General features: G+C 41.1%; 1 protein-coding gene and 1 non-coding gene across 2 annotated transcripts; one reads left to right on the forward strand and one right to left on the reverse strand.

Moving 5' to 3' along the window:
* Positions 1-16171: 16171 nt before the first annotated feature.
* LOC130959188 (small nucleolar RNA R71) lies at positions 16172-16275 on the forward strand. Its single transcript, XR_009078283.1, has one exon. It is a non-coding gene; the product is annotated as a small nucleolar RNA R71 (small nucleolar RNA).
* A 12268-nt stretch (positions 16276-28543) lies between these two features.
* Positions 28544-29008, reverse strand: LOC130957104 (uncharacterized). Its single transcript, XM_057883996.1, has one exon. It carries the CDS (start codon positions 29006-29008, stop codon positions 28544-28546), a length of 465 nt encoding a protein of 154 aa, XP_057739979.1.
* Between the last annotated feature and the right edge of the window lie 43081 nt (positions 29009-72089).

The raw sequence follows: 72089 nt of genomic DNA on the forward strand, positions 1-72089 counted from the left end.
TACAAATTATCAAGACGCATTAGTTTGAAATGCTAAAAAATTCTTCACCCGATTATAAAGCTACAAGATCGGTAGAAAGTGAAGATCAAATTCAGTGTCTGACCACAATAATGATCAAGAAAGATGAAAACCAAATTCATCAAAAGGGCTCCTAAATCCACTAACCCAGGAAGAATGCCATCAACTCCCTCCATCCAACAGCCGGTAAGCAAGGAATATTCCCAGTCAAACTGCTATTACCTGCTCGTCTATCCTCCAGGACAATAAGTATTTTCCCATCAACAGCCAATACAAAAAATTTCCATGATAGCCGAGGCTGCTAACAACCGAAAGAGGGACTGATAGGAGGTCCGAAGTGCAAGGGGTAAACTCGGACGAGGATAGGATTGTGCGCGCCGGGCCCTCCCTTCGGGTGTCATATTTTGGCCGAGTTTACCGTACCTCTGGCCCTTATGTTACGCGACCGTAATCTTTTTTTACGTCCCACCGCTGTTACGCCAGAAATAAAAGGTTCCACACGAGCTCCCGTTCTGCGGCGTGGTGGCAGGACCGATAGGAGATTGGTAACAAGGATCAAACCTGACTTCGACAAAATCGGCAAAGATGAAAAAGCGACAAAACAAAATAATACAAGAAGTTATCGAAAGAGACCCAAAGAAAGGATGTGACGAGGTCTTAATAAAATGGGTTGCTAAAAATAACTTAAAAGACAGGTTGACATAGAGAAGTCGAACTAGTCGATCACAATAACCAAAGTTATAAAAAGTCAATCCCTGGAAAGGGGCCTGGCCAACCCTAATAAAGAAGATTACTAAAAATAATTTAAAAGGGTCCGACGCAAAGAAGTCAGCCCCAAAATCAAAAAGTTATAAAAAGTAATCCTTAAAAGAGACCTGACAAAGGTCCAAGAAAGAGGATTACTAAAAATAACTTAGAAGGGACCGACGCAAAGAAGTCGGCGCCAAAATCAAAAAGTTATAAAAAGTAATCCCTGAAAGAGACCTGGCAAAGGTCCAAGAAAGAGGATTACTAAAAATAACTTAGAAGGGACCGACGCAAAGAAGGCGGCCCCAAAATCAAAAAATTATAAAAATTAATCCCTGAAAGAGACCTAACAAAGGTCCAAGAAAGAGGATTACTAAAAATAACTTAGAAGGGACCGATGCAAAGAAGTCGGCCCCAAAATAAAAAAGTTATAAAAAGTAATCCCTGAAAGAGACCTAACAAAGGTCTAAGAAAGAGGATTACTAAAAATAACCTAGAAGGGACCGACATGATGAAGTTGGCCTCCCAAAAACGAGTTATAAAAAGTAATTCCTAACAGAGACCTAACAAAGGTCCACACAAAATGGATTACTAGAAATAACGTCAGACCGAAGTGAGGAAGTCGACATACAAGTTGAACTCAAACATCTACAACCTCAAAAAGAATCAAGCCACAAGTATGAAAATACAAAGGCAATCCAAAGAGGTCGGACAATAAGGCTCCAACACTCCCAAAAAAACCTAAAAAGGTACCACATGCAGGCAATCATGTCACAAAAAGCACAAGTTATAAACAGACTCAAAAGGCCACCAAAACCAGCCCCAAGAGCTTGAAAACTACTTTGTTTTTCAAAATAAAGTTGCTAAACAAGCAACTAAGAAAGTAGCAAAAAGTCAGAACCACCATTTACAAAATATAAAGAGTTCAAAAGCCCACAAGCCGGGCTATCTACACAAACATCCAGAATAATCATTGAGGATCCAAAGACTTCTCAGCGGCATCAACACGGGGTGAAGGAGGACAAGTCTGAAGAGGCACCGCATCCACTGTCCCATCATCCCGGTTCAAGATTTGACAATTAGGTTCTGACTCAGGATGACCAACCTCAACTGAAGGAGTTAAAGAGGTCGGCGCAATAGAGGTTTTGGTGGCAGGCATTGAAGGAGGGTCAACATCATCATCAGGGTCATCAGGAACAATTTTACCGTCTCTTACGATGTTGTCCAAACTAAAGAGAGTAAGGTCGAGCTCGGGTGCAAGAACCCGAACCTGCTCCTTCAGATTCTCAAAAGCAGCATTTACACTACCCACCAGATGACCCTGGAGCTTGGCATAATCAGCTCGGGCAGATTCCAACTCCTCCCTCAGACCCATCATCTCCCGATAAGTGGTAACATAACTATCCTTATGCTTCAAAGCCGTATCCTCAGACAACTTCGCAGAAGCCCCCAAAGCAACAGCCCGAGTCTTCTTCCCCTGCAATTCCTTCTCCAATTTGGACACTTTCACCTCGAGCTCCTCCTTCAAGCCCTTAATCTGATCAAATTCTGACATGGCCTGCTCCATAAAGGCCTTTGTAGCATGGATGGGAAGATCTTGAGCGGTCTGGCATAAAGCTGCTCCTATGTGTGCCAGTTTAATGCCACTTCGAGTGATAAAATCCAAGTGACGAAGAATGGATACATCATCAGTAGGCATGACACCGTAAGGACCAATTTGTTGATCAACAAACCCGACCGCATCAAAATCGGGAGCATCTAGATTAAAAGGCTCGACTGTCCGGGGTCTTTTTGATGGAGGAGCGACCGTAGGAGAAGAAACAGTAGCAGAAGCATGGGGAGGATCGAGCACATGGACCCGAGGGGTAGGGATCATCCTCTTCGGTCTGGGAGAGCTCGGTACCGATGGCTTGGACAAAGCATGAGAAGATGCCTCCCCAGCCACCTTGGCCGAGATGTTCTGAGCCGCAGTAGCCTTCCTCGCCTTCTTAAAGGCCTTCATCGAGTCGTTATTTTTGGCCATCTCTGAAAAATAAAATACAATAGTTTACAAATCCAGAAAGTGTGAACCCGAACCATGATCAAAGTGTGAACCCGAACCCAAAGAATTGGCTCACAATGGTTCGGGGGAAATACTTGGATTTCAGTCCGAAAACTGTGAGATTGACATTCAACTTGCCAATAATGAGAGGAGTTCCTCATCCTTTCACTAGAAGGGTCAACTTTGATCAAAGGTTGGACCAAGTTCTCATGGACATCTATGTGGAAGGAGCTGAATGGAAGAGAGACTCAAAAGGAAAGCCGGTTCATTTGAGAAGGCCTGACCTCAAACCCGTGGTTAGAGGATGGTTGGAGTTCATCCAATGCTCTATCATTCCTACTAGCAACCGGTCCGGAGTAACTGTGGATCAGGTTATCATGATCCATAGTATCATGATTAGAGAGGAAGTGGAAGTTCATGAGATCATACCTCTAGAACTATACAAGGTGGCTGATAAGCCCTCTACTTTGGCAAGGTTAGCCTTTTCTCATCTCATCTGTCACCTATGCAATTCAGCCGGGATTGTCATAGAGGAAGACTTTCTCATTAAAAAGGACAAGCCCATCTCTAAAAAGAGGATGGAGCAAACAAGAGAGCCCGTTCATGGACTTCAACAAGAGCATGAGGAAATTCCTCATCAAGAAATCCCTAAGATGCCTCAAGGGATACACTTTCCTCCACAAAGATATTGAGAGCAACTCAACACCTTTTTAGGAGATTTGAGTTCCAACATGGAGCAACTAAGGATGGAGCACCAAGAGCACTCCATTATCCTCCATGAAATCAGAGAGGACCGAAGAGCTATGAGGGAAGAGCAACAAAGGCAAGGAAGAGATATTGAGGAGCTCAAGCACTCCATAGGATCTTCAAGAGGAAGAACTAGCCGCTGTCACTAAGGTGGACCCATTCTTTAATTTTCTTGTTCTTATTTTTCTATTTTTCGTTTCTATGCTTTATGTTTTGTCTATGTTTGTGTCTTTATTACATGATCATTAGTGTCTATTGTCTATGTCTTAAAGCTATAAATGATTCCATGAATCTCACACCTTTCTTAAATGAAAAATATTTTTATTTGCAAAAGAACAAGAAATGCATGAATTTCGAAATTTATTTTGAAATTAGTTTAATTATTTTGATGTAGTGGCAATACTTCTTGCTTTCTGAATGTATGCTTAAATAGTGCATGTTTGAAATTGAAATTAAGAAAAATTGACTCTTGAAAGAATAATGAAAAAGGATACATGTTATTGGTGATCTGAAAAATCATAAAACTGATTCTTGAAGCAAGAAAAAGCACTGAAAAGCAAAAGCTTTCGGAAAAAAAAAAAGAAATAGCAAGCAGAAAAAGCCAGTAACCCTTTAAACTAAAAGGCAAGGGTAAAGAGGATCCAAGGCTTTGAGCATCAGTGGATAGGAGGGCCCAAAAGGGATAAAATCCTAGCCTAAGCGGCTAAATCAAGCTGTCCCTAACCATGTGCTTGTGTCATGAAGGTCCAAGTGAAAAGCTTGAGACTGAGTGGTAAAAGTCGTGATCCCAAGCAAAAGAGTGTGCTTAAGAACTCTGGGCACCTCTAACTGGGGACTCTAGCAAAGCTGAGTCACAATCTAAAAAGGTTCACCCAGTTATGTGTCCGTGGCATGTATGTATCCAGTGGTAATATTGGAAGACAAAATGCTAAGGGTCACGGCCAAGACTCATAAAGGTGCGGTGTTCAAGAATCAAAAAGAACTTAACTAGGAAAATCAATAACATTATCTATATTTCTGAGTTCCTAAAGGGGCCAACAATTCTAAACTCCAATGGATAGAGAGATGCTAAAACTATTTAGAGGTAAAAAGCTACTAGTCTCGCTCATCTAATTAAAACTAATCTTCATTGATATTTTTTTAAATTTATTGCATTTTCTCTTCTTTTTTATCTTATTTTGTTTTTGGTTGCTTGGGGATAAGCAACAATTTAAGTTTGGTGCTGTGATGAGCGGATAATTTATACGCTTTTTGGCATTGTTCTTAGGTAGTTTTTAGTATGTTTTAATTACTTTTTATTATATTTTTATTACTTTTAGAAAAAAATCACATTTCTAGACTTTACTATGTGTGTGTGTTTTTCTATAATTTCAAGTATTTTCTAGCTGAAGTTGAGGGACCTGGGCAAAAATCTGATTCAGTGGCTGAGAAAGGATTGCAGATGCTGTTGGATTCTGACCTCCCTGCACTGAAATGCATTTTTCTAGAGCTACAGAAGTCCAATTGATGCGTTCTCAATTGGTCTGGAAAGTGAACATCTTGGACTTTCCAGAAATGTATAACAATTCATACTTTGCTCCAGATGTGATGGCCCAAACTGGCATTCAAACGCCAGCCAGAGACCTTTTTCTGGCGTAAAACGCCGGAACTGACACCAGAACTGGAGTTAAACGCCCAAACTGGCATCCAAGCTGGCGTTTAACCCTAGAAAAGGCCTATGCACGTGTAAAGCTCAATGCTCAGCCCAAGCACACACCAAGTGTACCCCGGAAGTGGATTTCTGCACTATCTGCACTTAGTTACTTATTTTTTCTGTAAACCTTAGTAACTAGTTTAGTATAAATAGCACTTTTTACTATTGAATGAGGATCAGAGGCCATTTTTCACATTTGGGAGGCTGGCCATTCGGCCATGCCTAGACCTTTTTCTCTTATGTATTTTCCAATGGCGAAATTTCTACACCTCATAGATTAAGGTGCGGAGTGTTGCTGTTCTTCATGAATTAATGCAAGTACTATTGTTTCTCTTTCAATTCACGCTTACTTCTTCTCCAAGATACACTCTCGTACTTAATTCAGTTAAGTCAGAATGAAGGGGTGACCCATGACAATCACCCACTATCTTCGTTACTCGCTTAGCCAAGATGCACGTGCCTGACAACCACAAGTGGTCTACATATTATTGAACGTAGTCATTGGACGACAATCGGAGTATAGTCTCTTGGGTCTCTGGTCCACGGATTTGACTTGCCTCTCCTGATAACAGAGCATTCGAATCCGTAAAATTAAAACCTTTATCATAGAGACTAGAACCAATTGGTAGCATTCTCGAGATCCAGAAAGTCTAAACCTTGTCTGTGGTATTCCAAGTATGATCTGGGACGGGATGACTGTGACGAGCTTCAAACTCACGAATGTTGGGCGCAGTGACAGTGTGTAAAAGGATGGAGAGATTCTATTCTGACACAAGTGAGAACTGACAGATGATTAGACGTGCAGTAGTTGTGCCTGGTATTTTTCATCCGAGATGAGAGATCCGACAGTTGATTAACCGTACATAAACTGTACCTGGACTATTTTCACTGAGAGGACAGATGGTAGCCATTGACAACGGTGATCTGTAAGACCCAAAACCTTTGAAAAGTCTTTTTATGAGTAAGTCTCAAATCATATAGTTATTTATAGCCTTAATTTCAGAAATTATTTTATTAGAGATAATTAAGGCAATTTTTGATTTATTGGATTTGAGACGAGTTATGATTATTATCCAATTTTATAATTATTGGATTATTTTCTATATTTGAATTATAAAGTTGTTAGTTGTGAAATAATAAGAATTTTATATGATTTGGATTAGATAAATAATATTTTTAATATTACTACTGTTATTTTGAAAAATGAAGAAATTAAGTATATTATTTCTAATTATTTGGTTGGGACATTTTATTGAAAATAATTTGTAAAAATGAGGAGCAAATAGTATTTTCCATATACAATTAGTGTTGGATTTAATTTGGGTTTCAATTATTATATTATCCCTAATTTTAAGTGAAATTACTAAAATGTCCCTAACCCCTAATTTTTGAAAATAAAACCCTAACCCTGAAAATGAAACCCTAACCCTGAAACCCTAACCCATTACCCGGTTTCCGCACAGCTGCTGCAGCCCTCCCTTCTAACAACACACACACACACACACACACACACACACAAAGCTTCCTTTCTCTCTGAAAGACCGAAAAAGAAAGAAGAATGGGGGTAAGGGGAATGGGCCACGGAATAAGGGAGAGGAGGGGAAGACTCGCGCCGGTGTGCTAGTCTCACCGCCGCCATCGTGCCGCCGTCCTGCTCAACGCTGCCGTCCCATCTTGCCGCATCGTCGTGTCACGCCTTGAGGGCTGTCACGCAAGGGAAGAGAGAAGAGAACGTGCCGCCGCGCCCTGCCATCGACCCATGTCTCGCCGTCGCGCCACCGTCCCCGTGCCGCCGTCATTCGGTCCATCCACGAGTCGCCGAGCCAGGCTGAGAGCAAGGGAGACGCGCGAAGGAGAGAACGGATCTGAGACCGAGCTGAGGTCCAACCACCGCGTCGGAGTCCATCCGCGTCGCCGTCGTACGCGCCGGGACCTCCAGCCGCGCTGTTACCAGTCATGCCTACTCTGCCACTGTGAAGCCCAGCTGCTGTTGGGAACCTTGTCGCTGCTCATGGGGTGCGCTGGTAAGCCTCTGCCGCTGGAAAACATCACTGCTGCACCGGCCACCGCCACAGGTGATGCTATTGGAAAGGGGAACCGCGCCTCTGTGTTTATGGCTGCCGGAGAAGTAGTTGTGGCTGCCAGAACCACACCGGAGCTTCTGGCCATTTCTGCCACTTGAGACCCCCGCTGTCGTCGCCGGAAAATGCCTCTGCCGCTGTCGAGATCCAATGCCGGTAAGGGTTTCGAATTTGGTTTTCGTTTCTTGTGAGATTCTGGAGTTTTATTGTTGTGGCATGTTGGTTTCAGTCACCGTTGCCGGATTTGGGTCATCGCAGCCGCTGGAGGTGGTTGTCGGGGCCACCGCCCAACCGGTTCAGAGGGCACTGCGGTCCGGTTCAGCCGTTCTTAGTTTTAGTAAGTATTCCTATTTCGAGAGCTCTACGTTAGTATTCTGTTCCGTGTAATAAAGTAATTATAATATTGATGGTTCTAGGAGTTAGAATCCGAGTTTACTTGTGGCGTTGAGGTTGTTTCTACTTTTGAGAAAGACACGCAGAACCGGGGTTTTGATTGTTGATTTCGGGTTGAGGCAGAAAGGACACTGTGACGCGTTTGGGTTATGGAATTGCGTTTTGAGGTAGGGGTGCTTTCCAAACACTATGTTTTATGTATTGGAATTATTACATATGGATACTGATGTGAGATATTGTGTATTTGGTGATTTTATCTGCCTTATGTATTATTTGATTGACTCGTATGATTATGGATGTTGATTTGGCTGAATTGTTGTGCGGCTTGTGAAATGTAATGTTTTGAAGTTGATTCTTTAAAGATTTGAAATCTGAGTTTAATCCGCTGAGGATTGATTTGATTTGAGTTCATTGTTTTGATGATTTGAAAAGTCAAATGCACTTTTGAATTCAGCCTGATTTACTTTAATTGATTCGGTTTTGGACGAATGATTTGATTTTGAGCCGTTTCTTTAAAGCCTTGGAAATGAGTTAAATCGATTGATATTGAGTCAATTTTGAAATAGTATCCTTGAGATACGCCACTGAGGTGATTGTTGGATTTAGCATGCTTTGAATTGATTTTTGGTTTTGTGTTGTTGAAAAGGAATGAGGAACGGTTTAGTTGGTGCCCGAACCGGGTGGCAAAAGTCCAAGTTTTAGGGGAGGTGCTGCCGAAATTTCTATAAACTCTTAGTTTTGTTTGAAAGGTTATTTAAAAAGGGTTGGATTTGAGAAATTGTATTAATTGATTTATTAAGAGGATATTTATGTTTTCAAGCTTAATTTATTTAATGAACTTTATGCGTTAAGTTTGGCTTATTTAGAACTGAACTATTTTTACCGTTTGAATCACTGAAGGAAAGAATTATGCTCTAATATTGATTTCAATATAAAAAGGAGTTTTAGTGATTTTTAAAGGAACCTAGACTTTTGATTGAGTAATCAAGTTTGAGGCATTTTAGAAGAGTTGGAAAAATGGGTTCCAAAAAGAAATCTGAAAGCGGTTTGATTCAAATGAACCGGTTCCGTTTCAAATGAGTTGATTTTTGGACCGGGTTGGAACTTATGATTTTGTATGGTTCAGTTTCATAATAAATTTAGTTTTATTTACTTGAACCGAGAATCTATGATTTTAAGAGTTTCAATGAATTTTAAAGAATTGATGTAAGATGACCTTCCCTAAAGACTTGGGACTCTGCCGAGGAACTTTTGTTATAAAATCCCATTGTTGTATGGGTGATTTTGAATACTTTGAAATAAATCCTTAACTTGCCATGATTTTGGATGTTTTGGAAAGAGAATGCCGAGAGTGGCTTTATTTTAAAAAGGGAACTCACTTTGAGTAAATTTGGCTTATGAGCCTGAGATGATTTGAGAAATAAGATTTCTAAAGCCAAGGCTGAAAAGAGTTGAAACCTGATTTCAAAGTGAAACGATTTAAGAAAAAGTGATTTATGGCTTAAATGCCGGTTTTATGAATTTGATGTTGTTCGATGGTGGAAGTGCTGTTTTGTTATGGGCCGTAATGGCTGTGTATGATTATGAATAATGGCTGGTTCTAGATTGAACCATGAGCTGGAATGGCTGTGTATGCTGTGAATATTGGCTGGTTCTGGACTGAACCGTGAGACGGATGGCTGAGATGGATGTTGATCCATGGATGAGAATGAATGCATGTATATGCTGAATTATTGATAATTGTGATTTGCACTTCCACTATCAGAGGCACGAGATCCCTGGGAGAAAGCAGTGGCTAGCCACCACGTGCTCCAGGTGGAGGCTCGAGACTCTGCTGACCCTATGTCGTAAGTGTGGCCGGGCACTGTGAAAGTCCCGGATGAGCTCGCCCCCGTAAATATTCACCAGTGAAGGTGATGGATATGGATCATGATTATGATCAAGTTTATGATGAGTATAACTCGAGTTGGGGATGCGCGACAGAGGGACAGTCCAATGGTTAGCTACCAGGACTTGTCGGGTTGGCTCTATAACCGACAGATGATATCATCAGCCACTAGGGACAGGCATGCATCATATGCATCTATGTGACATTGTTTGGGTATGCATATTATACTTGGTTTGCCTATGTGATTAATTGCTAATTGTCCTACTTGAAATAATTGTTTGCTTGTGCTTGCATCTTCCTATTTGTGCTTGCATCTTCCTATTTGTGCTTAGATGTGAAAACATGCTTTTAGACGTTTAATTTGATGGTTTTTATTCACCTTTGATTCCACTAGATGCCTTGATATGTTTGTTAGTGATTTCAGATTGAAAAGGCTAGGAATGGATCAAAGGAGTGAAGAGGAAAGCATGCAAAGTGGATCAAAGAAGTTGAACTCACCCATGGACGCGCGCGCGCACCTGGCACTTGCGTGAACCTTGCGAATTACCCCATGGACGCGTACGCATGCTGTGCATGTACGCGTCGATGTTGGTTTATGATTTTTTAATAAAAACGTGGCCAGCGAATTCAGAAGGGTTGTGGGGCCCAATCCCAACCAACTTTGGCGCCAAAAATGCTATTTAAAGCCAAGGATTGAAGAGCAAAGGGGGATTCCATTCATTTTTACACATTAGGATTAGTTTAGAAGTAGTTTCTAGAGAGAGAAGCTTTCTCTTCTCTCTAGGATTAGGATTAGGATTAGGTTTAGTTCTTAGATCAAGGTTTTAATCTTTGCTTTCTTCTACTTATTTCTCTCAATTCTTTGTTGCTACATTCATCTTCTTCTATTCTTTTGTTGTAATTTCCTTTATGTTGTTCTTATATTTTGTTGTAGATCTAGTATTGTTCCGTCTACTTTCTTCCAATTCAATAAAAGGTAATTCATAATAAATGTGTTTCTTTTAATTGTTGTTGTTAATTCCTTTTCTATAATTGTTGTTAGATTTCATTCTTGTTGTCAATTTACTATGCTTTTCTTTTGTGCCTTCCAAGTGTTTGATGAAATGCTTGGTTTGGTAATTGGTGCACGAAATTGTGATCAATACTTTTTAATACACGAAATAATCCCTAGTAATGGCTACAAAGACTTGGTGCTCAATACCATGGCATAAACACAACTTCGCACAACTAACCAGCAAGTGCACTGGGTCGTCCAAGTAATAAACCTTACGCGAGTAAGGGTCGATCCCACGGAGATTGTTGCTATGAAGCAAGCTATGGTCACCTTGTAAATCTTAGTCAGGCAGACTCAAATGGGTATAGATGATGAATAAAGCATAAAGATAAAGATAGAGATACTTATGTACATCATTGGTGAGAGCTTCAGATAAGCGTATGAAGATGCCTTCCCTTCCGTCCCTCTGCTTTCCTACAGTCTTCATCCAATCCTTCTTACTCCTTTCCATGGCAAGCTCATGTAGGGTTTCACCGTTGTCAGTGGCTACCTCCCATCCTCTTAGTGAAAATGTTCCCATGCTCTGTCACAGCATATGGCTAATCAGCTGTCGGTTCTCGGTCAGGCCGGAATAAAATCCATCGATTCTTTTGCGTCTGTCACTAACGCCCCGCCTGCTAGGAGTTTGAAGCACGTCACAGTCATTCAATCATTGAATCCTACTCAGAATACCACAGACAAGGTTTAGACCTTCCGGATTCTCTTGAATGCCGCCATCAGTTCTCGCCTATACCACGAAGATTCCGGTTAAAGAATCCAAGAGATATTCACTAGAGCCTCGTATGCTTGTAGAACAAGAGTGGTTGTCAGTCACTTTGTTCATAAGTGAGAATGATGATGAGTGTCACGGATCATCACATTCATCAAGTTGAAGAACAAGTGATATCTTGGACAAAGAACAAGCGGAATTGAATAGAAGAACAATAGTAATTGCATTAATACTCGAGGTACAGCAGAGCTCCACACCTTAATCTATGGTGTGTAGAAACTCCACCGTTGAAAATACATAAGAACAAGAGTGATCATTGGTTTCGGCCCCAGAGAGGGAACCAGAAGAACCAAGATGAAAATACAATAGTAAAAGGTCCTACTTATAGAAACTAGTAGCCTAAGGTGTACAAAGATGAGTAAATGACATAAAAATCTACTTCCGGGCCCACTTGGTGTGTGCTTGGGCTGAGCAATGAAGCATTTTCGTGTAGAGACTCTTCTTGGAGTTAAACGCCAGCTTTTATGCCAGTTTGGGCGTTTAACTCCCATTTAGGTGCCAGTTCCGGCGTTTAACGCTGGAATTTCTGTAGGTGACTTTGAACGCCAGTTTGGGCCATCAAATCTAGGGCAAAGTATAGACTATCATATATGGCTGGAAAGCCCAGGATGTCTACTTTCCAACGCCGTTGATAGCGCGCCAATTGGGCTTCTGTAGCTCCAGAAAATCCACTTCGAGTGCAGGGAGGTCAGAATCCAACAGCATCTGCAGTCCTTTTCAGTCTCTGAATCAGATTTTTGCTCAGATCCCTCAATTTCAGCCAGAAAATACCTGAAATCACAGAAAAACACACAAACTCATAGTAAAGTCCAGAAAAGTGAATTTTAACTAAAAACTAATAAAAATATACTAAGAACTCAACTAAAACTACCAAAAACATACTAAAAACAATGCCAAAAAGTGTACAAATTATCCGCTCATCACAACACCAAACTTAAATTGTTGCTTGTCCCCAAGCAACTGAAAATCAAATATGATAAAAAGAAGAGAATATACTATAGACTCCAAATTATCAATGAAACTTAGCTCCAAATTAGATGAGCGGGACTAGTAGCTTTTTGCCTCCGAACAGTTTTGGCATCTCACTTTATCCTTTGAAATTCAGAATGATTGGCTTCTTTAGGAACTCAGAATCCAGATAGTGTTATTGATTCTCCTAGTTAAGTATGATGATTCTTGAACACAGCTACTTATTGAGTCTTGGCTGTGGCCCAAAGCACTCTGTCTTCCAGTATTACCACCGGATACATACATGCCACAGACACATAATTGGGTGAACCTTTTCAGATTGTGACTCAGCTTTGCTAAAGTCCCCAATTAGAGGTGTCCAGGGTTCTTAAGCACACTCTTATTGCCTTGGATCACAACTTTATTTCTTTCTTTTTCTTTCTTTTTTTCTTTTTCTCCCTTTTTCTTTTTTTTTTTCGTTTTTTCCTTCTCTCCCCCCCTTTTTTTTTGTATTCACTGCTTTTTCTTGCTTCAAGAATCATTTTTATGATTTTTCAGATCCTCAGTAACATGTCTCCTTTTTCATCATTCTTTCAAGAGCCAACAATTTTAACATTCATGAACCACAAATTCAAAAGACATATGCACTGTTTAAGCATACATTCAGAAAACAAAAGTACTGCCACCACATCAAACTAATTAAGCTAGTTTTAAAGATGAATTTGAAATCCTGTACTTCTTGTTCTTTTGTGATAAAAACAGTTTTCATTTAAGAAAGGTGATGGATTCATATTCATAGCTTTAAGGCATAGACACTAAGACACTAATGATCACAAGACACAAACATGGACAAACATAAAGCACTAAAATTCGAAAAACAGAAAATTAAAGAACAAGGAGATTAAAGAACGGGTCCACCTTAGTGATGGCGGCTTGTTCTTCCTCTTGAAGGTCTTATGGAGTGCTTGAGCTCCTCAATGTCTCTTCCTTGTCCTTGTTGCTCCTCTCTCATGATGAGAGGGGTCTCTTTGTTTGCTCTATCCTTTTCTTAGTGATGGGCTTGAGGTCATGCCTTCTCAGTTGAACCGGCTTCCCTCTTGAATTTCTCTTCCATTGGGCGTCCTCTTCACAGATATCTATGAGGACTTGGTCCAACCTTTTGATCAAAGTTGACCCTTCTTCATGGCCACAACTTCATAGAAGTGATCTTGATGCACCCTTGAGATGAATCTCTCCATCCCTCATGGCTCGGAGGTAGAAGCTTTTGCCTTCCCTTTCCTCTTTCTAGAGGTTTCTCCGGCCTTGGATGCCATAAATGGTTATGAAAAAACAAAAAGCAATGCTTTTACCACACCAAACTTAAAAGGTTTGCTCGTCCTCGAGCAAAAGAAGAAAGAAGAGAGTAAAAGAAGAGGAAATGAGGGAGAAGGAGATGGCTTATGTATTCGGCCAAGGAGGGGGGAAGTGGTGTTTAGGTTTTGTGAAAATGAAGGGGTGAAGAAGGGTTTATATAGGATGGATGTGAGTGGTGAAGAGAAAGATGGGATTTGATAGGTGAGGGGTTTTTGGGGAAGAGGTATTGAGGTGATTGGTGAATGGGGGAAGAAGAGAGAGAGTGGTGGTGGGGTAGGTGGGGATCCTGTGGGGTCCACAGATCCTGTGGTGTCAAGGAAAAGTCATCCCTGCACCAAATGTTGCTCAAAATCACGTTTTGAGCCATTTCTGGCGTTAAACGCCGGGCTGGTGCCCATTCCTGGCGTTTAACACCAGGTTCTTGCCCTTTTCTGGCGTTTAACGCCAGTCTGGTGCCCCTTTCTGGCGTTAAACGCCCAGAATGGTGCCAGACTGGGCGTTAAACGCCCAACTGCTAGCCTCACTGGCGTTTAAACGCCAGTGAATTCTTCCTCCAGGGTGTGCTGTTTTTCTTCCTGTTTTTCATTCTATTTTTGCTTTTTCAATGGATTTTGTGACTTCTTATGATCATCAACCTACAAAAACATAAAATAACAAAGAGAAATATATAAAATATAATCATTGGGTTGCCTCCCAACAAGCGCTTCTTTAATGTCAGTAGCTTGACAGAGGGCTCTCATGGAACCTCACAGATACTCAGAGCAATGTTGGAACCTCCCAACACCAAACTTAGAGTTTGAATGTGGGGGTTCAACACCAAACTTAGAGTTTGGTTGTGGCCTCCCAACACCAAACTTAGAGTTTGACTGTAGGGGCTCTGTTTGACTCTGATTTGAGAGAAGCTCTTCATGCTTCTTCTCCATGGTGACAGAGGGATATCCTTGAGCCTTAAACACAAAGGATTCTTCATTCACTTGAATGATCAGTTCACCTCCATCAACATCAATCACAGCCTTTGCTGTGGCTAGGAAGGGTCTGCCAAGGATGATGGATTCATCCATGCACTTCCCAGTCTCTAGGACTATGAAATCAGTAGGGATGTAATGGTCTTCAACTTTTACCAAAACATTCTCTACAAGTCCATGAGCTTATTTTCTTGAGTTGTCTGCCATCTCTAGTGAGATTCTTGCAGCTTGTACCTCAAAGATCCCTAGCTTCTCCATTACAGAGAGAGGCATGAGGTTCACACTTGACCCTAAGTCACACAGAGCCTTCTTGAAGGTCATGGTGCCTATGGTACAAGGTATGGAAAACTTCCCAGGATCTTGTCTCTTTTGAGGTAATTTCTGCCTAGACAAGTCATCCAGTTCTTTGGTGAGCAAAGGAGGTTCATCTTCCCAAGTCTCATTTCCAAATAACTTGTCATTTAGCTTCGTGATTGCTCCAAGGTATTTAGCAACTTGCTCTTCAGTGACATACTCATCCTCTTCAGAGGAAGAATACTCATCAGAGCTCATGAAGGGCAGAAGTAAGTCCAATGGAATCTCTATGGTCTCATTTTGAGCCTCAGATTCCCATTATTCCTCATTGGGGAACTCAGAGGAGGTTGGTGCATGCCCATTGAGGTCTTCCTCAGTGGCGTCCTCTTCCTCTCTTTCCTCTCCAGATTCGGCCATGGTTATGGCTTTGCACTCTCCTTTTGGATTTTCTTCTGTATTGCTTGGAAGAGTATTTGGAGGGAGTTCAGTAATTTTCTTGCTCAGCTGTCCCACTTGTGCCTCCAAATTCCTAATGGAGGACCTTATTTCAGTCATGAAACCTTGAGTGGTTTTGATTAGATCAGAAACCATGGTTGCTAAGTCAGAGGGGTTCTGCTTAGAATTCTCTGTCTGTTGCTGAGAAGATGATGGAAAAGGCTTGCCATTGCTAAACCTGTTTCTTCCACCATTATTGTTATTGAAACCTTGTTGAGGTCTCTCTTGATTTTTCCATGAGAAATTTGGGTGATTTCTCCATGAAGAATTATAGGTGTTTCCATAGGGTTCTCCTAGGTAATTCACCTCTTCCATTGAAGGGTTCTCAGGATCATAAGCTTCTTCCTCAGATGAAGCATCCTTAGTACTGCTTGGTGCATTTTGCATCCCAGACAGACTTTGAGAAATCAAATTGACTTGTTGAGTCAATATCTTGTTCTGAGCCAAAATGGCATTCAGAGTATCAATCTCAAAAACTCCTTTCTTCTGACTTGTCCCATTGTTCACAGGATTTCTTTCAGAAGTGTACATGAATTGGTTATTTGCAACCATTTCAATGAGTTCTTGAGCCTCTGTAGGCGTCTTCTTCAGATGAAGAGATCCTCCAGCAGAGCTATCCAAAGACATCTTGGACAGTTTAGAGAGACCATCATAGAAAATACCTATGATGCTCCATTCAGAAAGCATGTCAGATGGACATTTTCTGATCAATTGTTTGTATCTTTCCCAAGCTCCATAGAGGGATTCACCATCCTTCTGTCTGAAGGTTTGGACTTCCACTCTAAGCTTACTCAATTTTTGAGGTGGAAAGAACTTTGCCAAGAAGGCATTGACTAGCTTTTCCCATGAGTCCAGGCTTTCTTTAGGTTGAGAGTCCAACCATATTCTAGCTCTGTCTCTTACAGCAAAAGGGAATAGCATCAGTCTGTAGACCTCAGGGTCAACCCCATTAGTCTTGACTGTGTCACAAATTTGCAAGAATTCAGCTAAAAACTGATGAGGATCTTCCAATGGAAGTCCATGGAACTTGCAATTCTGTTGTATTAGAGAAACTAATTGAGGCTTAAGCTCAAAGTTATTTGCTCCAATGGCAGGGATAGAGATGCTTCTCCCATAGAAATCGGGAGTAGGTGCAGTAAAGTCACCCAGCACCTTCCTTGCATTGTTGGCATTGTTGTTGTTTTCAGCTGCCATAGGTCCTTCTTCTTTGAAGAATTCGGTTAGGTCCTCTACAGAGAGTTGTGCCTTAGCTTCTCTTAGCTTTCGCTTCAAGGTCCTTTCAGGTTCAGGGTCAGCTTCAACAAGAATGCCTTTGTCTTTGTTCCTGCTCATATGAAAGAGAAGAGAACAAGAAAATATGGAATCCTCTATGTCACAGTATAGATTCCTTGAGGTGTCAGAGGAAAAGAGAAATGGAAGACAGAAGTAGAAAATTCGAACTTATCAAAGAAGATGGAGTTCGAATTTTGTATTAAGGAATAGTGTTAGTCCATAAATAGAAGGATGTGAAAAGAAGGGAAGTAATTTTCGAAAATTAAGTAAAAGATTTTGAAAATATTTTGAAAAACACTAATTGATTTTCGAAAACAAAAGTGGGAAAGAAGTAAAGTGATTTTTGAAAAAGATTTTTGAAATTAGAAATTAAAAAGATTTGATTGAAAACTATTTTGAAAAAGGTGTGGTTGAGAAGATATGATTGGTTTTTAAAAGATGTGATTAAAAAGATATGATTGAAAAGTTATGGTTTTAAAAAGATGTGATTGAGAAGATATGATTTGAAAACAATTTTAAAAAGATTTGATTTTAAAAATTAATGACTTGCCTAACAAGAAAAGATATTATTCAAACATTAAACCTTTCTCAACAGAAAAGGCAACAAATTTGAGATGTTCAATCAAATCATTAATTGTTAGTAAGTATCTTTGAAAAAGGAAAGAAATTGATTTTGAAAGCATTTGATTGAGAAGATATGATTTGAAAAAGATTTGATTTTGAAAAATTTTGAAAACTTGAAAAAAAAAATTGATTTTGAAAACAAAATCCTCCCCCTTGTGCCATCCTGGCGTTAAACGCCCAGAATGGTGCATATTCTGGCGTTTAACGCCCAAACTACTACCCTTTTGGGCGTTAAACGCCCAGCCAGGCACCCTGGCTGGCGTTTAAACGCCAGTCTGTCTTCTTCACTGGGCATTTTTGAATGCCCAGCTTTTTCTGTGTGATTCCTCTGCAGTATGTTCTGAATCTTCAATTCTCTGTATTGTTGACTTGAAAAGACACAAATTAAAAATATTTTTGGATTTTTAATAATAAGGAATAATCAAAATGCAACTAAAATCAAATAATAATGCATGCAAGACACCAAACTTAGCAGTTTGTATACCATTCACACTAACAAAATGACAATGCATATAACAAAACACTCAAGTCAATAGAATTCAAAGATCAAAACAAAGAAATCATCAAGAACAACTTGAAGATCAATGAGGACACATGCATGAATGCAATAAGAACAGAAACATGCAATTGATACTAAACTTAAGATGAGACTCTAGACTCAAACAAGACATATTTTTGGATTTTATGATTTTGTAAATTTTTTTGTGCTTTTTCGAAAATTAAGTGAAAAGGAAAATAAAGGTATCAAAATTCTTAATGAGAATTCCAGGAATCATGCAATGTTAGTCTAAAGCTTTAGTCTAAAGGAATTAGACATGGCCGGCCAAGCTTCAGCAGGACATTGCATTCAAGAGCTAAATTGATGAGAATCAATCAGCTTTGGTGATGATAAGAACATCACCTTGAAACACTAGAATTCATTCTTAAGAACTCTGAAGAAAAATACCTAATCTAAGCAACAAGATGAACCGTCAGTTGTCCATACACAAACAATCCCCGGCAACGGCGCCAAAAACTTGGTGCACGAAATTGTGATCAATACTTTTTAATACACGAAATAATCCCTAGTAATGGCTACAAAGACTTGGTGCTCAATACCATGTCATAAACACAACTTCGCACAACTAACCAGCAAGTGCACTGGGTCGTCCAAGTAATAAACCTTACGCGAGTAAGGGTCGATCCCACGGAGATTGTTGCTATGAAGCAAGCTATGGTCACCTTGTAAATCTCAGTCAGGCAGACTCAAATGGGTATAGATGATGAATAAAGCATAAAGATAAAGATAGAGATACTTATGTACATCATTGGTGAGAGCTTCAGATAAGCGTATGAAGATGCCTTCCCTTCCGTCCCTCTGCTTTCCTACAGTCTTCATCCAATCCTTCTTACTCCTTTCCATGGCAAGCTCATGTAGGGTTTCACCGTTGTCAGTGGCTACCTCCCATCCTCTCAGTGAAAATGTTCCCATGCTCTGTCACAGCATATGGCTAATCAGCTGTCGGTTCTCGGTCAGGCCGGAATAAAATCCATCGATTCTTTTGCGTCTGTCACTAACGCCCCGCCTGCTAGGAGTTTGAAGCATGTCACAGTCATTCAATCATTGAATCCTAATCAGAATACCACAGACAAGGTTTAGACCTTCCGGATTCTCTTGAATGCCGCCATCAGTTCTCGCCTATACCACGAAGATTCCGGTTAAAGAATCCAAGAGATATTCACTAGAGCCTCGTATGCTTGTAGAACAAGAGTGGTTGTCAGTCACTTTGTTCATAAGTGAGAATGATGATGAGTGTCACGGATCATCACATTCATCAAGTTGAAGAACAAGTGATATCTTGGACAAAGAACAAGCGGAATTGAATAGAAGAACAATAGTAATTGCATTAATACTCGAGGTACAGCAGAGCTCCACACCTTAATCTATGGTGTGTAGAAAATCCACCGTTGAAAATACATAAGAACAAGAGTGATCATTGGTTTCGGCCCCAGAGAGGGAACCAGAAGAACCAAGATGAAAATACAATAGTAAAAGGTCCTACTTATAGAAACTAGTAGCCTAAGGTGTACAAAGATGAGTAAATGACATAAAAATCTACTTCCGGGCCCACTTGGTGTGTGCTTGGGCTGAGCAATGAAGCATTTTCGTGTAGAGACTCTTCTTGGAGTTAAACGCCAGCTTTTATGCCAGTTTGGGCGTTTAACTCCCATTTAGGTGCCAGTTCCGGCGTTTAACGCTGGAATTTCTGTAGGTGACTTTGAACGCCGGTTTGGGCCATCAAATCTTAAGCAAAGTATGGACTATCATATATTGCTGGAAAGCCAAGGATGTCTACTTTCCAACACCGTTGAGAGCGCGCCAATTGGGCTTCTGTAGCTCCAGAAAATCCACTTCGAGTGCAGGGAGGTCAGAATCCAACAGCATCTGCAGTCCTTTTCAGTCTCTGAATCAGATTTTGCTCAAATCCCTCAATTTCAGCCAGAAAATACCTGAAATCACAGAAAAACACACAAACTCATAGTAAAGTCCAGAAAAGTGAATTTTAACTAAAAACTAATAAAAATATACTAAGAACTCAACTAAAACTACCAAAAACATACAAAAAACAATGCCAAAAAGTGTACAAATTATCCGCTCATCAGTAATCGGATCGGTAAGGAGTTCTCATCTTCTCTTTTTGACCTTCTCTGTGATTTCTGGACACTCATTCTTCCTGACTTGAAAGCCCAGCTCGTATATTACCTCTTTGTCAGCCATCCACTTGAATTGTAATGCATGGTGCAAGGTTCTAAATTCCTTTTCATCAAAAGGAGGTTGCTCCATAGGCTCCTTCCCTTTTCTTCTCTTGGAGCTGGGTGATGCCATAAGTAGGAAGTGGTATATGAAGGTGTTGAGAAGTGTGGGTTGATGATAGAGTTTGGCCGAGTGAAGATATGGTATAGCTAGAGGATTAGGTTAGTGTGTTTTTGGATGGAGGAATAAGTGTTGAGTGTATGTCCCGAGAGGGAGGAAATGGAATGAAAGGGGTATTTGAATGTGGAAGGGTGTAGAGTAGAAGTTATTTATATAGGAGAATGATGGGTAATTGAAGGGTGTGGATTGATGGTAAGAACCAATAGTGGATGGTTGGGGTTTGGCATGAAATGGGCACAAGGATCACCACTTTTATGAGGTGATTGGTTCGGTCTCCATGGATATCTCTCTTCAATGTTGCATGGCAACATTTCCCAAGGCATTCCTTTTAAAGACGTGTGTCTAGTTCCCTCTTTTGAAGTGGCAGAACCCCTCTTCTTGGTTTGTCCCATCAATTCCATCCAATCCTTCCTTCTTTTCTCCTGCAAGACATAAGGAATCAAAAGTTAGGTTGAATTATGGCGGCAAAAAGAAAGAGATATGAAAATGGATGCTAACTACTTTTTAAATTTTTCAATTTAGGCAAACCAAATGCTATTCATGAATACAAACCAAATGACTTCATTAGTAATTATGTATGCAACATTGGTGACACCAAACTTAGTTTGTGACCATGTGGTGTAAAGAGAGTTGATTAAGGCTCTAAGATTGGCATGATATGATTAGTGTACATGCCTTCTTAGTTTACTCATTTTCTGTAAACCTAGGTTACTAGTTTAGTATTTAAACAACTTTTAGAGATTTATTCTGTACCTCATGACATTTTTAGATCTGAACTTTGTATTCTCTGACCGCATGAGTCTCTAAATTCCATTGTTGGGGGTGAGGAGCTCTGCAGCGTCTCGATGAATTAATGCAATTATTTCCGTTTTCTATTCAAACACGGTTGTTTCTTTTTAAGATGATCATTCGTACTTAACCATGATGAAGGTGATGATCCGTGACACTCATCACCATTCTCAATCTATGAACACGTGCCTGACAACCACCTCCGTTCTACCTTCGATTGAATGAATATCTCTTGGATTCCTTAATCAGTGTCTTCGTGGTATAAGCTAGAATCCATTGGCAGCATCCTTGAGAATCCGAAAAGTCTAAACCTTGTCTGTGGTATTCCGAGTAGGATTCAGGGATTGGATGATTGTGACGAACTTCAAACTCGTGTGTGTTGGGCATATTGACAGACGCAAAAGGATCAATGGATCCTATTCCGACATGATCGAGAACCGACAGATGATTAGCCATGCGGTGATAGCGCACCTGGACCATTTTCACTGAGAGGATGGATGGCAACCATTGACAACGGTGATCTACCAACACACAGCTTGCCATGGATGGTAACCATTCACATGTCCATCCGGATTATTTGCATACAGAAGGATGCCATTTGGTCTGTGCAATGCACCTGCAACCTTTCAAAGGTGCATGCTCTCTATTTTTTCTGATATGGTGGAAAATTTTCTAGAAGTCTTCATGGATGACTTTTCAGTATTTGGAGACTCATTCAGCTCCTGTCTTGACCATCTAGCACTTGTTCTAAAGAGATGCCAAGAGACTAACCTGGTTTTAAACTCGAAGAAATGTCACTTTATGGTGACTGAAGGAATTGTCCTTGGGCACAAAATTTCGAACAAGGGAATAGAGGTGGATCAAGCTAAGGTAGAGGTAATTGAAAAATTACCACCACCTGCCAATGTTAAGGCAATCAGAAGCTTTCTGGGGCATGCAGGATTCTATAGGAGGTTTATAAAAGATTTTTCAAAAATTGCAAAACCTCTGAGTAATCTGCTAGCTGCTGACATGCCATTTATGTTTGATAAGGAGTGTCTGCAGGCGTTTGAGACTCTGAAAGCTAAGTTGGTCACAGCACCAGTCATCTCTGCACCAGACTGGACATTACCATTTGAATTAAGGTGTGATGCCAGTGATCATGCCATTGGTGCAGTGTTGGGACAGAGGCATGAGAAGCTTTTGCACGTCATTTATTATGACAGCCGTGTTCTAAATGATGCGCAGAAGAACTACACAACCACAGAAAAGGAATTGCTTGCAGTGGTTTATGCCATTGAGAAGAAGTTCAGATCCTATTTAGTAGGATCGAAAATGATTGTGTACACTGACCATGCTGCTCTTAAATATCTACTCACAAAGCAGGATTCAAAACCCAGGCTCATAACATGGGTGTTTGATAAACCACTATTTTATGGTTTATCTTGTACTCAATTGAGTGGTTTTTATTAACTCTTTACCCACTTATTCATACTATTTGCATGGTTTTATATTTCCTTCCTAATTATGTGTTTTGATTGAAAACATGCTTCTTTGATCTTATATTTGCTTATTATTAATCCTCTCTTATTACCATTAGATGCCTTGATCTATGTGTTAAGTGTTTTCAGAGATTATAGGGCATGAATGGCTCAAAAGATGGGAAGAAAGCATGCAAAAGAGGAAGGAATGCAAGAAGTTGGAGAAATTGCTAAGCTGTCCAGCCTGACCTCTCTGTACTCAAACGGCTATAACTTTAGCTACAAAGGTCCAAACGACGCGGTTCCAGTTGCGTTGGAAAGCTAACGTCCGGGGCTTCGATTTGATATATAATATGATATAGTTTCCCTGACGCTAGGCGACGCGACCGCGTGATCCATGCGGCCACGTCGCAATGACGAAAATCCAGCGTGGCCAAATTCGAAACCAGCGAATTCTGGACTGTTTCTGACCCAGTTTGCGGCCCAGAAAACACAGATTAAAGGCTATAAAGTGGAGGAATGCATCCATTCATAGGAGGCTCTCATAATTCACTTCTCATGATTTAGATTAGTTTTGAGAGAGGTTCTCTCCTCTCTCTTAGGATTAGGATTTAGGACTTCTCTTAGTTTTAGGAGTGACTCTCAATCCCAGGTTCTTTATTTTTATTTATTTTTCCAATTAAATTTATGAACTTTTTCATGTTATGATTTTCTTTAAATTAATATTATTTGAGATATTTCAGTTATTATTGCTTTCTTTTAATTACATGATTATTCTAAAAATATTAAATTTAGATATTTGTACCCTGTCGAAGTAAGGAACCATGGTATATATGTTTGGAATAGATTCCATTTGGAGAGAGTTAAAAGAGTACTATCTCGTTGAAAGGTTCTATACATCTGCCCTTTTTCAAGGCATTTTTTTAGACAAGGACTCCGTTTTTTCCTCTTTTCGGATGGTAAATATTTCTCAGAACATGGAGTGTGAATCAAACCCACGTTTGAATTTGCCTCCCATCTGAAGGCATTTTTATTCCAGCAGTTTCAATTTTCTTTCCTTTTGGCTTTGGTTAAATAATTGGTGACTCTAGAGTTATCAAACTCATTGTTGATTGAAAATTGGAATTCATCCACTTAACTTACCTTCATAGTTAGAGGTTAACAAAGTGGGAGAAAAATTCAATTCTCATCACAATTGATAAGGATAACTAGGAAAGGACCTCCAGTTCTTTTACCTTGCCAAAGGTTTATTTTACAGCTATTATTATTTTATTTTACTTGTCATATAATATATTCCCACCTTACTTCCAAAACCCCAATTTTACCTTTTTCATTGCCAATAATAAGAACATACCTCCCTGCAATTCCTTGAGAAGACGACCCGAGGTTTAAATACTCGGTTATCAATTTTAAAGGGGTTTGTTACTTGTGACAACCAAAACGTTTGTACGAAGGAATTTTTGTCGGTTTAGAGACTATATCTACAACGCGACTATTTTTATGAAATTTTTTACTAGCAAAAATCCTAACGTCAGTGTTGCTTCTGCAAGAGTTTGATATAGAAATAAGAGACAGAAAAGGGACAGAGAACCAAGTAGCAGATCACCTGTCTCGAATAGAACCAGTAGAAAGGACGTCCCTTCCTCTTACTGAGATCTCTGAAACCTTTCCGGATGAGCAACTTTTTGGCTTTCAGGAAGCACCATGGTTTGCAGAGCTTCATGACAGTAACTCTGACAAAAAGTTCATTGTTAATGGGCAAAGAGTCAAGCATTATCTTGAAGGAAATGTTGAGCAAGAAAGCTCAAGACTGAGACTAGATTAAAGCTTAGTAATAGTCCAGTTAAAGACATTAAAGAAGTGCTTATTGGGAGGCAACCTAATCTTTATTTATGTATATTTCTATTGTTCTCTCATGTTTTTATTAGGTTTATGAACATGTGGAGTCACAAAAATATTGCAAAAATTAAAAACAGAATCAAAAACAGCAGAAGAAACAGCACACCCTAGAGGAAGAGCTGTCTGGCATTTAAACGCCAGAAACATGCATCCGTCTGGCATTTAACGCCAAAAACAAGCACCAAGCTGGCGTTTAATGCCAGCAACAAGCATCAGGCTGGCGTTAAACACCAGAAACAGGCTATATTTAGGCGTTTAACGCCAGAAACAAGCTACAGTCTGGTGTTAAATGCCAGGATTGCATACAGAGGGCGTTTTACACGCCTAAAAGATGCAGGGATGAGAATTCCTTGACACCTCAAAATCTGTGGACCCCACAGGATCCCCACCTACCCCACTCCTCTCTTCTTCATTCTCACACAACACTACCCTCTCTTCCCCCTTGACCGAAACCCACACCTCTCTCCCTCTTCTCCATATCTTCTTCTTCTTCTTCTTCTATTCTTTCTTCTTTTGCTCGAGGATGAGCAACATTCTAAGTTTGGTGTGGTAAAACCATAGCTTTTTGTTTTTTTATAACCATCTATAGCACCTAAGGCCGGAGAAACCTCTAGAAAGAGGAAAGGGAAGACAAAAGCTTCCACCTCCGAGTCATGGGAGATGGAGAGATTCATCTCAAGGGCCCATAGCTCAGAAGCAGAGCATTTGACTGCACATCAAGAGAGCCCACTCATGAACCTCAATAAGAGCATGAGGAATTCCCTCATCAAGAAATCCCTGAGATACTTCAAGGGATACATTTTCCTCCATACAATTATTAGGAGCAACTACGGATATGAGCACCAAAATCACTAGGGATCAAGCAACAGAGGCAAGGAAGAGACATAGAGGAGCTCAAAAACAAAGAGGAGCTCAAGAACACCATTTGTCCTTCAAGAAGAAGGCGCCACCCTCACTAAGGTGTATTCATTCATTAACTTCCTTGTTCTTATCTCTCTGTTTTTTGGTTTTATGCTATATGTTTGTCTATGTTTTGAGTCTTTACTACATGATCATTAGTATTTAGTAACTATATCTTAAGGCTATGAATAATTCCATGAATCCTTCACCTCTCTTAGAAAAAATGTTTCTAATACAAAAGAACTAGAAGTACATGAGTTTCAAATTCATCCTTGAAATTAGTTTAATTATATTGATGTGGTGGCAATACTTTTTATTTTCTGAATGAATGCATGAACAATGCATATTTTTGATCTTGTTGTTTATGAATGTTAAAATTGTTGGCCCTTGAAAGAATGATGAACAAAGAGAAATGTTATTGATAATCTGAAAAATCATGAAATTGATTCTTGAAGCAAGAAAAAGCCGTGAATAAAAAGCTTGCGAAAAAAAAACAACAAAAGAAAAAAATAAAAGAAAAAGAAAAAACAAGTAGAAAAAGCCAATAGCCCTTAAAACCAAAAGGCAAAGGTAAAAAAGATCCAAGGCTTTGAGCATTAATAGATAGGAGGGCCCAAGGAAATAAATCCAGGCCTAAGCGGCTAAATCAAGCTGTCCCTAACCATATGCTTGTGGCATGCAGGTCCAAGTGAAAAGCTTGAGACTGAGTGGTTAAAGTCGTGATCCAAAGTAAAAGAGTGTGCTTAAGAACTCTGGACACCTCTAATTGGGGACTTTAGCAAAGTTAAGTCACAATCTGAAAAGGTTCACCCAGTTATGTGTCTGTGGCATTTATGTATCCGGTGGTAGTATTGGAAAACGAAGTGCTTAGGGCCACGGCCAAGACTCATAAAGTAGCTGTGTTCAAGAATCAACATACTAAACTAAGAGAATCAATAACACTATCTGAATTCTGAGTTCCTATAGATTTCAATCATTCTAAACTTCAAAGGATAAAGTGAGATGCCAAAATTGTTCAGAAGCAAAATGCTACTAGTCCCGCTCATCTAATTAGAACTAAGCTTCATTGATATTTTGGAATTTATAGTATATTATCGTCTTTTGGGGACAAGCAACAATTTAAGTTTGGTGTTGTGATGAGGGGATAATTTATACGCTTTTTGGCATTATTTTTAGGTAGTTTTTAGTAGGTTCTAGCTACTTTTTAGTATGTTTTTATTAGTTTTCATGCAAAATTTATATTTCTGGACTTTACTATGAGTTCGTGTGTTTTTCTGTGATTTCAGGTATTTTCTGGCTGAAATTGAGGGATCTGAGTAAAAATCTGATTCAGGCTGAAAAAGGACTGCTGATGTTGTTGGATTCTGACCTTCCTGCACTCGAAATAAAATTGTTGGAGCTACAGAAGTTCAATTGGCACGCCCTTACTTGGGTTGGAAAGTAGACATCTAGGGCTTTCCAGCAATATATAATAGTTCATACTTTTCTTGAAGATAAATGACGTAAACTGGCGTTTAACGTCAGTTCCATGTTGCATTCTGGCGTTGAACGCCAGAAACCGGTTGCAAGTTGGAGTTAAACGCCAGAAACAGGTTACAACCTGACGTTTAACTCCGGAAACAGCCCAAGCACGTGAGAAGCTTAAGTCTCAGCACTAGCACACGCCAAGTGGGCCCTAGAAGTGGATTTCTGCACTATCTATCTTAGTTTACTCATTTTCTATAAACCTAGGTTACTAGTTTAGTATTTAAAAAACTTTTAGAGATTTATTCTGTACCTCATGACATTTTTAGATCTGAACTTTGTATTCTCTGACGGCATGAGTCTCTAAACTCCATTGTCGAGGGTGAGGAGCTCTGTAGCGTCTCGATGAATTAATGCAATTATTTATGTTTTATTTTCAAAAACGCTTGTTTCTCTTTAAGATGTTCATTCATACTTAACCATGATGAAGGTGATGATCCGTGACACTCGTCACCATTCTCAATCTATGAACGCATGCCTGACAACCACCTCCGTTCTACCTTCGATTGAATGAATATCTCTTGGATTCCTTAATCAGAGTCTTCGTGGTATAAGCTAGAATCCATTGGCAGCATCCTTGAGAATCCGGAAAGTCTAAACCTTGTCTGTGGTATTCCGAATAGAATTTAGGGATTGGATGACTGTGACGAGCTTCAAACTCACGAGTGTTGGGCGTTGTGACAGGCGCAAAAGGATCAATGGATCCTATTCCGACATGATCGAGAACCGACAGATGATTAGCCATATGGTAACAGCGCACATGGACCATTTTCACTGATAGGACGGATGGTAGCCATTAACAACGGTGACCCACCAACACACAGCTTGCCATAAAAAGAACCTCGCGTGCGTGAAGAAGATGACAGTAGGAAAGCAGAGATTCAGAAGACAAAGCATCTCCAAAACTCTAACACACTCTCCATTACTGCGTAACAATTACTCATTTCATGCTCTTTCACTTTTTACAATTGAGGCTAAATAACGCTATTGGTATCCTGACTAAGAATAATAAGATAACCATAGCTTGCTTTAAACCAACAATCTCCGTGGGATCGACCCTTACTCACATAAGGTATTACTTGGACGACCCAGTGCACTTGCTGGTTAGTTGTGTGGAATTACATAGTGTGAGTGTAATTTTCGTGCACCAAACACCAAACTTGTTGTCCACTATATGTTGCATACAAAGGTATACCTAAGTATTTGTCAAAGTTGATTCGAAATTCATGAATCTTGCTTTATTAACTACTATTAAAGGTATAAAGATAAGGATATAAAACATGGGTTGCCTCGCAAGAAGCGCTTCTTTAACGTCATTAGCTTGACGGTTGGCCTTCTTCAGGGTGGTTGATAGTGCCTCAAGTCTTCCCCTCTCGTAGTGAATCTATCTCCAGTTGCTTCATTGAGAATCTCTACATGTTTTAAGGATATGATCTTACTGATGGTATACACCTGAGGTAGCTGAGATGGAATGGTGGGGAGATGAGGTGGGATTATTGGATGATGGGCAGATATCACTTTATCTCCTGGAGAGAAGTTCTCTGTAGGGATCTTTTTGTTCCTCCATCCTCTTGGCATCTTTTTTCTCCCTTCCTCTGGTGATTCCTTACTCCTGGTTGCTTCTCTTCTAAGGAACACCTTGTTGCTGGTCTCAGCTAGCTCCTGTGGGTTCAGCTCACCCCTGGGTTTTCCTTGGCTGTTGTAGCATCTGACTATCTTGTTTATCAACACTTGGGGTTTCCAGATGCCCTGTTTGTGTTTCCTTGCTTGTTTCTTCCAGAGGTGTCATGTTATGATCATCCTTTAGTTCATGGTTTTCTTGCTCTGCTTCTTGTGAGGGTCTGAAGACATTGAAGATAAGTTGTTCATCATGTATCCTCAATATTAGCTCTCCTCGCTCCACATCTACAAGTGCTCTGGCCGTGGCTCGGAACGGTCTCCCCAGGATGATTGGATGGATATGACTCTCTTCCATCTCCAGGACAACAAAATATGTGGGAAGGAAGTAGTTCCCAACCTTCACCAACACGTTTTCAACTACTCCTATTGCTTGCCTTTGAGTTTTGTCAGCCAATTGTATGATTACATCTGTGGGTGTCAGCTCATTGATTTGGAGCTTCTTCATGAGGGATAATGGCATTAAGTTGATGCTTGCTCCTAGGTCACAAAGTCCTCTATCAATCCTGGTTTCCCCTATAGCGCAGGGAATGTGAAAACTCCCTGGGTCCTTCCTTTTTGTAAGCAACTCTGTTTGAATGAAGGGCACTGCACTCCTTATTCATCACTATCGTTTGCCCACCCTTCAGTGAATTCTTCTTGGTTAACAGCTCCTTCATACACTTAATGTATGAGGGAATTTGTTGGAGAGCCTTGGTGAATGGTATGTTTACATGGAGAGATGCAAACATGTCGAGGAATCTTGAGTATACTTTCCCTTCTACACCACCTTTGAGTCTTTGGGGAAATGGTGCTCTAGGTGCATAGGGGTTCAATACTTCCTTCTCCTCTAGCTGTTTTCTTTGTGTAGGCTCACTTCCGTGGTCTTTCTCGTCTGGATGCGCTCTTGAACCACCTTGGAGGTGCCCTGATGGTTTTTTCACTTCTTCCAAATTCTCCCCATCACTTATAGTGACCATCTTACATTCTTCCCATCTCACCTTCTTTGCTTCTCCTCTCGAATTTTTCTCAGTGTCGGGATGAACAAAAGCAATCTATAGGTGTCATGATGAACACCATTAGATTTCACAATATTGCATATTCTTAGGAAGGTGGTCAAATGTTGATTAGGGTCTTCTTAGGTGCCTCCTCCGAATGAACAGTTGTTCTGGACAAAGGGGATGAGCTGGGGCTTCAGTTCAAAGTCATTGGCATGTATGGTTGGTTTTTGGATACTATTTCCACAGTTTCCAGGATTTGGGTTAATATAAGAACCTAGAACTCTTCTCTTCTGCCCAGCATGATCTACTGGACCTTCTCTGGCACAGTTGTATGTCTCCTCCTCATGTTGGTTTTCCATGTTCTCCTCCATGTCTGTCTCAAAATCCTCCTCTTATTCCTTAGTACCAATGACCCTCTTCCCTCTTGCTTCCCTCCTTAATCTAAGAAAGGTCCTCTCAGGTTTAGATTCAAAGGAGGTTAAAGCTCCTCTTCTTCTACATGTCATACAATTAGCAGATTACACAAGCAAGAGAAAAGTGAAGAAATCACTCTTGTTAAGGTTACTGTTAGTGTGAGTAAAGCAATTTATCAAACAGTTAGTGGATTAGTTGACAGAGTTGTAAATTAACTGAGAAAATAAAACAAAAGAAAATAATAAATGAAAATGGCTGAGACTGAAAGTAAATAACAGAAACAAAATAAATGAAACAAAAGAAAATTGCTCAATCTAGTTATTCTCTAATTTAATCATTGTCGATACAAAATCAATCCTCGGCAACGGCGCCATAAACTTGATGCACGAAAACTTGTCTCTCAACAAGTTTCCCTTCGACAAGTATACCGAATTGTCGTCAAGTAAAAACTCACAATAGAGTGAGGTCAAATCCTACAGGGATTGATTGGTCCAGCAACTTTAATTAGAGAAGTGTTCTAGTCAAGCTAAGCCAAATTGAGTGAGAATTGTAGAAAATTAAAGGCGGGAAAGATAAATGACATGGAATATAAATTTGCATAATATTAAATGGGGAATTGGGGAGATGAGCATGAAAGTAAATAACAGAAAATAAAGAAAATGGGTAAGATCAGAGATGGGGAATTCATTGGGCTTAGGAGATGTTGCATTCTCCAGATCAAGTTCATCTTCATCTCTTCCTCAATAAATGCATTCGTTGATCTCCTTGGCAATCTTAGGTGATTGGATCCCAATTCCTTGGCAACCCAATCTCTCTAAGCTTGAACAATTTCCCAATTTTTTTATTTAATTTCTCATGAGAAGAGATGAAGTTTGGTCATTGATTATACCACACACCTTCATAGATCAAAGTATTGGTAGGATTACATGTCACGATATCCATCCAACCCCCAACCTAATCCAATGTGAGAAAGCAATTCTAGCATGATCTCCTCATTCCTCTTCCAAGGCTCAGAGCAGATCCAATTATGGAGAGTTTCTTTTCCAAGATAACCAACCAATTGGTTGAAGACCGAAAGCTTTCTAGCAAAATCAAGAGAAAAGAAAGAGGAAGAAAAATGAAAACTATAATTGATCCATCAAATTACAACAGAGCTCCCTATCCCAATGAAAGGGGTTTAGTTGTTCATAGCTCTGGGAATGGAATGCGTAAAAGAAAAGTGCATTGTAAAGTAACTAGAATTTGTAGAGAAAGTAAATATACAGAGTGTAACTCCCAATAATGCCAAGCTCCCTTCTAGTTCAAAATTACTCCTATATATGCTACTCTTCTGATCTTCTAGTTAGCTCTCCAAGACTTGGATATGGGCCTTTAATCTTCAGTTGAAGCAGTTACAGTCTTCAGTGGGCTCAGCTTTGCTTGCAGAAAAAGAGTGAGTCAGATATGGCATGCAGTTAGTCAGGACGTTAGTGGTGTTAACGTTAAGTGTAGATTCTGGTTCGAAGACGTTAAGTGACACTAACTTTTGTCACTAACGTCCCAACCCGAATGAGCCACGTTAACTTCAACATTAGTGCCACTAATGTGACCACTAACGTAGCCTTTTTGTCCTTCGCTAGCGTTGATGTGCGGAAAATGATCCGACACAAAACTCACCGGCAAGTGTACCGGGTCGCATCAAGTAATAATAACTCACATGAGTGAGGTCGATCCCACAGGGATTGAAGGATTGAGCAATTTTAGTTTAGTGGTTGGTTTAGTCAAGCGAATTAAGTTTTGGTTGAGTGGTTTGTATTTAACAGAAGCTAAATTGCTTGGAATGTAAAGGGGGAAGGGAAAATTGCAGTAAATTAAAGAGCAGGAAAGTAAACTTGCAGAATCTTAAAGAACAAGAAAGTAAATGACTGAAACTTAAAGTGCAAGAAATGTAAATTGCAGTAACTTAAATTGCACGGAATATAAACTGCTTGAATGTAAAAGGGATTTGAGGACAGGGATTTCAGAATTTAAACAAGAGAAATTGAATTGCAACAATCAATATAACAGAAATTGAATTAGAAGCAATTAGAATTCAAACAGAAGGAAATTAAATGCAGCAAAGGTTCACAGAAGAACCAAAAGTAAATTGAGACCTCAGGACTCCAGAGACTAGGTAGCTAAGCCTAGATCTCAATTGCCTTCCCAGATCTAAGATCACAAAGCAATTAACAAGAAATTGAAGAAGAAGCAGTAAAGGAAATGTGTTTGAATTCAATTATGCAGAAATGAAATCAAAGAGATTTTGAATGGAGATTGAGACAGAATTTCCTCAATTCTTCACACCCAAAACTCAAAACAAGAAAAGTAAAAGTGCCCAAGCAAGAATGAGGAAGAAGAGAGATCAATTCTCCTTCCCAATTCTCTGAAATCCCAGTGAAGTCACCAAGAGAAGTTGCAAAATTCAAAGTTCCCAAGAAAGTGCCCAATTCAAAAGTCAAATAAAAGGTGAAAAGTAAAAGTGAAAGTCAAAGTCCTAATTACATCAAACTAACTCCTATTTATACACTTTCTATTCTTGGATCTTGGGATTTGGATGGGCTTTTGATTTGGTGAAGAAATGAATTTTATTGGATTTTTAATCCAATTTTAGCCCATGAAGGATTGCTTCCAGGAGGCTGCCCTGCCCTTGTGGAGGGCAGGGCAGGATTTGGTGCGTGCGGCTATGGTGCGGGCGTGGTGCGTTGGTGTGCGCTGCAGGATGCTGCCCTGCCCTCGCGGAGGGCAGGGCAGAAAAGTTTGGTGCGCCAGATTGGTGCCTTGGTGCGCTGCTGGTGCTGCCGAATGATGCCCTTGGTGCGCCAGGTTGGTGCGCCTGTGTGCCACAACAAAATGCTGCCCTGCCCTCGCGGAGGGCAGGGCAGTGATTCCAAACTGAAGTCCCGCGTTCGAGACATGGTTGGAACGCACGCTACTCATTTTCCTTGGCTTTCTTGGCACCATAATCAAGCCTAGTTCCTTGCTTCTTCCTTGTTCTGTGTTCGACTCTTGTGGCATGCAATGGTGAACTTTTCCTTTGAATTTTTCCTTTTGGAGAGCCCGATACTGCCCTTGTGGAGAGCAGGGCAAGGTTTTTCCTTCCTTTAATCCAAGGCACCATTTTGTGCTCTGCCCTTGTCGTGGGCAGGGCAGAGTTGCCTAGCAAGCTTTGTTCACTTATGTTGCCCTCCTAGAGGGCAGTGTGCCCTTGTGGAGGGCAATGCTTGCCTTCCTCATTTTGTGCGCTACACTTCTTCTCTCTTTGACCACATTTTCTTCTCCTTGGGCCACACTTCCTTAGGCCACGCTTTTCCTTTTTTTTCTTTTCTTCACCTACAATAAACCAAAACAACCACTCAAAGTATCACTAAATTCAAGAGGCTTATAAATCAATTAAAATTCAATTAAATTTAGCTTAAACCTCATGAGTTAACATTAATTTCATGGTGGTTGTTTGATTTAAAGAAGTTATGCATTTTCATTCCAAATCACTTACTTAGGATGCAAGAAAGTGCATAAAGACTAACAAAACAAGTAAAATTAGCTTGAAAAATGGGTATATGATGACTAGTCATCACAACACCAAACTTAAATCTTGCTTGTCCCCAAGCAAGCATCAAAACTAAGAGAAATTGAAATGAACAAGAAAAGGACACATATCCTTATTAGGCATATAGCAGAACTTGATTTTTGGGGTCTTCATGCAGACAATGATAACTCAAGTTATTGTTTGCTGTTACATAGTATACATTTTTCATCAAAGGTTTGCTAAACTTGCTGTTATAAGACTTGCTCTTTAATCACTCCCTTGCTAACTTTTCTTTCTTATAATGCTTAACAAGCTTATTCTTTTGGAGGTTTGGTGTCTAATGTTGCAGTAATAGCCTCTGGCTTTAATTTTTTTTTCTTTTACTCAACATCTTTCCACCACAGACACATGGCTCACTAATTCTTCCTAGGATCATTGATGCCCAGCATCTCTTTGGATAACTAAATGTTCTGTATCTAAGTTGCTCTTTATTGTGGACTTTCAATTGGCCATCCCAAATCAGTTGATCTAAGTGACCGGGTTTTAAAATACCCCTTAGAATTTACTCATCCAAGCATATCTTAGTACAAGAACACCACAGGCATGTGTCCTAGGGTCCAAGCTATTGGTGTCCAACCTTTATTCTTTGTTTTTCTTGCCACTTTGGCTTTTTCTTCTTCCTTTTCTTTCTTATTTTTGTTTTTGTTCTCAAGGGCTTTTTATTTATTGATGAGGACTTTTATAACAGCAAGCCAACTCACACTTGAATGAGAATGAGATTATGCAACAATTATTTCATGAGTTATGCATTTAATCAAACATATATACTAAAAATTAACTTCCATTCTACTTATGCAACATTAGATATTTCACTTTTCAATTCAAACCAAATCTCTTTTATTCAAGCATATGGGAAACAAAACAAAATTAAAGCTAAGTGATGAATGACAAGCATTATGCAGATTTAGCATAATCAAACAATTTCACTTGCAACTAATTAAACACTTTAGCAGGATATATAATGGTTCCCATGTTCATAATAATATACAGCAGCAAGGATCAAGTTTAGATACAACCTTTGAAGTTGCAGCCTTTTGATTTTTCCTTCTGCTGTGTTTTCTTTGAGTTAAGATGCACAATAGCTTCAATTGTTAGCTCATGTCCTGCATAATTCTCAAAGTTGCTTGCTTCTCAAGCCCTTAAGTGTATGGTTAGTATGCATAAATAGAGTGTGGCTCTTGGATTTATTTTGGTGTGTGAACACCAAACTTAATTGTTTGCCACTGTCTCAGATGCAACAAGTTAACCATATTTGAAACCCTGTGTCCTTGCTAAAGGTTATGGAATCAAAGCTAGAAAGCAGTTAAATAGTTGAATAATTTGTCTGATTGCTTGGAGCTAGCATTATGCAAGAAGTGAGAATGTGCTTTTAAGTGAGATTTTTGGTGGAACACCAAACTTAGAATCCTTCATTCTCCCTTAAATTATTTTGGTGTGCAACACCAAACTTAGCTCCTTGCAATGCATACCAATTATTCAACATTTTTATTGAAAAAGCTATGAAAAGAAAACTATCTCAGGTTGGGTTGCCTCCCAACAAGCGCTCTTTTATTGTCACTAGCTTGACATCTTCTGTTCTGCTGATCATGGAGGTTGAAAATCACAGTGCCTTAGCTTGTCTTTCTTCACTGTGAACTTCCTTCTGGTTTCCTCTTTGATGACCTCTATAAATTCTTGTGGAAGGATCTTAGTCACAATGTAGTGATCAGACAACTGTGGGGACACCTTCATGGTTTGAATATTGATCATCACTCTATCCCCTAGTGAAAAATTTCCAGTGGGGATTTTCTGCTTTTCTTTAGTTCTATCCTCTGTCTCTCCTTGAAAGAATTCCTTGTTGTGTTTTTGTTGGCTGGTACTTCCTTTGTCCAGTATTTTCTCATTGTCCTCTATGATCCTTTTCCATCCATCCTTCTTTGTAGCATCTTCGTTGTTGGTTGGTTTGTCTTTAATGGTTTTGAGGAAGGTATTTGGTTTCTTTTCACCCATTTCTGCAAAGTACTTCGCCAGTTGAGCTATCTGCTCCTCGATTCCTCTGATTAACATCTCTTGGTTCCTTGTTGTTTCCTCTTGGTGTTTCATCATTCTCTCTATTAGGATCTCCAAGTCTGTGATTCTCTGAGAGTCTTGTGAGATTGGTTGGTTATGAGATGTTAAAGGTTGGAACGGTGGGTGTGGTGGTGGCATGTAGTGGTTGTTATTGCTGTAATGGTGTTTTTGCTGGTTTGAGAAATTGGGGTTGTTGTAATTGAAGTTCCTTGGTTCGTGATTTTGGATTTCAGTCCTTCTCCAGTTGGAGTGAGTCTGGCAGTGTGTGTTTTGTGAGTATTGGCTTTGATTGGCATTGGTGGATAAGTGATGTTGGTTGTTTGTGGTCATGGATTTGCCCTGGTTGAAATTTCTATGTTCTTGATATCGGGCCTCCCCCATTCTTAGATAAGAATGAGGTCTCCATGGTGGAAATTTGGTATTCACTGCAGCGGACTGCAGACCATCAACTTTTCCATCCCTCACCCCCATGTGTTGCTGTGTTTGATGGTGCGTTTGATTGTTCAGGTTCATGGATGCCTTCATTCCTTCAAGTTTCATTACTTCTTTTTCCGAAATTACATTCTGTGGTTTCTCGCATGAGTGTTGGTTGATGACTCCTTTGTCATTGAAATTTGCAATTCCTTGGGTAGTTATTGTTGCTTTGAGTAGGCCATCTGAGAAGTAATCCACTGCTTTTCTTGTTTCTGGGGTTAGTCCTTCATAAAAAACTCGGAAGCCCACTTTATCAGTTGCTTTCTTGTATCTTTCCCAGGCTTTGAAAAGTGGTTCTTCCTCCCCTTGTGTGAATAGATGTTCCTCCTCTTTCAACTGGATGATCTGTCTGGATGGGGTGAATTTGGTCAGAAATTTGGTGACCAAATCATCCCAACTAGTGATACTTCCTTGGGGAAAAGTTTCAAACCATTGTGCAGCTTCACCCTTTAATGAGAAAGGGAATAACAGGATCTTATAAGTGTCATGATCTGGACCATCAGTTTTGACAGCATTACAAGTCTTCAGAAAAGTGGATATGTGCTGCTGAGGATCTTCCGATGGATTTCCGTCATAAGAACAATTGTTCTTGATGAGTGTAATAAGTGGTGGCTTCATGTCATGATACTCTTTGTCTGTAGAAACTTGATTTCCTGTGGTACGCAAACAATTTGGATGACCAAACAACAGCACGCTTGAGAATTGAGTGCAGTTAATTGAGATAAATTGTTAGTGAGTTAATAGAGGCAATTTCTCAAACAGTTAGTATGTTAGTGAAACAGAAAAGAAAAAAAAATGCTTAATCTAGACCTCCACTTCACTTAATCATTGTCAATCTATTTCAATCCCCGGCAACGGCGCCAAAAACTTGATGTGCAGAAAACGATCCGACACAAAACTCACCAGCAAGTGTACCGGGTCGCATCAAGTAATAATAACTCACATGAGTGAGGTCGATCCCACAGGGATTGAAGGATTGAGCAATTTTAGTTTAGTGGTTGGTTTAGTCAAGCGAATTAAGTTTTGGTTGAGTGGTTTGTATTTAACAGAAGCTAAATTGCTTGGAATGTAAAGGGGGAAGGGAAAATTGCAGTAAATTAAAGAGCAGGAAAGTAAACTTGCAGAATCTTAAAGAACAAGAAAGTAAATGACTGAAACTTAAAGTGCAAGAAATGTAAATTGCAGTAACTTAAATTGCAAGGAATATAAACTGCTTGAATGTAAAAGGGATTTGAGGACAGGGATTTCAGAATTTAAACAAGAGAAATTGAATTGCAACAATCAATAGAACAGAAATTGAATTAGAAGAATTTAGAATTCAAACAGAAGGAAATTAAATGCAGCAAAGGTTCACAGAAGAACCAAAAGTAAATTGAGACCTCAGGACTCCAGAGACTAGGTAGCTAAGCCTAGATCTCAATTGCCTTCCCAGATCTAAGATCACAAAGCAATTAACAAGAAATTGAAGAAGAAGCAGTAAAGGAAATGTGTTTGAATTCAATTATGCAGAAATGAAATCAAAGAGATTTTGAATGGAGATTGAGACAGAATTTCCTCAATTCTTCACACCCAAAACTCAAAACAAGAAAAGTAAAAGTGCCCAAGCAAGAACGAGGAAGAAGAGAGATCAATTCTCCTCCCCAATTCTCTGAAATCTCAGTGAAGTCACCAAGAGAAGTTGCAAAATTCAAAGTTCCCAAGAAAGTGCCCAATTCAAAAGTCAAATAAAAGGTGAAAAGTAAAAGTGAAAGTCAAAGTCCTAATTACATCAAACTAACTCCTATTTATACACTTTCTATTCTTGGATCTTGGGATTTGGATGGGCTTTTGATTTGGTGAAGAAATGAATTTTATTGGATTTTTAATCCAATTTTAGCCCATGAAGGATTGCTTCCAGGAGGCTGCCCTGCCCTTGTGGAGGGCAGGGCAGGATTTGGTGCGTGCGGCTATGGTGCGGGCGTGGTGCGTTGGTGTGCGCTGCAGGATGCTGCCCTGCCCTCGCGGAGGGCAGGGCAGAAAAGTTTGGTGCGCCAGATTGGTGCCTTGGTGCGCTGCTGGTGCTGCCGAATGATGCCGTTGGTGCGCCAGGTTGGTGCGCTTGTGTGCCACAACAAAATGCTGCCCTGCCCTCGCGGAGGGCAGGGCAGTGTTTCCAAACTGAAGTCCCGCGTTCGAGACATGGTTGGAATGCACGCTACTCATTTTCCTTGGCTTTCTTGGCACCATAATCAAGCCTAGTTCCTTGCTTCTTCCTTGTTCCGTGTTCGACTCTTGTGGCATGCAATGGTGAACTTTTCCTTTGAAATTTTCCTTTTGGAGAGCCCGATACTGCCCTTGTGGAGGGCAGGGCAAGGTTTTTCCTTCCTTTAATCCAAGGCACCATTTTGTGCTCTGCCCTTGTCGTGGGCAGGGCAGAGTTGCCTAGCAAGCTTTGTTCACTTATGTTGCCCTCCTAGAGGGCAGTGTGCCCTTGTGGAGGGCAATGCTTGCCTTCCTCATTTTGTGCGCCACACTTCTTCTCTCTTTGACCACATTTTCTTCTCCTTGGGCCACACTTCCTTAGGCCACGCTTTTCCTTTTTTTTTCTTTTCTTCACCTACAATAAACCAAAACAACCACTCAAAGTATCACTAAATTCAATAGGCTTATAAATCAATTAAAATTCAATTAAATTTAGCTTAAACCTCATGAGTTAACATTAATTTCATGGTGGTTGTTTGATTTAAAGAAGTTATGCATTTTCATTCCAAATCACTTACTTAGGATGCAAGAAAGTGCATAAAGACTAACAAAACAAGTAAAATTAGCTTGAAAAATGGGTATATGATGACTAGTCATCAAGCGTTTTTGGCACTAACTTTTCCAATAACACTGCTCCTTGTCCCTTTCTCCTACATTAATGGTCCACGTTAGTGTAACTAACGTGACCCTTAATGCAGGCATGCCAAGTCTCGAGGGCGTTAGTGACACTAACTTTGTCACTAACGCTACAAAACGCCCCCTCTTCCACGTTAGTGCTTCACGTTAATAGCATTAACGTGGCCACTAATGTGGGTATACTTGCCATCTCTAACGTTAGTGACAAAGTTAGTGTCACTAACGTTGGCACATCATTCCTTGCTCCACGTTACCATTCACGTTAGTGGCCTTAACGTGGCCACTAATGTAGGTAATCTTGGCCTAGTCCAACGTTAGTGACAAAGTTAGTGTCACTAACGTTGGCGATCTCTTCTTATTCCACGTTAGAGTTCACGTTAATTGGCTTAATGTGGCTCTTAACATGGTTATGTGTGGCCTTTGAAACGTTAGTGGTGTTAACTTTACCACTAACGTTGGAGCTTCCTCTTCCTTCCACGTTAGTTCCCTCGTTAATGTAACTAACGTGGTAACTAACGTGGGCTGTGATGGTTTTCGAGGGCATTAATGGTGATAACTATACCACTAACGTTGCAAGTTTGCTCCCTTTCCACGTTAGTAAACGTGACTACTAACGTGGCTGCTAACATGGTTCTTCTATGCCTCCTTTGTCCTGAAATCAAACAAACAAGGTGCATCAAAGCTTTGTTCCAGGTCATAAAATCTTGCACTATATAAATTGGCATTCAATTCATGCATTATTCTCATGAAATCATGTAAAGTTCACAATGTTTGCTTGAATCAAGATGTAACTGTATATTTATCCAAAACTTGCTTATTATCTAAGAAAATGCATGAAACTGTCTAAAAAAGTAAAGAAAAGACTAGTGAAACTGGCCAAAATGCCCTGGCATCACAACCCTAAACCATAAACCCCCAACCCCAAAACCATAAACCCTAAACCCTAAACCCTACACCCTAAAACCTAAACCACAAACCCTAATGCCTAAAGCCTAAACCATAAAACCTCAACCCCAAACCATAAACCCTAAACCGTAAACCCTACACCTAAACCATAAACCACAAACCCAAAAGCCTAAACCCTAAATGCTAAACCATAAACCCTCAACACCAAACCATAAACCCTAAACCCTAAACCCTACACCATAAACCATAAACCACAAACCCTAAAGAATAAACCTTAAACCCTATACCCTAAATCCTAAACCCTAAATGCTCAATCCCAAACCATAAACCCTAAACCGTAAACCCTAAGCCACAAACCCTAAAGCCCAACACCAAACCATATACCCTAAACCCTACATCCTAAACCCCAAATCCTAAACCAGAAACTATAAACCCAAACCCTAAACCATAAACCCTATTGCCTAAATCCCAAACCATAACCTTAAACCCTAAATGCTAAACCCTAAATCCTAAACCATCAACCCTCAAGAGTAAACCGTTAACCCTAAACCCCAAATCCTAAACCTAAAACCACAAATTCCAACCGTAAACCACAAACCGCAAACCATAAACCATAAACCCTAAGGCCTAAATCCCAAACCATAAACCCTAAACCCTAAATCCAAAACCCTAAACACTAAACCATAAACCACTAACCCTAAAGCCTAAACCGTAATTCATAACCCCTAAACCCTACGGCCTAAACCATAAACCCTAATCCATAAACACTAAATCATAAACTCCAAACCCTCAAACGTAAACCTTAAAACATAAACCCTACACCCTAAACCTTAAACCCTAAACCCTAATCCCTCAACCCTAAACCCTAAAACATAAACTCTAAACCATAAACCATCAACGCTAAAGCCTAAAGCCTAAACTCCAAACCCTAAAGCCCTAAACCATAAAGCCTGAACCCTAAACCACAAACCCAAACCTATAAACCCTAAACCTAAATCCATAAACCCTCAACCCCAAACCATAAATGCTAAACCCTAAACCATACACCCTAAACCACAAAACCTAAATCCTAGCTAAACCCTAAACCATAAACCATCAACCTCAAACCATAAACCCTAAACCATAAACCACAAATACAAAAGCCTAAACCCGAAACTATAAACCCTAAACCGTAAACTATGAACCCTCAACCCCAAACCCTAAGCCCTAAATCCTACACCCTAAAGCATAAATCCTAAACCATAAACCCTCAACCCCAAACCATAAACCGTAAACCCTAAACCCTACACCATAAACCATAAATGCCAAACTCTAAACCCTAAACCACAAACCCAAAAGCACTATCACTAAACCCTAAACCCTGAAGCCTAAACCCTAAAGCCGAAACCTTAAACCCTAAACCCCAAACCCTAAAGACTAAATCCTAAACCGTAAAGCCTAAACCTTAAACCACAAACACTATAGTAAAGCCTAAACCGTAAATTAGAAACCCTAAACCCTAAACACTAAACCATAAACCCTAATCCATAAACCTTAAAGCCTAAACAATAAACAATGAAGCCTCAACCCCAAAAGATAAACCCTAAACCCTATACCCTAAACCATAAACCACAAACCCTAAAACCTAGACCATAAACCCTAAAGCCCAAACACTAAACTCTAAACCCTAAATCCTAAACTCTAAACCCAAAAACCTAAAGCCTCAACCCAAAACCCTAAAGCCTAAAGCCTAAACCGCGAACACTAAAACCTAAACTCTAAACTATATACCCTACACCCTTGACAACGGCCAAATTGCATAGGTTAGGAATTTCCCATCAAAATATAATTGGCGTTGTATGTATAGTCCTAACCTGACAATTTGACCATCAATCAAATGAATAATCAAAGGATGTCACAATCAATATAAAATAACCGAGATCAAAAGTAATTCAACCTCGGGTCATTCTCCCTAGGAGTTGCAATGAAATGTACATTTATTGGCTATAAGAGAGAGCATGAGAATTGGGAATGCAAGAGAGAAGCAAGGAATGTAAATGGCTAGAAAGTAGATGATCATGCAAGGAAATTAAAAGAAAGCAAATAAACATGCAAGGAATGTAAATGGCAACTCTTGGCAAGAATTGGGGAGTTTAGGTTTCCTATCCTAGTTGTGGACTACAAACATGGCAATTGTGTGTAATCAATCCAAAGTAGTCAATCCTCCTTGAGAATTAGTCAAAAGAGTGTAATTGATCTCAATCCATAAGTCCTAGTCAACTCACTAATTAACTTAGTGAAAGACTAGCGTCAATGGAAACCAAACCAATTAACTATTCTCACACAATGCGGAATGGACATCCATAACTCAATTCCACCCAAACATCCAATTTCTCAACCAAAAGTGTGAAAACTAAACATGCAAGAAATTAAACATCAAGGCAATAAAAGTCAATGCAATTAAATGCAAGGAAAAGAAACTTAGAATGAAAGAAACCTCTTGGTAAGTAATTGAGAGCTAAGGTTACCTATCCTAGCCATTAACCACAAACACATGATGATTATGAAGAGTTAATCCTACTTAGTCATTCATAACATCGAGGATAAGACAAGTAGGCATAGTTAATTTCAATTCCTAAGTCCTATGTCAACACTAGGGGGTCATATAGAGTCAAGGGAGACCAAATCAACTAACAACTCTAATGTATCAAACAAGGATGGACATTAATGACTCAAGGATCACCAAAGTCATCAATTTCAAGCCAAGAGTGGAGAAAAACTAAGTAAAAGCTAAGCCAAGCATTTTATCAAACACTTGGTGTGCATGAAAATAAAATAATATTAAATTACATAGAAAATAAAAGCATTTTATCATGTTATGTTTTTCTATGCTTTTTCATACAAGAAATTGATGATTAGTGCTTAAATATTGAATGCTTTTGTGCCTAAATGGTATATTTCTTTGATCTTTGATTTTATAAACTTTGTAGAAAATAATAGAAGGAGAAGCAATAAAAGCACTAAAAGGAAGAATCATAATCCCATGGTGGCAAAAGAGTTGGAAACAAACTCAGAGAGGCTTATGAGTTAAGCAAAGAGGATTTGCAACCCTGACCTCTTCACATTCCAACAAGATTAACTTGAGCTACAAAACTCTAAATGAGGTGATTTTAGTGGCATTGAAAAGTAGACATATAGCGCTTCCTAAGCATATATGGCACTGCATGGTGGACACTAAATCTGAGGGAGAAAACTTGCCCCGAAAGTGCATAGATGAACATGGTATCAACCTGCAGTAAGGCCAGCTGACCTCTTCACCTTCCAAGGAGGATAACTTGAGATGCAAAGCTTGGAATGATGCGCTCTCAATTGCATTGGAAGATAGACAATCAGAGCTCTCTAACCATATATAATAGTATGGGGTGAACTTCAAGGATAGGCCTCAGAAGCTGGCGCTAAGTTTGGCCTCTAAATAGTGCCCAAAACACTACCTTTTGTTAGTGAACGCAACGCTCTTTCTATGAGCGCTATGTTTTCTTAGTGAGCGCTACGCTTTGAGCGCCAGGGCCTCCAAATAGCACGACCATGCCTTCTTCAAAGGACCATAACTGAGCTACAGATGTTCGATTGATGCGCTTCCAGTTGCATTGGAAAGCTGACATTCAGCGCTTTCCAACGATATATAGCAATCCATATTTTGAATGAAATTGAAGCACAAGTGAAAGGCATCTTTAAGGCCCGAAAATCAAGTATAGCACTCATAAAATGAAGCAACCAAGGATCGAAGAGGGGAACCAAGGCATCATGTGTAGCGCTACGTTACTTCTTTTAACTTTTTTGTGATTTCAAGCTTGGGGAGGAAGCTTGTGCTGGCCATACACTAATGAGCGCTTGATGAGCGGATAATTTGTACGCCTTTTGGCATTATTTTAGTATGTTTTTAGTAGATTTAGTTAAGTTTTTAGTATATTTTTATTAGTTTTTAGTTAAAATTCACTTTTCTGGACTTTACTATGGGTTTGTGTGTTTTTCTATGATTTCAGGTATTTTCTGGCTGAAATTGAGGGACTTGAGCAAAAATCTGATTCAGAGACTGAAAAGGACTGCAGATGCTGTTGGATTCTGACCTCCCTGCACTCGAAGTGGATTTTCTGGAGCTACAGAAGTCCAATTGGCGCGCTCTCAACGGCGTTGGAAAGTAAACATTCTGGGCTTTCCAGCAATATATGATAGTCCATACTTTGCCCAAGATTTGATGGCCCAAACCGGCGTTCAAAGTCACCTTCAGAATTCCCACCGTTAAACGCCGGAACTGGCACCAAACTGGGAGTTAAACGCCCAAACTGGCATAAAAGCTGGCGTTTAACTCCAAGAAGAGTCTCTACACGAAAATGCTTCAATGCTCAGCCCATGCACACACCAAGTGGGCCCGGAAGTGGATTTTTATGTCATTTACTCATCTTTGTAATTCTTAAGCTACTAGTTCTCTATAAATAGGACCTTTTGCTATTGTATTTTTCATCTTGGTAGCTATCTTTAGTCTTATGCTATCTTAGATCATGGGGCTGGCCTCATGGCCATGCCTAGACCTTGTTCTTATGTATTTTCAACGGTGGAGTTTCTACACACCATAGATTAAGGTGTGGAGCTCTGCTGTACCTCGAGTATTAATGCAATTACTATTGTTCTTCTATTCAATTCAGCTTGTTCTTGCTCCAAGATATCACTTGTTCTTCAACTTGATGAATGTGATGATCCGTGACACTCATCATCATTCTTACCTATGAACGTGTGACTGACAACCACCTCCGTTCTACCTTAGATTGGGTGGATATCTCTTGGATTCCTGATACACGACGCATGGTTGCTGCTCACCTGACAACCGAGCGCTTGCCTGACAAACGAGCCAGCCATTCTGTGAGATCAGAGTCTTCGTGGTATAAGCTAGAATTGATGGCGGCATTCAAGAGAATCCGGAAGGTCTAAACCTTGTCTGTGGTATTCTGAATAGGATTGAATGATTGAATGACTGTGACGTGCTTCAAACTCACGATTGTGGGGCGTTAGTGACAGACGCAAAAAAATCACTGGATTCTATTCCGACATGATCGAGAACCGACAGCTGGATAGCCGTGCCGTGATAGGGTGCGTTGAACATTTCCACTGAGAGGACGGGAGGTAGCCACTAACAACGGTGAAACCCTACATACAGCTTGCCATGGAAAGGAGTAAGAAGGATTGAATGAAGACAGTAGGAAAGCAGAGAGACGGAAGGAACAAAGCATCTCCATTCGCTTATCTGAAGTTCTCACCAATGAACTGCATAAGTATCTCTATCCTTATCTTTATGTTTTATTCATATATCACCCATAACCATTTGAGTCTGCCTGACTGAGATTTACAAGGTGACCATAGCTTGCTTCATACCAACAATCTCCGTGGGATCGACCCTTACTCGCGTAAGGTTTATTACTTGGACGACCCAGTGCACTTGCTGGTTAGTTGTGCGAAGTTATGTTTATGCCATGGTATTGAGCACCAAGTCTTTGGGGCCATTACTAGGGATTATTTGAGTTGTGAAAAGTACTGATCACAATTTTGTGCACCAAGTTTTTGGCGCCGTTGTCGGGGATTGTTTCGAATATGGACAACTGACGGTTCATCTTGTTGCTTAGATTAGGTATTTTTTTTTTCAGAATTTCTTTAAGAATGAATTCTAGAGTTTCATGATGATCTGTTGAAATCTGGCTGGCTGTGAAGCCATGTCTAATCTTATTGGACCGAGGTTTCAACTTATCATCACAAGAGCTTGTTGATTTCTATCAATCTTGCTGTTGAAGCAATGATCTGCTAAGGCTTGGCTGGCCATTGGCCATGTCTAGTGTTTTGGACCGGAGCTTTCTTTGAAAGCTTCGCTGGCTGTGAAGCCATGTCTAATTCCTGGACTGGAGTCTTAGACTAGCATTGCAATGATTCCTGGAATTCTAATTAAGAATTCTGAAACCTTTATTTTCTTTTTTCATATAATTTTCGAAAAAGCACAAAAAATTACAAAATCATAAAAACAAAAAAATTATTTTATGTTTCTTGTTTAAGTCTAGTGTCTTATTTTAAGTTTGGTGTCTTGCATGCATTGTTTATTTGATCTTGGTTCTATTTTCAAGTCAATAATACAGAGAACTGAAGACTCAGTACATGCAGCAGAGGAATTACACAGAAAAAGCTGGACGTTCAAAACGCCCAGTGAAGAAGGAAAACTGGCGTTTAAACGCCAGCCAGGATACCTGGTTGGGCATTTAACGCCCAAAAGGGTAGCATTTTGGGCATTAAACGCCAGAATGGATACTGTTCATACCCTGACCGAGCTCTCCAAACTCGGGAAGTTCGCAGAAGGTCCGACCTCGTCCCAAAGGCCCACGCCTAAGGTCGGACCTCGGACAAATAAAGAAGAAGGCCCATCAAAAGGAACGAAGCCCAAAACCTAAAGGCCGAAAAAGGCCTAGGAAAGGCGGTTCCACAAAAGATAGAGATAAGACTCCCAAAGATAAGATAAGATAAGAATATCTTATCCAGGGAAGATCACGACCAACCACTATAAATACACTGGAGCACCCAGGTATAACTTATACTCTAATTCTACTCAATATCTGCTTGGACCCATGCTAACTTAAGCATCGGAGTGTCATTGCAGGTACAACCCCCAGCCGCTCAGCACACCAAGCTCGGGTCACGGAACCCCTACCTCGGGTCTTGCCAGACGACCGATCTACACGTTTCAGGTAACCCTCGGAACATTGGCGCCGTTGCCGGGGACCCTGGAAGTCATCCCTTTACCATGGCGGACGACCCTCCCAACAATAACCACGCTACATCAGAACAAGAAGAGGAAATTGACACCGGAGAACGACCGGACAGCCCTCTATCACCACGCACTCCAGGAGGAAACAAACAGAATCGCCCAAAGACATCATTTCCAAACAAAAATCCATAAAATCCCGAAAAAGAAGAGAGCTCAGAAATTCTAGAAGCAGTACGGGCACAGCAAAACCGACTGAAACAACTCGAAGAGGACATAAAAAAGCAGAAAGAAACTGAACAAGATTTGAGAAGGGAAGCTCGCAAGCGCAGAGAGTTAGAAGAAAAGCTGCGGAAGATAGAGGCCGAGTTGAAAGACCGGACGGAACGCGGCACCACCCCCGAAAACAACCATGATCCCTTCACGCAAGAGATCATGAAGGAGAAGGTACCGCGAAACTTCAAACCACCTGATATGGATCTCTACGACGGCACCACCGACCCAAGTCACCACCTCAGCAACTTCCGAAGCAGAATGTACCTGGTCGACGCCTCCGACGCGATTCGGTGCAAAGCCTTCCCCACCACTCTCACCAAGTCGGCCATGAAGTGGTTCGACAACCTGCCACCAGGATCAATCTCCAGCTTCGAGGACCTAACCAAAAAATTCCTAACAAGGTTCTCTATTCAAAAGGACAAGGCAAAACATGCCCCCAGTCTACTCGGGATCAAACAGGGTAACCAAGAAACTCTCCGAGAATACATGGAGCGATTCAACAAAGCCTGCCTGGACATACAACACTTGCCCACTGAAGCAGCCATCATGGGACTAGCAAACGGCCTAAAAGAAGGACCATTTAGCCAATCCCTATCCAAACGATACCCGACCTCCTTATACGAGGTGCAAGAGCGGGCAGAAAAATATATCAACATGGAGGAAACCTCCCAGCTAAGAGACTCTTCTAGGAAGGAATCAACCTACCCACTCCGAGACCGAGATCGAGAACAGAAAAAGAAAGAAGAGTCCAACTCGGACAAACCACGGAAGTACCATAGCTACACCCCCCTCCGAGTTTCCCTGGTAGACGTCTACAGAGAAGTATGCCACACCGAAAAAATCCCACCGCCCCGACCTTTAAAACACAAGAGAGCGGGGAGAGATCGGTCCGAATACTGTGAATACCACAAGCTCTACGGTCATTCTACTAATGACTGCCACGACCTGAAGAATGTTATAGAAAAGCTAGCCAGAGAAGGAAAACTCGACAGATACATAGCGGAAAAAGGAGAAGAGACCAAAAAGAGAAGGAGGGGAGATAACGAGGATCGGGCCGAACAGACCCTGCGAACCCTGAAAGGCACATACACATGATAAACGGAGGTTTTGCAGGCGGAGGAACATCCAGATCCTCGCGAAAAAGACACCTCAAAGAGATCTATCATGTCCGAGAAGACAATCCCCTGCCCGAGCTGCCAACCATCTCATTTACCCAAGAAGATGCTCAGGGGATAATACCCGGCCACGATGATCCTATGGTGATCACCATTATCCTAGCAAACGCCAACTTACATCGAACCCTGATTGACCAAGGAAGCTCAGCAGATATCCTGTTCAAAGCGGCCTTCGACAAGCTCGGACTTGAAGAAAAAGAGCTAAAGGCCTATCCCTCCGACCTATTTGGGCTAAGGGACACCCCGATCCACCCCTTAGGATACATCTCGCTACACACTACCTTCGGAAGAGGCGAGCAATCTAAAACGTTAAGCATCGACTACATTATAGTCGACGTTACCTCAGCATACAATGCCCTCATTGGGCGACCAACCCTAAACAGACTGGCAGCTGTGGTCTCAACCCCACACCTCTGTATGAAGTTCCCTACCGCAAAGGGAATCGCCACCCTAAAAGGCGACCAAAAATTAGCACGGCGATGCTACAACGAAAGTCTAAGCCTAAAAGGGAAAGAAGTCAACACAATAGAACTCGGGCGAGTTCAAACCCGAGAAGACCTTCGGCCACAACCAGAGGGAGAAACCGAAAGGATCCAAATCGGGAACACACCTGAAAAAGTAACAAACATTGGAGCAAACCTCGAAGCAGGCCTAAAGGAGGAACTCATAACCCTCTTAAGGGAGAATTCCGACCTCTTCGCCTGGAAGGCCTCCGACATGCCAGGCATAAGTCCCGACCTGATGTGCCATAAGCTATCAGTATACCCGGGATCCAGACCCGTCCAACAGAGACGCCGGAAGCTCGGACCCGAGCGCATGCAGGCAATAGAAGAACAGGTACAAGCACTGCTAGATGCAGGATTCATTAGGGAAGTAAAATATCCCCTATGGCTCGCAAACGTGGTCCTGGTAAAAAAGCCCAACGGAAAATGGAGGATGTGCGTCGATTACACGGATCTCAACAAAGCCTGCCCCAAAGACCCATATCCACTACCAAACATCGACGCCTTAGTCGACGCAGCCTCAGGCTACAGATATCTCTCCTTCATGGATGCATACTCGGGATACAATCAAATCCGATGTACGGACCCGACCAAGAAAAGACCTCGTTCATAACCCCAAGGGCAAACTACTGCTACGTAGTAATGCCCTTCGGGCTGAAGAACGTCGGGGCAACCTACCAGAGGCTAATGAACAAAGTATTCTCAGAGCACATCGGGCTACAGCTAGAAGTGTACGTCGACGATATGCTGGTAAAGACACAAGAAGACAGAAACTTGGTTCCCGACCTCACAAGTGTCTTCGGCACCCTCAGGAAACACAACATGAGACTTAACCCGACCAAGTGCACCTTCGCCGCAGAAGCCGGAAAGTTCTTAGGCTTCATGCTGACTCAAAGAGGCATCGAAGCAAACCCGGACAAATGCCAAGCGATACTCAAAATGAAGAGCCCGACGTGTGTCAAAGAAGTACAACAACTAAATGGAAGGCTAGCCGCCCTATCAAGATTCTTGGCAGGATCAGCGATAAAATCACTACCTCTCTACTCACTCCTAAAGAAAGGGAAACCCTTCTCATGGACCCCGGAGTGCGAAAAAGCCTTCCAAGAATTCAAGGAATTCCTCGGGCAGCCACCAATCCTAACCCGACCTTTAAAAGGGGAAGAGCTCGTATTATACCTCTCGGTCGGACATCGGGCAGTTGCTTCAGCATTAATACGAGAAAATGACCAAGGACAACACCCATATACTTCGTAAGCAAGGCACTACAAGGGGCCGAATTAAACTATCAGAAAATAGAGAAATTCGCCTACGCCCTAGTATTCACGGCTCGGAGGCTCCGTCCCTACTTTCAAGCCCACACCATCAAAGTCCGGACGAACCAACCCATGAGACACATCCTACAAAAAACAGACATGGCAGGACGAATCCTACAATGGGCGGTGGAACTGTCCGAGTTCGACCTCCACTATGAAGCCCGGACTGCCATAAAATCTCAATATCTAGCCGACTTCATCGCAGAATATACTGAGACCCCGGGAACCCCACTCTCGTGGAATCTGTATGTCGACGGGTCCTCAAACAAAGCAGGAAGCAGAGCCGGTGTTATACTCGAAAGCGACCAAGGAACACGGATAGAGCTATCCTTAAAATTTGAGTTCCAGGCTTCAAACAACCAAGCCGAATACGAGGCCCTACTAGCAGGACTAAAGCTAGCCGAAGAGGTCGGAGCCCAGAGAATCACGATCTTCAGCGACTCCCAGGTCGTCACATCACAAGTAAATGGAAGTTACCAGGCCAAAGACCCTACTATGAAAAAATACCTGGACCAAACACAGGCACAATTACGACACTTCCCGGAAATACAAATCCAGCACATACCTCGGGAACAAAATGCCCGGGCAGACGCCCTCTCGAAGCTCGCTAGCACCAAGCCCGGAGGCAACAACAGAAGTCTTCTCCAAGAAACCCTACAATCTCCCTCCGTGCTAAGAGAGGAAGAAACGTTAAATATATCCAACCAACAGCAAGGATGGATGACCCCCATACTCAACTACCTGAAGTCAGGAACTCTCCCCATAGAAAGAAAAGAAGCTAAAAGGCTTACAAAGGACGCCCAGAATTATACGCTAATTCACGACGTATTATACAGAAGAGGATTCTCAAACCCCCTCCTTAGGTGCGTTCCGACCTCAGAAACAAAGGGCGTCCTCGAAGAAGTCCACGAAGGCATGTGTGGGAACCATCTCGGAGCTCGGGCACTATCCAAGAAAGTAGTCAGGGCCGGGTTCTACTGGCCGACCTTACAAAGAGACGCAACAGAGTTTGTGAAAATATGCCCCCCTGCCAAAAACACGCCAATTTTCACAAGGCACCGCCCGAAGACCTTATCAGCATCACTGCGCCATGGCCCTTCGCAAAATGAGGACTCGACCTACTCGGCCCGTTTCCACAAGGACCGGGGCAAGTCAAATACCTCATAGTAGGGGTCGACTACTTCACAAAGTGGATCGAAGCCGAACCCTTAGCCACTATTACGGCTCAGAAAAGCCGTAAATTCCTATACAAAAACATCGTCACGAGGTTCGGAGTCCCCTACTCCATCACAACAGACAATGGAACACAGTTCACATCGGTCGAGCACCCACAAGCCAATGGACAAGCAGAGGCTGCAAATAAAGTCATCTTGGCCGGGTTAAAGCGAAGACTCCAAGAGGCCAAAGGGGCGTGGGCCGACGAACTCCCCCAGGTACTATGGGCATATCGGACAACCCCGCACTCTACAACGGGAGAATCCCCATTCCGGCTAGCTTACGGGATGGAGGCAATGATTCCTATCGAAATAGATGAAGGGTCGCCCAGAGTCATCTTCTACAACGAAAGAGGCAACCCACAGGCACAAAGGGAAGAACTCGACCTCCTCCCCGAGGTCCGAGAAAGAGCCCGAATCCGAGAAGAAGCCTTAAAACGGCGAACGGCCCTCAGATACAATCAAAAGGTAATAAAGCGAAGCTTCTCCAGTCACGACCTGATTCTAATCCGAAATGACATCGGAACACAAAAGTCGGGAGAAGGAAAGCTAGCCGCAAATTGGAAAGGGCCCTACAAGGTAACAGAAGTCTTAGGGACAGGCTACTACAAAATATCCGACCTAGAAGGCAATGAGCTGCCCAGGACCTGGCACGCCTGTAATCTAAGACGGTACTACAGCTAGAAAAACTTAACCCGAGGTGTACTCTTTTTCCCTACAAGGGTTTTTTAATGAAACACCCGGTTAAGTAGGATACCCGACCTAAAGGGTAAACACTTTGTAAATATTCTTTCTTTTTAATACTAATCAAATTTCTCTATTTTCTCTTCCTCATGATGAAGCAAATCCTAGAAAGTACCCCACCAAGGCGCATTAATTTATGCTCGGCAAAACGTAAAAAATCATTTGCCAAGAGACCATACAAGGTCGGCAAAGATAAAGCGACGAGGTTCAAATTAATGTGAGAAGTTATAAAGTAACTCTGAAATGGCTCGAAAAGCCAAATAAAAAAGAGGTTACAAAAATAACTTAAAAAGGCCGACCAAACGACGAAGTCGGACCCAACAAAGGGAAAAGTTATAAAGTAACTCTAAAATGGCTCAAAAAGCCAAATAAAAAGAGATTACAGAAATAACTCAAAAGAACCGACCAACGACAAAGTCGGACCTAACAAAAAGGAGGTACTCGAGCACCCGATGTCCGAGAAAAAGCTCGGCCCGAGAAAGAAGCCTTAAAACGGCAAGAACCAGGATTTCGAAAAACGCTTACTAAAAAGTTGCTTTACAAAAAGCAACTAAAAAGTACAAAGCGAAAAGAACGAAATCGAAAGAAGTTTCAAAACGCTAGCTAAAAAGTTGTTATCCGAAAAACAACTAAAAAGCACGAAAGCGGAGACATAAAGTCAAAACGCTAGCTAAAAGTTGTTATCCGAAAAACAACTAAAAAGCACGAAAGCGGAGACATAAAGTCAAAACGCTAGCTAAAAAGTTGTTATCCGAAAAACAACTAAAAAGCACGAAAGCGGAGACATAAAGTCAAAACGCTAGCTAAAAAGTTGTTATCCGAAAAACAACTAAAAAGCACGGAAGCGGAAACATAAAGTCAAAACGCTAGCTAAAAAGTTGTTATCCGAAAAACAACTAAAAAGCACGAAAGCGGAAACATAAAGTCAAAACGCTAGCTAAAAAGTTGTTATCCGAAAAACAACTAAAAAGCACGAAGGCAGAAACCAAAGGTCAAAACACAAACACCGCATAATAAAGTCACCACAGTGGCTAAATAAAAGCAAAAGGTGTCCAAAAGTGTTCACAAAAGCCATCCAACAAAAAGCCCACAGGCCGGGCAAACCACTAAAAAGATCACAGAGGATCAAGGTCCTTTCCGGTCTCCGCATCAACAGAAGGCTGCGGAGGGAACATCGAAATCGGGACTGCATCGACAGCACCATCATCCCGGCTTGAAACCTCCACACCAGATCTATCCTCAGCCAAAGGTGAAGTCGGGTTCACAACCGAAACCTCGGGGTCGGACACCGGAGCCTTGTGGTCGGACACCGGAACCTCATCCTCGGCAGGAGCAGGAACAATCTTTCCCTCCACAACAATGTTTTCCGTACTGAATAAGCTCAGATCCAGGTCGGGAGCAAGAACCCGGACCTGATCCCTCAAATTCACAAACATAGCATCCATACCCTTGGCCACATTATCTTCCAGCTCGTAAAAATCATCCCGAGCAGACTGCAACTTCTCCTTCGTCTCCACAAGCTCGGCATACAGCTTAGTATAGTTCTCCGTCGCCACCCTCGCCATCTCCTCAGATGTCTTCGCCGCCGCCACAGCCGCGGTGGCCCTAGTTTTCTCTTCCTCCAAAGAGGCCTCCAGCTCAGTAATCCTGGCAGCCTTCAGTTGACTAATCTTATCAAGCTCGGACCGTGCCTTCTCAAGTCGGGAGCTGGTCGCCCCAAGGGGAGCTTTCTTGAACTCCCGAGCAATAGCGGCATGAAGACTAGCCATCCGAACACAGCTCCGCGCCATATACTGAAAGTGATGCTCCATAGACGCATCATCAGTAGAAATAAAGGTCTGGGGGAGAATGTGCTGCTCAATCCAACCAAGAGCGTCAAAATCCTTATCATTGAAACCGGCAAGCTCTTGAAAGGTCTTCTGTTTCTTGGGGGGAGGACCCGAGGTCGAAGACGGGGAAAGGTGACCGGGTCCGGAGGTCGGAGGATCTTGAGTTATAGCTCGGAACTGAGGAGTCGGAATGGTCTTCGACCGAGTCTGAACACCCACGGTAGTCTTCTGCGGAGAAGATCGGGCAGAAGCCTCAGCCTCGATATTCCGAGCAGCCGCAGACTTCTTCGACCGACGAAGGAACTTCATGGAATCAGCCTGAGAAGACATCTCTGCAGAAACAAAAGAAAGGGATTATCACAACAGAAAAACCTCCAAAACGAAGCCAAAATACTAAGATGAAATCTCAAAGAGGTCGGGAACTACCTAACTCGGAACGGAGAAGGCTTGGATCTCCCAACATTTTCTTCGTATCCAAGTGAGGTGCCCGACCCCATAAACTGCTCAACACACCCACAAAAGCCTGCTCCACCTCATCTAGACTCTCAAAAGTATACTTAACTGACACTACATTCTCCTGCCAACAAAGAGGAAAGAAGGCTCCCCACTCTCATCTAGAAAGAAAGGTCGGACATCTCCAGCAGCCCGGACCTTGAAATAGTAGTTCTTGAAATCATGAAACGACTCATCATACAAGGTACAAAACTTCTTTCCCTGGTTAGCCCTAAAAGAGACCCAGGACACCTTCCCAGCACCCGACCCCGGCTTCGTCAACACGAACAGATAGGAAAAAAGAGAAACAGAAGGGGAGACGCCCAAAAACTGACACAAAAGTTGAAACAGCTTTAAAAACGCCCAAGAATTTGGATGGAGTTGCGTAGGGGCAAGGTTACAAGACCAAAGGACCTCGGACTCCAAGTCGGTAAAAGGAAGTCGTACACCCAGCTTAGAGAAAAAACAATCGTAAGCATAAAAGAATAGCTTCTCGGAACTTTCTAAAGGCGGGAAGCACACTCTCTCCTCGGACTCCGGGGCTACTAGCTCATAATCCCGCTCAGACTCCCTGTTCTCACAAATACTACACTCCCTACGGAACCTAACTAGATACTCAGAATCTACAACAGAAGGGACCCTTAGAGGAACAGGATCTACCCAACCAAGACCACTCGGAATCTTGGTCGACATTGCTTGAAACACCTTTCGAGACATAAAAAATCTTGCCTACAAAGAAGAATACAACAGCAAGCCAAAAATCACATAATAGGCAGACAGCAAAAAACCCATTCAGCAGAAGCAAGAAAACAAAAGTTCTTTTAGAAGAAAAAATGCAGTAACCCGAAAACAAAGTACCAAGAGAAAAGAGCCCCCCCCCACATACAAACAACCAAAACAATGGTGGCGCCTCTTTTCGGGGCAACCCCAGCATAGAAGAAAAAGAAACAAAAGCATATGTGCACAGCGAAAGTAAAGACGAGAAACAAACCTGGAAGAAAGGAAGAAGACGACGAGCTCCGATGCAAGAAGAACGAAAACAGCGGCGCAGAGGAAACCCCGAAAAACAACGCACAGAAAGAATCGGAGAAGAAGAACAGAGAGAAAGAAGGAAGATGCTCGAAAGAGAGGTGGCGAAAAACCCAGAAAAAGAGAAAGGGAACAGAATAAACAAAGAAAATGAGGAAAGGGGCAAATAAATAATGCCTTCACAGAGCCCGAACGGAAATCGAGGAGAAACGGTAAAAAGCAATAAATGCTGAAACGGCCATTTTCAAATTTTGAAAAGACGACTATGCCCGAGCTCGACCTCTCAAAAGGACGAACTCGGACAGGGGCACTGTTCATACCCTGACCGAGCTCTCCAAACTCGGGAAGTTCGCAGAAGGTCCGACCTCGTCCCAAAGGCCCACGCCTAAGGTCGGACCTCGGACAAATAAAGAAGAAGGCCCATCAAAAGGAACGAAGCCCAAAACCTAAAGGCCGAAAAAGGCCTAGGAAAGGCGGTTCCACAAAAGATAGAGATAAGACTCCCAAAGATAAGATAAGATAAGAATATCTTATCCAGGGAAGATCACGACCAACCACTATAAATACACTGGAGCACCCAGGTATAACTCATACTCTAATTCTACTCAATATCTGCTTGGACCCATGCTAACTTAAGCATCGGAGTGTCATTGCAGGTACAACCCCCAGCCGCTCAGCACACCAAGCTCGGGTCACGGAACCCCTACCTCGGGTCTTACCAGACGACCGAGCTACACGTTTCAGGTAACCCTCGGAACAGATACCATTCTGGGCGTTTACCATTCTGGGCATTTAACGCCAGGATGGCACAAGAGGGAAGATTCTATTTTCAATTCAAATTTTTTTTTCAAGTTTTCAAAGTTTTTCAAAATCAAATCTTTTTCAAATCATATCTTTTCAATCAAATCTTTTTCAAAATCAATTTCTTTCCTTTTTCAAAGATACTTGCTAACAATTAATGATTTGATTCAACATTTCAAGTATGTTGCCTTTTCTGTTGAGAAAGGTTTAATGTTTGAATCATATCTTTTCTTGTTAGGCAAGTCATTAATTTTTAAAATCAAATCTTTTTAAATTGTTTTCAAATCAAATCTTTTCAATCATATCTTCTTAATCACATCTTTTTCAAAATAGTTTTCAAATCATATCTTTTTTATTTCTAATTTCAAAATCTTTTTCAAAAATCACTTGATTTTTTTTAATCTTAGTTTTCGAAAATCAATTAGTATTTTTCAAAATATTTTTAAAATCTTTTACTTAATTTTCGAAAATCTCTTCCTCTCTTCTCACATCCTTCTATTTATGGAGTACCACTCCTCCTCAATGCACAATTCGAACTCTATCTCACTAAGTTCGAATTCTTCTACTTCTTCCTTCTATTTTTCTTTTCCTCTGACACCTCAAGGAATCTCTATACTGTGACGTAAAGGATTCCATACTTTCTTGTTCTCTTCTCTTTCATATGAGCAGGAGCAAAGACAAAGGCATTCTTGTTGAGGCTGACCCCGAACCTGAAAGGACCTTGAAGCGAAAGCTAAGAGAAGCTAAGGCACAACTCTCTGTAGAGGACCTAACAGAAATCTTCAAAGAAGAAGACCCATGGCAGCCGAAAGCAACAACAATGCCAACAATGCAAGGAAGGTGCTGGGTGACTTTACTGCACCTACTCCCGACTTCTATGGGAGAAGCATCTCTATCCCTGCCATTGGAGCAAACAACTTTGAGCTTAAGCCTCAATTAGTTTCTCTAATGCAACAGAATTGCTAGTTCCATGGACTTCCATTGGAAGATCCTCATCAGTTTTTAGCTGAATTCTTGCAAATCTGTGACACTGTCAAGACTAATAGGGTTGACCCTGAGGTCTACAGACTTATGCTATTCCCTTTTGCTGTAAGAGACAGAGCTAGGATATGGTTGGACTTACAACCTAAAGAAAGCCTGAACTCTTGGGAAAAGCTAGTCAATGCCTTCTTGGCAAAGTTCTTTCCACCTCAAAAATTGAGTAAGCTTAGAGTGGAAGTCCAAACCTTCAGATAGAAGGAAAGAGAATCCCTCTATGAAGCTTGGGAAAGATACAAACAATTGATCAGAAAGTGTCCTTCTGACATGCTTTCTGTATGGAGCATCATAGGTATTTTCTATGATGGTCTCTCTGAACTAGCCAAGATGTCATTGGATAGCTCTGCTGGAGGATCTCTTCATCTGAAGAAGACGCCTACAGAAGCTCAAGAACTAATTGAAATGGTTGCAAATAACCAATTCATGTACACTTCTGAAAGGAATCCTGTGAACAATGGGACAAGTCAGAAGAAAGGAGTTCTTGAGATTGATACTCCGAATGCCATATTGGCTCAGAATAAAATACTGACTCAGCAAGTCAATTTGATTTCTCAAAGTCTGTCTGGAATGCAAGCTGCACCAGGCAGTACTAAGGATGCTTCATCTGAAGAAGAAGCTTATGATCCTGAGAACCCTTCAATGGAAGAGGTGAATTACATGGGAGAACCCTATGGAAATACCTATAATTCTTCATGGAGAAATCATCCAAATCTCTCATGGAAGGATCAACAGAGACCTCAACAAGGTTTCGATAATGGTGGAAGAAATAGGTTCAGCAATGGCAAGCCTTTTCCATCATCTTCTCAGCAACAGACAGAGAGTTCTAAGTAGAGCCACTCTGACTTAGCAACCATGGTCTCTGATCTGATCAAAACCACTCAAAGTTTCATGACTGAAACAAGGTCCTCCATTAGAAATTTGGAGGCACAAGTGGGACAGCTGAGCAAGAAAATTACTGAACTCCCTCCTAGTACTCTTCCAAGCAATACAGAAGAAAATCCAAAAGGAGAGTGCAAGGCCATCAACATGGCCGAATTTGGAGAGGAAGAAGAGGCAGTGAACGCCACTGAGAAAGACCTCAATGGACGTCCACTGGCCTCCTGTGAATTCCCTAATGAGGAACCATGGGAATCTGAGGCTCAAAATGAGACCATAGAGATTCTATTAGACTTACTTCTGCCATTCATGAGCTCTGATGAGTATTCTTCCTCTGAAGAGGATGAGTATGTCACTGAAGAGCAAGTTGCTAAATACCTTGGAGCAATCATGAAGCTAAATGACAAGTTATTTGGTAATGAGACTTGGGAGAACGAACCTTCTTTGCTCACCAAAGAACTGGATGACTTGTCTAGGCAGAAATTGCCTCAAAAGAGACAAGATCCTGGGAAGTTTTCAATACCTTGTACCATAGGCACCATGACCTTCAAGAAGGCTCTGTGTGACTTAGGGTCAAGTGTAAACCTCATGCCTCTCTCTGTAATGGAGAAGCTAGGGATCTTTGAGGTACAAGCTACAAGAATCTCACTAGAGATGGCAGACAATTCAAGAAAACAAGCTTATGGACTTGTAGAGAATGTTCTGGTAAAAGTTGAAGACCATTACATCCCTGCTGATTTCATAGTTCTAGAGACTGGGAAGTGCATGGATGAATCCATCATCCTTGGCAGACCCTTCCTAGCCACAGCAAAGGCTGTGATTGATGTGGACAGAGGTGAATTGATCATTCAAGTGAATGAAGAATCCTTTGTGTTTAAGGCTCAAGGATACCCCTCTGTCACCATGGAGAGGAAGCATGAAGAGCTTCTCTCAAAACAGAGTCAAACAGAGCCCCCACAGTCAAACTCTAAGTTTGGTGTTGGGAGGCCACAACCAAATTCTAAGTTTGGTGTTGAACCCCCACATTCAAACTCTAAGTTTGGTGTTGGGAGGTTCCAACATTGCTCTGAGCATCTGTAAGGCTCCATGAGAGCCCACTGTCAAGCTACTGACAGTAAAGAAGCGCTTGTTGGGAGGCAACCCAATGTTATATTTTATCTATTTTCCTTTGTTATTTTCTGTAGGTTGATGATCATGAGAAGTCACAAAATCAATTGAAAAAGCAAAAACAGAATGAAAAACAGAAAGAAAAACAGCACACCCTGGAGGAAGGCCTGGCTGGCGTTTAAACGCCAGTAAGGGCAGCAAATGGGCGTTTAACGCCCAGTCTGGCACCATTCTGGGCGTTTAACGCCAGAAAGGGGCACCAGACTAGCGTTAAACGCCAAGAAAGGGCAAGAAGCTGGCGTTAAACGCCAGAAATGGGCACCAGCCCGGCGTTTAACGCCAGAATTGGCACAGAGAGCAATTTTTGCTCGCCATTTGGTGCAGGGATGACTTTTTCTTGACACCTCAAGATCTGTGGACCCCACAGGATCCCAAACCTACCAATCACCTCAACACCTCTTTCCCAAAAACCCTTCACCTATCAAATCCCATCTTTCTCTTCACCACTCACATCCATGCTTCATAAAACCTCACCTACCTCACCATTCAAATTCAAACCACTTTCCCTCCCAAACCCACCCATTCATAACCGAACCCTACCCCTCTCTTCACCCTATATAAACCCATCTTCACTCCTTCATTTTCACACAACCTAAACACTACTTCTCCCCCTTTGGCCGAACCACAAAGCCACCTCCATCTCCTCTATTTCTTCTTCTTCTACTCTCTTCTTTCTTCTTTTGCTCGAGGACGAGCAAACCTTTTAAGTTTGGTGTGGTAAAAGCATTGCTTTTTGTTTTTCCATAACCATTTATGGCATCCAAGGCCGGAGAAACCTCTAGAAAGAGGAAAGGGAAGGCAAAAGCTTTCACCTCCGAGTCATGGGAGATGGAGAGATTCATCTCAAGGGTGCATTAAGACCACTTCTATGCAGTTGTGGCCTTGAAGAAGGTGATCCCCGAGGTCCCTTTTAAACTCAAAAAGAGTGAATATCCGGAGATCCGACATGAGATCCGAAGAAGAGGTTGGAAAGTTCTTACCAACCCTATTCAACAAGTCGGAATCTTAATGGTTTAAGAGTTCTATGCCAATGCATGGATCACCAAGAACCATGATCAAAGTGTGAATCCGGACCCAAAGAATTGGCTTACAATGGTTCGGGGGAAATACTTAGATTTTAGTCCGGAAAATGTAAGGTTGGCATTCAACTTGCCCATGATGGAAAGAGATGAACACCCTTACACTAGAAGGGTCAACTTTGATCAAAGGTTGGACCAAGTCCTCATAGACATCTGTGAAAAGGGCGTTCAATGAAAGAGAGACTCAAGAGGGAAGCCGGTTCAACTAAGAAGGCATGACCTCAAAAAAAAAAAAAAAAAGAGTGGAGCAAACAAGAGATCCCACTCATCATGAAATCCCTGAGATGCCTCAAGGGATGCAGTTTCCTCCACAAAACTATTAGGAGCAATTCAACACCTCCCTAGGAGAACTGAGTTCCAACATGGGACAATTAAGGGTGGAGCACCAAAAACATTCCATCCTCCTCCATGAAATTAGAGAAGATCAAAGAATCATGAGAGAGGAGCAACAAAGACAAGGAAGAGACATTGAGGAGCTCAAGCACTCCATAAGATCTTCAAGAGGAAGAACAAGCCGCTATCACTAAGGTGGACCCGTTCTTTAATCTCCTTGTTCTTTATTTTCCTGTTTTTCGAATTTTCATGCTTATGTTTATCCATGTTTGTGTCTTATGATCATTAGTGTCTTAGTGTCTATGCCTTAAAGTTATGAATGTTCTATGAATCCATCACATTTCTTAAATAAAAAAATTGTTCTTAATTGAAAAAAGAGAAGAATTGCATGAATTTCAGATTTTATAACAGATTAATTATTTTGATGTGGTGGCAATACTTTTGTTTTCTGAATGTATGCTTAAACAGTGCATATGTCTTTTGAATTTGTGGTTCATGAATGTTAAAGTTGTTGGCTCTTGAAAGAATGATGAAAAAGGAGACATGTTACTGAGGATCTGAAAAATCATAAAAATGATTCTTGAAGCAAGAAAAAGCAGTGAATACAAAAAAAAGGAGGAAGCGAAAAAAAAAAGAAGAAAAAAAAGAAGAAAGAGAAAAAGAAAGAAAAAGAAAGAAATAAAGTTGTGATCCAAGGCAAAAAGAGTGTGCTCAAGAACCCTGGACACCTCTAATTGGGGACTCTAGCAAAGCTAAGTCACAATCTGAAAAGGTTCACCCAATTATGTGTCTGTGGTATGTATGTATCCGGTGGTAATACTGAAAGACAGAGTGCTTTGGGCCACGGCCAAGACTCAATAAGTAGCTGTGTTCAAGAATCATCATACTTAACTAGGAGAATCAATAACACTATCTGGATTCTGAGTTCCTAAAGAAGCCAATCATTCTGAATTTCAAAGGACAGAGTGAGATGCCAAAACTGTTCAGAGGAAAAAAGCTAAAAGCCCCGCTCATCTAATTAATACTGATCTTCATAGATATTTTTGGAATTCATTGCATATTCTCTTCTCATTATCTTATTTGATTTTTAGTTGCTTGGGGACAAGCAACAATTTAAGTTTGGTGTTGTGATGAGCGGATAATTTGTACGCTTTTTGGCATTGTTTTTAGTATGTTTTTAGTAGATTTAGTTAAGTTTTTAGTATATTTTTATTAGTTTTTAGTTAAAATTCACTTTTCTGGACTTTACTATGAGTTTGTGTGTTTTTCTGTGATTTCAGGTATTTTCTGGCTGAAATTGAGGGACTTGAGCAAAAATCTGATTCAGAGACTGAAAAGGACTGCAGATGCTGTTGGATTCTGACCTCCCTGAACTCGAAGTAGATTTTCTGGAGTTACAAAAGCCCAATTGGCACGCTCTCAACGGCGTTGGAAAGTAGACATTCTGGGCTTTCCAGAAATATATGATAGTCTATTCTTTGCCCAAGATTTGATGGGCCAAACCGGCGTTCAAAGTTACCTTCAGAATTCCCAGCGTTAAACGCCGGAACTGGCACCAAACTGGGAGTTAAACGCCCAAACTGGCATAAAAGCTGGCGTTTAACTCCAAGAAGAGTCTCTACACGAAAATGCTTCAATGCTCAGCCCAAGCACACACCAAGTGGGCCCGGAAGTGGATTTTTATGTCATTTACTCATCTTTGTAATTCTTAAGCTACTAGTTCTCTATAAATAGGACCTTTTGATATTGTATTTTTCATCTTGGTAGCTATCTTTAGTCTTATGCTATCTTAGATCATGAGGCTGGCCTCATGGCCATGCCTAGACCTTGTTCTTATATATTTTCAACGGTGGAGTTTCTACACACCATAGATTAAGGTGTGGAGCTCTGCTGTACCTCGAGTATTAATGCAATTACTATTGTTCTTCAATTCAATTCAGCTTGTTCTTGTTCCAAGATATCACTTGTTCTTCAACTTGATGAATGTGATGATCCGTGACACTCATCATCATTCTCACCTATGAACGTGTGACTGACAACCACCTCCGTTCTACCTTAGATTGGGTGGATATCTCTTGGATTCCTGATACACGACGCATGGTTGCTGCTCGCCTGACAACCGAGCGCTCGCCTGACAAACGAGCCAGCCATTCTGTGAGATCAGAGTCTTCTTGGTATAAGCTAGAATTGATGGCGGCATTCAAGAGAATCTGGAAGGTCTAAACCTTGTCTGTGGTATTCTGAGTAGGATTCAATGATTGAATGACTGTGACGTGCTTCAAGCTCGCGATTGTGGGGCGTTAGTGACAGACGCAAAAGAATCTCTGGATTCTATTCCGACATGATCGAGAACCGACAGCTGGATAGCCGTGCCGTGACAGGGTGCGTTGAACATTTCCACTGAGATGACGGTAGGTAGCCACTGACAACAGTGAAACCCTACATACAGCTTGCCATGGAAAGGAGTAAGAAGGATTGAATGAAGACAGTAGGAAAGCAGAGAGACGGAAGGAACAAAGCATCTCCATTCGCTTATCTGAAGTTCTCACCAATGAACTGCATAAGTATCTCTATCCTTATCTTTATGTTTTATTCATATATCACCCATAACCATTTGAGTCTGCCTGACTGAGATTTACAAGGTGACCATTGCTTGCTTCATACCAACAATCTCCGTGGGATCGACCCTTACTCGCGTAAGGTTTATTACTTGGACGACCCAGTGCACTTGCTGGTTAGTTGTGCGAAGTTGTGTTTATGCCATGGTATTGAGCACCAAGTCTTTGGGGCCATTACTAGGGATTATTTGAGTTGTGAAAAGTACTGATCACAATTTCGTGCACCAGCGCTCAACAAAACAAATGTAGCGCTCAACCATATTGCTCTCTAGCAGAGCCAGCCTCCCTTCTAAAATGGAACAGATGCCTTTTTATAGGCTTTTACAAAAAATGAAAATAAAATTAAAATTAAAAACAAATTACAAAATAAAATTCCTAATCTAACTAATTCTTGTGCCTTTGAGTTATGTTGATGGGCTTTGCTTGCTCTGGATTTGAGGAAGAGTAGATCTGGATAGCTTGGTTCAAGTGACATGGATTAGGGTGCATTTGGTTGAAATTTGGTTGGAGGCATGCTCCAGTGGGGCACTCCGTTTGGTTAGTGAACTGAGCGCTCACTAGCTTTGCATGCTTCCCTTGTGTGCTTGCAATTTGGCTTGTAGCGTTACGTTAGTAAACGTAGCGTTCACTCACCCAATGCTACCTCTTGGTCCTTTGGTTGAGCGCTACGTTGGTTTGGTTGAGCGCTCCTTAGTGTATTGCCAGCACAAGCTTTCTCCCCAAGCCTGAAATCACGAAAAAGTTAAAAGAAGTAACGTAGCGCTACATATGATGCCTTGGTTCCCCTCTTCAATCCTTGGTTGCTTCATTTTGTGAGCGATATGCTTGATTTTTGGGCCTTAAAGATGCATTTCACTTGTGCTTCAATTTCATGTCAAATATAGATTGTTATATATCGTTAGAAAGCTCTAAATGTCAGCTTTTCAATGCAACTGAAAGCGCATCAATCAGACATCTGTAGCTCCAGTTATGGTCCTTTAAAGAAGGCATGGTCGTGTTGTTTGGAAGCCCTGGCACTCAAAGCGTAGCGCTCACTAAGAAAACGTAGCGCTCATAGAAGGAGCGTTGCGTTCACTAACAAAACCTAGCGCTATTGGTGCTGTTTGGAGGCTAAACTTAGCGCCAGCTTCTGAGGCCCATCCTTGAGGTTCACTGATGAGCGGATAATTTATACGCTTTTTGGCATTATTTTTAGGTAGTTTTTAGTATGATCTAGTTACTTTTAGGGATGTTTTCATTAGTTTTTATGTTAAAATCACATTTCTAGACTTTACTATGAGTTTGTGAATTTTTCTGTGATTTCAGGTAATTTCTGGCTGAAATTGAGGGACCTGAGCAAAACTCTGATAGGAAGCTAACAAAGGACTGCTGATGCTGTTGGAATATGACCTCCTTGTACTCGAAATAGATTTTCTGGAGTTACAGAACTTTAAATGGCGCGATCTCAACGGCCTTGGAAAGTAGACATCCAAAGCTTTCCAGCAATATATAATAGTCCATATTTTATTCGTGATTAGACGATGTAAACTGGCGCTCAACGCCAGTTCCATGTTGCTGTCTGGAGTCAAACGCCGAAACACGTCACGAACCGGAGTTGAACGCCCAAAACACGTTACAACTTGGCGTTCAACTCCAAAAGAAGCCTCAGCTCGTGGATAGATCAAACTCAGCCCAAACATACACCAAGTGGGCCCTGGAAGTGGATTTATGCATGGTGCACGAAATTGCAATCAAACTTTTGCAATCCGCACAACTAACCAGCAAGTGCACTGGGTCGTCCAAGTAATACCTTACGTGAGTAAGGGTCGATCCCACGGAGATTATTGGTTTGAAGCAAGCTATGTTTATTTTATTATTCTTAGTCAGGATTTCAATTAAAATTATCAGTTTAAATTATTAGAAAAATAAAAGAGCGTGAATTAATTGCTTGTAATGCGGTAATGGAGAATATGTTGGGGTTTTGGAGATGCTTTGTCCTCTGAATCCCTGCAATGTAATATTCAACTCAATAACATAATTGCAAAGTTCCTTCCATGGCTAGCTCTATGTAGGGTGTCACCGTTGTCAATGGCTACTTCCCATCCTCTCAGTGAAAATGGTCCAGATGCTCTGTCACAACACGGCTAATCATTTGTCGGTTCTCAATCAGGTTGGAATAGAATCCAATGATTCTTTTGCGTCTATCACTAACGCCCAGCCTTCAGGAGTTTGAAGCTCATCACAGTCATTCAATCCCGAAATCCTACTCGGAATACCACAGACAAGGTTAGACTTTCCGGATTCTCATGAATGCCGCCATCAATCCGGCTTATACCATGAAGATTCTGATTAAGGAATCTAAGAGATATTCATTCAATCTGATGTAGAACGGAGGTGGTTGTCAGATACACGTTCATGTGTTGAGGAAGGTGATGAGTGTCACGGTCATCACCTTCTCCATAATTAAGCGCGAATGAACATCTTTGATAGGAACACGCATATTTGAATGGAAAAATATAAGTGATTGCATTAATTCATCGAGACGCTGCAAAGCTCCTCACCCCCAACAATGGAGTTTAGAGAATCATGCCGTCAGAGAGTATGTAATTCAGATCTGAAAAATGTCATGAGGTCCAAAATAAATCTCTAAAAGTTGTTTAAATACTAAGCTAGTAACCTAGGTTTACAAAATATGAGTAAACTAAGATAATTGGTGCAGAAATCCACTTCTAGGGCCCACTTGGTGTGTGCTGGGGCTGAGACTTAAGCCTCTCACGTGCTTGGGCTGTTTCTGGAGTTGAACGCCAGGTTGTAACGTGTTTTGAGCGTTGAACTCCAACTTGTAACCTGTTTCTGGCGCTGGACGCCAGACTACAACATGGAACTGGCGTTGAACACCAGTTTACGTCGTCTATCTTCACGCCCTGGAAAGCCCTGGATGTCTACTTTCCAACCCAATTGAGAGCGCATCAATTGGACTTCTGTAGCTCCAAAAAATCCATTCCGAGTGCAGGGAGGTCAGGATCCAACAGCATCAGCATTCCTTTTTCAGCCGAAATCAGATTTTTGCTCAGCTCCCTCAATTTCAGTCAGAAAATACCTGAAATCACAGAAAAACACACAAACTCATAGTAAAGTCCAGAAATATGATTTTTGCCTAAAAACTAATAATATTCTACTGAAAACTAATTAAAACATACTAAAATCTACATGAAATTACCCCCAAAAAGCGTATAAAATATCCGCTCATCACAACACCAAACTTAAACTGTTGCTTGTCCCCAAGCAACTAGATGAATAAAATAGGATAAAAAGAAATTAAGAAGCAATAATATCTCAGAGTTTCAAGTGAAGCTCAGGTTTTAGTTAGATGAGCGGGGCTAGTAGCTTTTTGTTTCTGACAGTTTTGGCATCTCACTTTATCCTTTGAAATTCAGAATGACTGGCATCCGTAGGAACTCAGGATTCCGATAGTATTATTGATTTTCCTAGTGTAGTATGTTGATTCTTGAACATAGTTACTTTATGAGTCTTGGCCTTGGCCCAAAGCACTTTGTTTTCCAGTATTACCACCGGATACATAAATGCCACAGACACATAATTGGGTGAACCTGTTCAGATTGTGACTTAGCTTTGCTAAAGTCCCCAATTGGAGGTGTCCAGAGCTCTTAAGCACACTCTTTTGCCTTGAATCACGACTTTAACCACTCAATCTCAAGCTTTTCACTTGGACCTGCATGCCACAAGCCCATGGTTAGGGACAGCTTGATTTAGCCGCTTAGGCCTGGAATTACTTCCTTAGGCCCTCCTATCCACTGATGCTCAAAGCCTTGGATCCTTTTCACCCTTGTCTTTTGGTTTTAAGGGCGATTGGCTTTTTTTTTTCTTTTTCTTGATCCAATGATTCCTTGTAAAAAATTTTTTTCACTGCTTTTTCTTGCTTCAAGAATCAAATTCATGATTTTTCAGATCATCAATAATATTTTTCGTGTTTCTCATTCTTTTAGGAGCCAACATTCGTAAAATTCAAGATACAAATTATGCACTATTCAAGCATTCATTCAGAGAACAAAAGGTATTGCCACCACATATAATTAATTATAATTTTTATTATTAAGAACTTGAAAAATATGAATTACTTCTTTATTCTAATTATCAACTATTTTATTCATGTTTGATGATAATGAGAAAAATAATTTATAACTTAATTGGAAATAAAACCAGAATAGATATGTTAATTACTACTACTACTACTGTATAACTTCTAAGGTAACTTCCTATAATAACACTATCACAGAGTTAAAGCTAAAATTAGAACTCAACAACCTGTATTTTGGGAAGTGGATGTTCCTCTGATCTGTGGGGTGCTTGGTCCTTCAAGGATTAATTTCTGGCGCTTCAGCTCCCTTAAGTCACGCCCTTGCTCTTCTTGTTCCCTAAGCAATTTGCAAAGCATGCTACTTTGATTGTTCTGTTCTTCCTTTATTTGGTTCATAGCTTCTTGCAACTTGGAAATAGATGCCTCAAGATGTTCCCAATATTCGAATCGAGGAAGTTCTAGGAGGAATTCTTAGGCTCTCCTCTTGATTGGATCATCCTGCAGCTGTTGTCTTTCCATTGATATTTTAGTGATTCGCCGCTCAACTGAGATATACTCAGTTATTCCCATCTTCACTCCGACATCTCTGCAGAGCATAGAGATTAAGCTTTGATAGGCCAATTTGGCATCCTTGGAGTTCTTGTTTGCTATTTTGTAGAGTTCACACGAGATTAGTTGATGAACTTCTACTTCTTTTCCCAACATGATGCAGTGAATCATCACTGCTCTTTTAACAGTAACTTCAGAACGGTTGCTGGTAGGCAATATAGAACACCCAATGAAGTCCAGCCAGCCTCTGGCAACTAGTTTGAGATCTTCTCTCTTGAGTTGATTTAGGATGCCAGTGGTGCTGGTGGTCCACCTGGCTCCAGGGATGCATATATCCTCTAGAATCTTGTCCAGGCCTTTGTTTACCCTCATCATTCTCCTATTTAAGGAGTCTGGGTCATCTTTCAGTTGAGGAAGCTTAAAGATCTCCCTGATTTTGTCAGGATGGATGTGAACAATCTTTCCTCTCACTAAGGTCCGATGGTCATAGAGGGCAGCTCCAATTATTCTTTGCCTATCTGTCTGCCACAGATTAGCATAGAACTCTTGAACCATATTCCTTCCCACTTTTGTTTCAGGATTAGCTAGGATTTCCGAGTTCCTGTTTCGAACTTGACTTTCTGGATCACTAATCTTAGACCCATTATTTTGTAGTAATGGTATGAATGTTCTTTAGTCAAGAACTTCCCTTGATTCCAAAGTGGTTTTGGAATACTCTCTTTCTTGCCTCTTGGGGTGGGTTGTTTCCTTTAGGGGCCATGATCAAAGTGAGTATGTTTTTGTGATCACGGATAAGCACACCAAACTTAGAGGTTTGCTTGTCCTCAAGCAAAAGAAAAGAAAGGAGAGGGATAGGAGGAGAGCAAGTGTGGAATGGTGGATTATGAGAGGGGCACCGAATATGGATATAAAGGGAGGGAGGGTGGGTTTCGAAAATAAGAAGAAAAAGATAAGATAGAAGATATGATTTATAAAAGATAAATATGATAAGAAAAAGATATAATTAAAAAAATTTGTTAATGATATTTGGAAAAGATAAAATTGAATGTTAATTTTGAAAGAAGATTTTTAAAAGATAATTGAGTTTAGAAAAACTTAAAAAAAAAGAGTTGGATTGGACTGGAAAACAATTTGTCTTTATGGCTTAAGATGCATTTAATAATTTTGAAAAAGGATTTTAGAAATTAGGGATTTTAGAAATTAGGATTAAAATTTTTGGAATTGAAGGATGATATTTTGAAACATGTTTATGCAAGAAATAATTGAAACATAAAAATTAGAAAATTTGTGAAGAAAAACGAATTTTACATCCTCCCCACCATTCTAGCGTTAAACGCCCAAACGCTGCATGTTTTGGGCATTTAACGCCCAATTGCTGCTTCTTCTGGGTGTTCAACGCCCAGCTGTTGCTTCTTTCTGGTGTTCAACGCCAGGAAGTCTTTTGTCACTGGGCGTTTTTCTGAACACCCAGGACGCTGTCAATCTGGCGTTAAACGCCCAGAAAGTGCTTTTTTCTAGCGTTCCACGCCCAGAAGATGCTCCTTTCTGGCGTTTAACGCCCAGATGGCTACCCTTACTGGCGTTGAACGCCTAGTGGGTGCTTCTTTTGGGCGTTCAACGCCCAAAATGTTTCTTACTGACTTTTTCACGCCAATGAGCTTCCAAATTCCCTTGTAACTTTGTGAATTCAAGCAATTGCTATTTTACCTTGGAGATACTTGACATATACCTGTAAAAAAAGACAACAATTAATTAACAAATAAACTTTGTAAATGGCTGGGTTGCCTCCCAGCAAGCGCTTCTTTATTGTCATTAGCTGGACTATTACTGAGCTTTAATTAAGCCCCAATTTTGAGCATTCTTGCTCAAAATTGCCTTCAAGATAATGTTTGACTCTCTGTCCATTAAAAATGAACTTTTTATTAGAATCATTATCCTGAAGCTCTACGTATCCATATGGTGATACGCTTGTGATCACATATGGACCTCTCCACCTGGACGTCAATTTCCCGGGGAATAATTTGAGCCTAGAATTAAATAGCAGAACTTTCTGCTCTAGCTCAAAGACTCTGGATGACAATATCTTATCATGCCATCTTTTTGCTTTATCTTTGTATATTTTTGCATTCTCGAAAGCTGGTGGACGAAATTGTGATCAACAATAATGGCTCTTTGGCATGTGCCTAAAAAAACTAACTTAGCACTTTCTTTCCACAATCTCATTCACATAACCAGCAAGTGTACTGGGTCGTCCAAGTAATAAACCTTACGTGAGTAAGGGTCGATCCCACAGAGATTGTTGGTATGAAGCAAGCTATGGTCACCTTGTAAATCTCAGTCAGGCAGATTAAATTTGTTTATGGTTTCGAAAATTAATAATAAAATAGAAATAATAAAAGGGATAGAATACTTATGCAGATTCATTGGTGGGAATTTCAGATAAGCATATGGAGATACTGTATGGCTCAAGGACGCCTGCTCTCCTACTGCTTCAACTCAATCCTTCTTACTCCTTTCCATGGCAAGCTGTGTATAGGGGTTCACCGTTCGACGATGGCTACTTTCTATCCTCTCGGGAAAATGGTCCTCTGCGGCTGTCACTCGCATGGCTAATCGTCTGGAGGCATCACCTGGCCGAAGGCTACATCCCATCCTCGCAGTGAAAACTACGCTCACGCGCTCTGTCACAGCACGGCTAATCACTGGTTGGTTCCCGCGCCTACTGGAATAGAATCCCTTGATTCTTTTGCGTTTGTCATCACGCCCAGCACTTGCAAGTCTGAAGCACGTCACAGTCATTCATTACCGGAATCCTACTCAGAATACCACAGAGAAGGTGAGACTTTCTGGATCCTCATGAATGCCACCATCTATCTAGCTTATACCATGAGGATTCTGTTGGGGAATCTAAGAGATACACATTCAAGCTCTGTTGCATGTAGAACGGAAGTGGTTGTCAATCACACGCGTTCATAGGTGAAAATGGTGATGAGCGTCACATAATCATCACCTTCATCATGTTCTTGGGTGCGAATGAATATCTTGGAATAAGAATAAGAGAGAATTGAATGAAAGAAAATAGAATTGCATTAATACTTGAGGTACAGCAGAGCTCCACACCCTTAATCTATGGTGTGCAGAAACTCCACCGTTGAAAATACATAAGTGAAAGGTTCAGGCATGGCCGAATGGCCAGCCCCCATGTGGTCACAAGACCGAATGATCAAAGATTTAAAATACAATCCAGGATGCGATTATGATAGTAAAAAGTTCTATTTATAATAAACTAGCTCCTAGGGTTTACATGGGTAAGTAATTGATGTATAAATCCACTTCCGGGGCCCACTTGGTGTATGTTTGGGCTGAGCTTGTTCAATCCACGAGCTGAGGCTTTTATTGGAGTTGAACTCCGAGTTATGACGTGTTTTGGGCGTTCAACTCCGGATCATGACGTTTTTCTGGCGTTTAACTCCAGACAGCAGCATGTACTTGGTGTTCAACGCCAAGTTACATCGTCAATTTCCGAATAAAGTATGGATTATTATATATTGCTGGAAAGCTCTGGATGTCTACTTTCTAACGCCATTGAGAGCGCGCCATTTGGAGTTCTGTAGCTCCAGAAAATCCATTTTGAGTGCAGGGAGGTCAGATTCCAACAGAAATGTGAATTTAACATAAAAACTAATGAAAACATCCCTAAAAGTAGCTTGAACTTACTAAAAACTACCTAAAAACAATGCCAAAAAGCGTATAAATTATCCGCTCATCACAACACCAAACTTAAATTGTTGCTTGTCCCCAAGTAACTGAAAATCAAATAGGATAAAAAGAAGAGAATATACTATAAATTCCAGAATATCAATGAATATGAATTATAATTAGATGAGCGAGACTTGTAGCTTTTTGCTTCTGAACAGTTTTGGCATCTCACTTTTTCCTTTGAAGTCTAGAATGATTGGCTTCTCTAGGAACTTAGAATCTCGGATAGTGTTATTGATTCTCCTAGTTAAGTATGTTGATTCTTGAACACAGCTACTTATGAGTCTTGGCCGTGGCCCTAAGCACTTTGTTTTCCAGTATTACCACCGGATACATAAATACCACAGACACATGACTGGGTGAACCTTTTCAGATTGTGACTCAGCTTTGCTAGAGTCCCCAGTTAGTGGTGTCCAGAGCTCTTAAGCACACTCTTTTGCCTTGGATCACGACTTTAACCACTCAGTCTCAAGCTTTTCACTTGGACCTTCATGACACAAGCACATGGTTAGGGACAGCTTAGTTTAGCCGCTTAGGCCTGGATTTAATGTCCTTGGGCCCTCCTATCCATTGATGCTCAAAGCCTTGGATC

This window comes from Arachis stenosperma, chromosome 10 (genome assembly GCF_014773155.1).
Source record: "Arachis stenosperma cultivar V10309 chromosome 10, arast.V10309.gnm1.PFL2, whole genome shotgun sequence".
Lineage (NCBI taxonomy): Eukaryota > Viridiplantae > Streptophyta > Magnoliopsida > Fabales > Fabaceae > Arachis > Arachis stenosperma.

Excerpts from the sequence above, each read along its gene's own strand:
- LOC130957104 (XM_057883996.1), bottom strand. The coding sequence starts at position 29,008 with ATGCCATTATCCCTCATGAAGAAGCTCCAAATCAATGAGCTGACACCC.